We start from the raw sequence: 72,089 nt of genomic DNA, 5'->3' as shown, positions 1-72,089 counted from the left end.
CACAGATTGAGGAAGACTTACAACAGGATATAAGGCCGGACAGCCCAATAATGAAACTCATACAGGAGATGCGCAACGAGATACGCAACGAAATGCAGGGGATGCGTAGTGAAATGCGCAGCGAAATGCAGCAGACACAGCAGAAGGTAGCTATGCAAGAGCAGGGCTTCAGGAACTACGTTAAGAGTCAAACCACGCAGAGAACAACCAACGATGCGAGGGATAGGCTCTTTAACGAGCGCAGGTTCAGCACTGAAACCCTCAGCACGAGTAGCGCTAACCAAACATGGCTGAGCGAAATCAACAATTAGAGCTATGGCAATGAAACTGCAGAGGCTACGCACGCAAGCAAGGCCTCTTGCAGCAGTACATATATTCCAGGGGAACCACACCAGATATTATTTTACTACAGGAAACAAACAACACGACACCAAAACTCAGAGGGTACACATGTCAAGAGGGCAGCCGCATTGCCACCTTAATTAGTAACAAGGTTGTGGCCATAGAACACAAACAGATAGAGGACACAAACATAGATCACATAATCACAGAGATAATTCCCAAGAAGAAAGCGAAAGCCAAAAGCACCCTAATAGTTAACCTATATAGTCCGCCGAGGCAAACAAATGGCGACTTCCTCAGGCTCTTTGCGGAGGCGAAGAGACTAGCAGGGCAAAACACCCTTCTCATAGCAGGCGATTTCAACGCCAAAAGCCCAAGATGGGGCTACCCCAGAGATGACAAGAAGGGGCGTGGCATCTGCTTAGCGGCAGAGAGCACAGGGTGCGACCTCCTAACCGACGAGAGCCAGCCAACCAGACAAGGCAACAGCGTGAGCCCAGATACGAGCCCGGACCTCACCTTCGTAAGAGGCAACAATCAGGTAGAATAGGAAAACCTTCTCGAGAACCTGGGTAGCGACCACTACATAGTCAGAACCTGCATAGTGGCCGAGGGGGTCAAAAGGAAGATTGGCACCGCACGAATCACGGATTGGGACACTTTCAGGGTGCAATGCACGCAGCTGGAGGGCGAAATCGAATCCGTAGAGGAGTGGAGTCAAAAGCTTCGGCAAATCCAGGAGGGATACACGAAAGCTGTGGATAGAACAGAGCAAACACCGGAAGTAGATAAAAGTCTCATCGGGTTATGGGAGGCAAGACGAGGGCTTATCAAGCGCTGGAAAAGGCAGAATCTAAACCGAAAGCTTAAAAGGAAAATCGCTGAGATAACTGAAAAAGCAGAGCAATATGCAATACAACTGGCAAGGCAGGGCTGGCAGAAGTTCAGTAATTCGCTGAATGGCACGCTAGGCACGGCTAGGACGTGGAAGATTCTCCGAGCCCTCATGGACCCAACCCAAAGCAAAACCGAAGGCAGCAAGTCGCTACAGAGACTGGTACATCAATATGATGGAACCGAGGAACAGCTGCTAGAGGAAGTTAGCATAAAATGCTACGGGAAGGATCAGATAGAAAGCTACAAGGAAGAGTATAAAGGTGAAGAGAATATAAACATGGACAGGCCTATCACCAAGGAAGAGGTAATTGAGGCGGTAAGAACGGCCACAAAGAACACGTCAACGGGAGCAGACAAAATCAGCAACTCACTAATCAGGAATCTCAGCGACAACGCCATAGACCAGCTAGTGGTGTACCTCAATAAGCTTTGGCAATCCGGCACGGTTCCGGCAGAGTGGAAGCACGCAATGGTGGTTATGATACCAAAGCCAGGCAAAAAGCTATCGATCGAAAACCTCAGACCCATTTCCTTAACATCATGTCTAGGTAAGCTCTACGAGAGGATAGTCACCAAAAGGATTCAAACACATCTGGAAGGAGGAAGGTTATACCCGGATAGCATGTACGGTTTTAGAGCGAACCTGTCCACCCAAGACATCCTAATACAGCTTAAGGAGGAGGTTCTAGCCACGATGCCAAAAGCAGGGGAAAACGTGGTCATGGCCCTCGATATAAAGGGGGCCTTCGACAACGTCAGCCACAACGCCATCATGGAGGGAATCAATAACACCAACTGCGGAAGAAGAGTCCATAATTATGTCAGGGCCTTCTTAAGCGATAGAACTGCGACAGTCGGCCTTGGAGACCTTAGAAGCGACCCTTTCGGCACACCATGCAAGGGCACTCCCCAGGGATCGGTCATCTCACCGATATTATTCAACGTTGCGATGATCGGGCTTGCGCGGCAACTCGAGAGGATACCAGGGATAAAACACGCGATGTATGCCGACAATGTCACGGTATGGGTCACCCAGGGCTCTCTGGGGGAGAAGGAGGACAGACTACAGGAAGCAGCCGCGTGCGTGGAGTAGTACACCAGAGAGAGGCCTCAGATGCTCAACCGAGAAATCGGAGCTGCTGAGAGTCGGAAGACATCCCACTAAAGCGGAGCTGGAAGTCTACCTGAAGGGGAGAGGATTCCAGAGAAAGACATGATAAGGGTGCTAGGTATGTGGCTGCAAAGAAGCAGGAAATGCAGCCACACCATCAGCATAATAAATAAAGCAGCAGAGCAGGTAGGAAGAATGATCAGCAGAGTCTCGCATAGGCGGTACGGCATGAAAGAGGAAGACACGCTCAGACTCGTGAGCAGCCTGATAGTCAGCCGAGTCACCTATTCACTGCCCTACCAGATAGCAACCAAAGCCGACATGGAACAGATAGATGTAATATTAAGGAAGGCATATAAGACCGCCCTGCATCTACATAGGAGCACACCGAACGAGAAACTACTCCAGCTAGGGATTAGTAACACCTTCCAAGAGCTGAGGGAGGCCCAAATCAGGGCACAGTATACGAGACTCCGAGGCACGCCAACAGGCCGGGAACTGCTGAAAAGAATAGGGGTGGAAACACAAGAGCGCCTTGACAGGTACAGGGACGTCCCGGATGGAATTAGAAAAGCCATTCGGGTCGCACCCCTTCCCAGGAACATGGATCCGAACCTGCACGAAGGAAGACGGAAAGCAAGAGCCGAGTATATCGAGCGAGGCTTAGCCAATCTCGAAAACACGGTCTTCACGGGCGCGGCGCTGTACCTGGTGGATAGGAAGCGCACGGCCGCGGCTGTAGTAGTCGACCACCAGGGAGAACTGATCACCTGTGCAGAGGCAGAGGCTGCGGACGCAACAGAAGCCGAGGAGGTTGCCATAGCTCTAACGGTCGCTTGCGGCTCCCAGGGAAACAAATCTCTAAACATACTTACAGACTCTAAAGAGGCATGTAGGAACTACACTAGGGTAAGGATAGGTGCCGCAGTCATGAACATACTCAGAAAAGCGCGTGTGTCGGACACAAAACACATACGCAGCCTGGTTTGGATACCCGGACATGCAGGTATTAAGGGAAATGAAAGAGCGGACGGCCATGCTCGAGCGATGAGTTTACGAGCGGGATTACCGGACGACTTTTGCACCCGAGCCTGCGACGGGGGGTATGCAGAGCACCTGGCCCTATACAGGGGCTTAAGGTATAAATATCCTCCGCCACACAAGGCACTAACAAAGGAAGAGGCTACCGGGTGGCGCAGACAGCAGACGGGTATTTTTCCAAATTCACACATACTAAACAAGATGTTTACGACACAATACAGAGCCACATGCACCACATCACATGGGAGTGTGAGCGAAACATAAAATTCCACCAACACAAACACACAATTGCGGAGCAATGGGAGAGCCGGCTCGTCAGCAGCGAGCTCACGGTCCAAAGGACCCTGGTGCAGCACGCTTACGAGGCAGCGCGGCTCAGCGGAGCCCTGGAATGAGGGCCCGACCTTGCGAAGACGGGATCAGGGATCGCCTGATATGAAGACGACGCGGATCCTGCTGCCGCCGAACTCATTCACAGCTCTAACTTGCAACATTAGATAGATAGATAGATAGATAGATAGATAGATAGATAGATAGATAGATAGATAGATAGATAGATAGATAGATAGATAGATAGATAGATAGATAGATAGATAGATAGATAGATAGATAGATAGATAGATAGATAGATAGATAGATAGATAGATAGATAGATAGATAGATAGATAGATAGATAGATAGATAGATAGATAGATAGATAGATAGATAGATAGATAGATAGATAGATAGATAGATAGATAGATAGATAGATAGATAGATAGATAGATAGATAGATAGATAGATAGATAGATAGATAGATAGATAGATAGATAGATAGATAGATAGATAGATAGATAGATAGATAGATAGATAGATAGATAGATAGATAGATAGATAGATAGATAGATAGATAGATAGATAGATAGATAGATAGATAGATAGATAGATAGATAGATAGATAGATAGATAGATAGATAGATAGATAGATAGATAGATAGATAGATAGATAGATAGATAGATAGATAGATAGATAGATAGATAGATAGATAGATAGATAGATAGATAGATAGATAGATAGATAGATAGATAGATAGATAGATAGATAGATAGATAGATAGATAGATAGATAGATAGATAGATAGATAGATAGATAGATAGATAGATAGATAGATAGATAGATAGATAGATAGATAGATAGATAGATAGATAGATAGATAGATAGATAGATAGATAGATAGATAGATAGATAGATAGATAGATAGATAGATAGATAGATAGATAGATAGATAGATAGATAGATAGATAGATAGATAGATAGATAGATAGATAGATAGATAGATAGATAGATAGATAGATAGATAGATAGATAGATAGATAGATAGATAGATAGATAGATAGATAGATAGATAGATAGATAGATAGATAGATAGATAGATAGATAGATAGATAGATAGATAGATAGATAGATAGATAGATAGATAGATAGATAGATAGATAGATAGATAGATAGATAGATAGATAGATAGATAGATAGATAGATAGATAGATAGATAGATAGATAGATAGATAGATAGATAGATAGATAGATAGATAGATAGATAGATAGATAGATAGATAGATAGATAGATAGATAGATAGATAGATAGATAGATAGATAGATAGATAGATAGATAGATAGATAGATAGATAGATAGATAGATAGATAGATAGATAGATAGATAGATAGATAGATAGATAGATAGATAGATAGATAGATAGATAGATAGATAGATAGATAGATAGATAGATAGATAGATAGATAGATAGATAGATAGATAGATAGATAGATAGATAGATAGATAGATAGATAGATAGATAGATAGATAGATAGATAGATAGATAGATAGATAGATAGATAGATAGATAGATAGATAGATAGATAGATAGATAGATAGATAGATAGATAGATAGATAGATAGATAGATAGATAGATAGATAGATAGATAGATAGATAGATAGATAGATAGATAGATAGATAGATAGATAGATAGATAGATAGATAGATAGATAGATAGATAGATAGATAGATAGATAGATAGATAGATAGATAGATAGATAGATAGATAGATAGATAGATAGATAGATAGATAGATAGATAGATAGATAGATAGATAGATAGATAGATAGATAGATAGATAGATAGATAGATAGATAGATAGATAGATAGATAGATAGATAGATAGATAGATAGATAGATAGATAGATAGATAGATAGATAGATAGATAGATAGATAGATAGATAGATAGATAGATAGATAGATAGATAGATAGATAGATAGATAGATAGATAGATAGATAGATAGATAGATAGATAGATAGATAGATAGATAGATAGATAGATAGATAGATAGATAGATAGATAGATAGATAGATAGATAGATAGATAGATAGATAGATAGATAGATAGATAGATAGATAGATAGATAGATAGATAGATAGATAGATAGATAGATAGATAGATAGATAGATAGATAGATAGATAGATAGATAGATAGATAGATAGATAGATAGATAGATAGATAGATAGATAGATAGATAGATAGATAGATAGATAGATAGATAGATAGATAGATAGATAGATAGATAGATAGATAGATAGATAGATAGATAGATAGATAGATAGATAGATAGATAGATAGATAGATAGATAGATAGATAGATAGATAGATAGATAGATAGATAGATAGATAGATAGATAGATAGATAGATAGATAGATAGATAGATAGATAGATAGATAGATAGATAGATAGATAGATAGATAGATAGATAGATAGATAGATAGATAGATAGATAGATAGATAGATAGATAGATAGACAGACAGACAGACAGACAGACAGACAGACAGACAGACAGACAGAGACAGACAGACAGACAGACAGAGACAGACAGACAGACAGACAGAGACAGACAGACAGACAGACAGACAGACAGACAGACAGACAGACAGACAGACAGACAGACAGACAGACAGACAGACAGACAGACAGACAGACAGACAGACAGACAGACAGACAGACAGACAGATAGATAGATAGATAGATAGATAGATAGATAGATAGATAGATAGATAGATAGATAGATAGATAGATAGATAGATAGATATAGACAGACAGACATAGACAGACAGACAGACATAGACAGACAGACAGACATAGACAGACAGACAGACATAGACAGACAGACAGACATAGACAGACAGACAGACAGACAGACAGACAGACATAGACAGACAGACATAGACAGACATAGACAGACATAGACAGACATAGACAGACATAGACAGACATAGACAGACATAGACAGACATAGACAGACATAGACAGACACAGACAGACACAGACAGACAGATAGATAGATAGATAGATAGATAGATAGATAGATAGATAGATAGATAGATAGATAGATAGATAGATAGATAGATAGATAGATAGATAGATAGATAGATAGATAGATAGATAGATAGATAGATAGATAGATAGATAGATAGATAGATAGATAGATAGATAGATAGATAGATAGATAGATAGATAGATAGATAGATAAATAGATAAATAGATAAATAGATAAATAGATAGATAGATAGATAGATAGATAGATAGATAGATAGATAGATAGATAGATAGATAGATAGATAGATAGATAGATAGATAGATAGATAGATAGATAGATAGATAGATAGATAGATAGATAGATAGATAGATAGATAGATAGATAGATAGATAGATAGATAGATAGATAGATAGATAGATAGATAGATAGAACTTTTATTTATGTCAATTGCCAGACAACATAAATCAGGCCTACCAAAGCCTCAAAGGGCTTGAGTGGCAGCGCCTGGCAGACAGCGAACGTTGGCAAAACAAAGGAAGGTTTATACAGAAGGTTTATTCACGCAGAATGGAACTAAACACACGTTGACAAGATCCATAATCTGGTAATGTTCACAATACGCTTTGCAATATCGGAGACTCGCCGTCCAATAGTTCGATAGAAGGTGTACTAACGAACGTAGAGTCAGATTTGCCAACGATAAATGCTCCTATCTCCGTGACAGTTTGATTCTTGTGCGGTAAGACGCTTCACTGTGGCCTAAAGATGCTCAAGTTAGAACACGGACACGCTTCCGCCAACGTTTGCGCTCAATGAAGTGCCCATTTAAACAACGGCATGGTTGTCCGAAACAACTGCTGCCTCAGGATAGGAGAAGTCTTGTCGGATGCGTTTCCTCCTTATACGTGAACACCCAAATTTCGTAGACCACCGTATATGTTTAAATAGAGGGTCTGAATTTGGCGCAGTCAATCGTAGGACACCAATGATTCGTGACCCCAGAATTTTGAAGCGCAAAGCTTCACTACGCCAGCGTCTCGAACCATCAGCGGGCCTCAAATTATTACCTTCGATGTAGCTACAGGTACGTGGGTCCGCAAGTTTGACCTTTATTGTAGCTGGAGGTCAAACCATGTGCATAACTGGTGCTAGTCAGCTGCAGCAGCGACACAGGCAGCTCTTACACCAATGACCCTTGACCTCTAACGTCTGACCTTTGACCTTGACCTTCGGTTAAGCGGGAAAGCGTCTGCCGACATCGTATGCGCCGGTCATGAAAGTTGGCTCTGCATGGCTACTGATCCGGAGTTTCCGGGTTCGAACCCCATCGCGGCGGATGCGTTTTAATGGAGGCGAAACGCTAACGCGCTCGTGTGCTGTGCGATGTCAATGCACGTCAAAGATCCCCAGGTGGTCGAAATTATACCGGAGTCCTCCACTACGGCACCTCTTTCTTCCTTTCTTCTTTCACTCCATCATTTATACCTTCCCTTATGGCGCGGTTCAGGTGTTCAACGATCTGACACTTTCAAAATCATACTTATAGCATCGGAAACAGAGCGTTGCCATTGGTGAAGAGCTTTCATCTCTGCAAGGCTTATCACCGGGGGTCCCGCAAGGTACTATTTCAGGGCAGGTATTGTTTAACTTATGTGTAAACTATATAATTAACATCAGTGACAGCGCGAATTTCATAGTTTACGCAGATGACGCAAGTATATTTCTACAGTCAGATAATGTCGTGCAACTTGGGCATTTAGCCAATAATACGCTCGCTTTGTTGTCTGATTGGAGTGCGACTATCTTGCTAAACATTAACACATCAAAAACAAAGGCCGTTTTCTTTGCACCATCAAAAAAGCCTGAAAACTTTGGCATTAACTTATACCTTGAAAATGATAGGCTAGACCTTGTCAAAGAGATAAAAACCGTGGGAGTAATCTTTAATGAACACTTAACCTGGGGTGCTCATGTGTACCGGATAAGTACAAGCATCGCGAAGACTTGTGGTATTCTGTCTCGGCTTCGCTGCACTATTCCTCCAAGGATTAAGGTTTTATTGTATAACGCCCTATTCTCTCCTCACCTAAATTCTTGCAGCCTTGTATGGGGCACAACATCCCGAAAGAACTTACACAAACTATTTCTTATGCAAAAATGAGCTATCCGTCACATCGTAAACGTTTCGTACGACGCCCACTCAAGCGAATTATTTCCACTTCTTGATATTCTTCCTCTCAAGCGTATATACGAATTCAACATTTTACTAAAATACAAACACAGCTTGAAAACTCTCTCGACTTTCTCACACTGTGCGACCTAACAAATACATCGCAACTTTCCTACGACATCAGAAACAGAAAAAGTTGGACGCTGCCATTTTCTAGAACTAACCAAGGGTGCAAGAGGATAGCAAATCATCTTCCAAAACTGTTAAATAATTTAAAGGAGCTAGATATAAAGAATATCTCCAGAAGACTGGAAAAAATATCATTTCTAGAACAGATCCTGCAACTTAGCCTAGCAATGTGAATAACTTCCGGTCCTCAATGACAATTTGTTGCGATTGTATCGATATTTTCTGTGTCCTTCGTCTAGTGGTGGTTTTATTTGGTTTCCCTTACAATTCATTGTATCAAGTCTTATGTAATTTTGGGTATTTTTTTTCTGCTGTGAGGATACAGCAAAATAAAGAAGATCCATTTTTTATGTGTATTTTAGTAACATGACATGCCAAGTGCTTGAGTAGCATTGCAGTGTGGTGTGTAAAATATATGCACCAATGTATGTCCAATAGTGTTATTTGTTGTCTTATTGCTTGTAATATGTGAGCTTGATTGTGTCCAATGAGTATGTTTACAACATATGCATAATTGATCTCTGCTTTTAATCCAGACACCTTACAACATATGCATAATTGATCTCTGCTTTTAATCCAGACACCTTTAATTGTTTAATGAGAAGCTGTATGTTAGCGCCCTTCAACATGTCAAATATAAGGGCAGCAACCTTCGTCAAGCTGCTAATCGGCAGCTTTTTGTTGGATAGATGGATGGAAACAACTTTTATTAGAAAAAAAGAAAGAAAAAATCTTCCAGGGTGGTCTCCAACAGGTCCAGGAGTCCACAGAGTCAATTGGAGAGACATAAGGAAGATGCCTTTGCCCTGCAATGGATGTAGTCAGGCTGATGATGATACACTTCGTCCGTCAGTATGCACTCCCCACTTGCCGATCTCATTGTGGCGCCAGTTCTACCGACTACATTTGTACGAAATATGTGACACAAACGTTTGTCGTACAGCGTTCCGGGTGGTGTCATACGATTTTTCGTTGCATATAGATTACAAGTTGGAGGCTGTAGCCTCCAACATGCATAATCGCCAGTTAGCATCCCTGTCGCGAGCTATAGCTTCCGGCAGGAACTCGAAAAGACTACATTGCACCTTAATTTGTATGCCTTTCCAGGCTCTACCTCCGTTCATAAAGCTTGGTTGAGGTGTCCGCCGATATGTGAGACAACTACTGCGCCATTTCCTTTCTTCAAAAACCAATTTCACATCAAGATTGTGATGCAACGGCTCGTTAAACAGCGTTCCAGGAGGTGTCATACGTACGCGCGTTTGCGTAGATGGTATCATACTTCGTCTCTGGATTTCACTGCCACAGTTTGTGTGTGTGTGTGTTCTCGTGAAATGAACAGTGAAGTATCAACGTCTGCAGCTACGACATCAGCATTACCCGAAGTTAAACGTGGTCGTCTCGCAAATGACAGCGTTTGTAATGCCAGAGCCCTTAAATGCTTTCTTGTCATGAAACTTCTCCGTAACGCTCTGCGAGAGATTCATATGGTGCTCGCGGCTGCCGCGACACGGCGCCACCATCTGCATAAGTACATCGTCCTCAATAGACCTCTTTTTGTAAATAATTTTTTTCTGACTGGCTGTCCGAGAATCTGGGCGCTGTCGCGACCGAGAAGGAAGCCCCTCCGCTAATATTTTTATAGTGAAAGCCAATATTTACAGCGCCTTAGTGTTTCATATACCTGCAGGCAGGCATGATAGTAGTCATGGAGTGTGCGCCAGATTATTTCATGATTGTTGGTGAGCGGCGTGTGCGATGGCGGCATGCTTAGCAACACGTGGCGGTCGAATACTGTCACGTAAAATTCAGACTCTCGTTCGCCACACCAGAGTGCGAAATACCCACTGCTCAGCCGACGAAACCACAAGCATGATTGTGGGCAGCTTCGTTCCCGGCATTGTCCGAATGGGCCGGGTGCCAGTTCAGGTCCATCTCCCTATTATGGGTGCCCAATTCAATCCTTCTAGAATGCTGTATGAGGTGGATGGGACGCGGCCCCTGGCAGAGTTACGTATGGTCAATTCGGATGTATGGGTGGATGAAAAAAACTTTATTTGCTACAAATTTAAAGTGCTCGTGACCATTACGGGTCACAGGGCATCGTGGTTGATCCTTGGTTCACGATGCCGCGATTGAATGCTGCCATCGTGGCTCGGCGTACGAGAAATCGTTGCGCTTACTAGTCCTGGCTGGCCAGCAAGTGCTTCCACTGCGTCACACTCGGGTTTTCTATTCTAGGCTCTAAGTCTGCCTCAGCCCAGGTCCATGTGACATGCTTTAGTGCAGGTTTACCCTGGCACCACGGACATTCATCTACATATTGCGTAGGGAGAGTCTTGTGTAGTTTGTGCAGGTGCGGGTAGGTACCGGATTGTAGTCTGCGCCAGTCTACCGCCTCTTCTTTGGTAAGCCCTTTGTGTGGGGCTGGATAGCGTTTCCGCTGACTCCTGCAATGATCGAGTATTGGAGTCGCTGTCGATTACGTCAGCGTCTGTGTTGGCAATGGCCGCTTCCTCCGCGGTTTCGGAGATTTTGGTGGCTCAATCACCGCTTGAATTTCATACACGTGATTCCTCGTTGCACAGTCGGCTGCGTCTCCGTACATCAATCCTCGTTGGTGCTTGCATCTGGCGTGTAGGACAGAAAAAGGTGCCACATTGTATGGCTGCGGTGTAATTTCGACCACATGTATATTTAACTTGCACTGACATCCCACAGCACACGGCTGCTTGCAGCCGAATTAATGAACGTTAAACGTGTATACACCACGTGTATATAACAGCCACCACGTTCATCGCAGCGTAGATTATAGCTGCATTAAAGACAAGTATCCTTCCCTCTGGGCGGTCTTCTCCTGCGAAATTCACTCTTCCCACATTCCAGAAGCAAGCTCAGAGGTGTCAATCACCCAGCTTATTCTCCACATGTTTCCCGAGGCATTAAGGCAAACTGTCATCAACCCAGATAACTTTGTCTCCCCAAGCTACAAGATTAGAAACAAAAACTCTTCATTGGAAAAGAAAAATTATAAATGCTGTTCCAATCAATTCTGCCCCACTAATGGAAAACAATGGCATTCACTAGAATTGACGTTAATATGTTATGCCTAGTTAGGCCACGACAAAGACATATGTAATCATTCATTGTCATGCGAAGATAATCTCCCCTCCACCGATTGTCATAATTATTTCCTGTGTTCCTTACAGGCCTGTACGCCATGACACGAAGAGCTTTCGCACTCAAAAGCAGTAGCACAAATGCATCGCAATATATCTTGCCCATATTTGTTTCTCTTAGAGCAGCGAGGACAAGGTATGTACTTGGTATTCGTTTCATTTTTTCATTTCTTGAAAATGCGGCATGGAGATATAACAGGTGTGGCAGGTTCAATCTAAAAAGAAAGAGGACAGATGCCATCAGGCTTATCTAGCGAATTGGAGTGACCCTCTTTAAAGCAAATGAATCAAAAAATGTAAGCACGCACTGCCTCAGAGACGATGCTTATGATAAAGCAAAGCCGAATCGACCTATGAACGATAAAAGTCCAAGCAACGCTTGAACCTAAGACAGCAGCAGCGCTAATATTTCAATTCATTTGTCCCGCAGCACATCGCATCAGTGCACCGGCGTGCTCATGCGTGTATAAATTGAAAATGCAAGTAAAACAAGTCAACAAAATTATATTCTAAAGAAGAAAATATTGTGTATCTGTGAGATAAAATAAAACTATTGTTTGGCTAGCTGGTTCATGGTGAAAATATGAAAACGGCGCAAACAACGGGGACAGAAAAGGCAAACGACAGGATCAACTTCACTTGCAACTGAGTTTACATCGCATCTAGCCTGCCCTTTTATGAGAAAGCCAAACAGTATCAAAGATGCATCAAAAACTACAAACAACAACCTATCAATAGCTCTTTGAATCACTACCAACGCAGTACATCTGATTAGCAAACAAAATACCATAAGCGAGGTATGGGGAGCAATTCACTGAGCAGTTTTTTTAACCTGGCCATACAGAGGAACAAAAACAAAACGGGACAAAGGAGCTAACTACGCTACACCAGCTGAAAAAAAAATTGCTGAGGTTCAACACGGCCGAACCTAGTATACGAGAGAAAGCAACGCCGGCGGTATTTATAGCGAAGAATGGAGTGACGTCATTACTACGCCATTGCCTTAAGTCACATCAGGCGACGCAAATCTCAGCTCTAATAGTCAAGGTCGAAGGGCACGTGCCTACTGGTCAGTGGTTGCTGGTCATTAGCTGTAACCATACGATACAGGAAATCACGGCTATGGGCAGCGAAACAGTCATACACTGTAGTCTTGGGGGCATGTGCTTGGTTTGACCTTAGTGACGCTTCAAGGTCGAACGCACAGAGCCGGGCGAAACTGATTTGTACCTCGAGTAGCAGAGCTTTCGCTCCAAAAAAGAACAAGCACGACCAAGGCAAAAACACCCTTACTAATCAGTTGTGATAAGAGGCAACCGCGTGAAAAAGTGTCGGATGACTAACAAAAAAACGGAAAAAAGTTCAAAAATAGAGGATTCTGAAGGAAGGCCATGAAGGATGTTATTTTTTACTCCTTTGTCTAGGGCCTTTGACACTACGTAGCGGCCGTGTCTTCGTTAATTAAACTGCTATGCAGCCCGGCTTTCTTTTTTTCCTGGTAGCCAAAGTGGAAACGGAGCGAGCACAGACAAAAAAAATTGAGAATCGGCATATAGGCGGTGAGAAAACACCAGACTGAAACGCTGCTTCACCCAGTAAATGTTCGCGCCAAGAGCGACCCCCCGGTGTTATGAAAAACAAAACTATAAAACGATGAATCAGCAAAAGTTCAAACACACGTCTCGAGTGGACAGCTTCTGCGAAGACAAGAGCACAGCGCTAGGGTCGTGCATCGAGAACTGGCGGCGTGTTCGGAATTGCCAGCAGTTGTCCCCGCACAGTCATCGTTTCATTTCTTGTGCGTAGCTTGACGATCGCATTTCCGATATCCGTCCGAATCGCCCGTAGTAGGCATGGGACTAAATGAATTCTGATCGACGAGTCCGAGGAGATATGATAACCATCCGTTACCCGCGCATACTACACTTCAACCATGTTGAGAGGGCAATGATGATAAGCTTGATAACAGCAGGCGCGAATCCTGTAGATGAGCTCAAGGGATCTCCGCGTGCCACCACGACGGTGGTAACTTGTTTGTGTGGCTATAAAAACATGGGCTTGCATTATACCCTCCTCCTTCCTGCTCCCCTCTATCCGGCGAGTAACTTCCTGCTGAACTGCGACAAAAAGTCCGTTTTTCGTTCTCTGAAAATAAAGCTAAAAGCATTCATTGGGAATACGGGAGCACAATTCTACTGGTAACTTCCCTTTCCGAAAGCTACTCACGAATCCTCCCCCGCATACAAGTACACAAGTTCATCACGTGCAGCTCGACCCATTTTGGAAACAACTTTTTCTGCTGTTATTTTTCGCCCTTTTTGTTTAACCGAGTATGCTAAAAACGTTATCGCTCTACGGAATTCTGTGTAATATAATTCTCTGTAGCCACAAAGAGTGCACTTACATTTCTATACGCAACGACATCTATTAACCGCTGCTTTCGGCAAAGGTGAGAATCCGTGACATGGGTCTTATGCTGCTGGTATACCCCCTCTCACAACTAACCGTTAATATTTTTTACTTATAAATGTTTACCCTCGCTCACCATAAGACGCTTGCCAGTGCGTACCGGTGTCCATTGAGCGGAAGCCTTGAAGGCACTGGTCTGGGTCCCCGTTGCGGCCTGGGCATCTTGGGCGAACTGCCAGACATCACTCAGGGAGGGTGTGTCGTCTAAATACAAAAGATGGTCGGCAGCACGCATTTCACACAAGGGCACGCTTGACCAGGACACACACACTCCCGGAGGCAAACATGAACCACGCTCACGCCAGCCATCCGAAGCAGCAAGTAGCACGCCTGAACGCAACACTGGAGCACGAGAGCTCGCCATCGAAGAGAAGCTGACCGACTTTGCCTTGTCGTCCGACGACGATCGGCAAAGCCGTAACCCACGGAGTGAAAACGTAATGCGTAGCGCTGTTCCGTCGCCGGTAGCTACGCTGGCACACGACGAGCAGCTGCGAAGCGAGCGTGATCCATCAAGCGAAATTCCCGCACTGCGCTGCCGGGTAAGCGCCGTCATGTGCGTTTTGCCGCAATCACGAGCAGCGAACAGCAGAGATAGTCGCTTGAAACGAAAAGAAGGCGCGACCAAGCTCGTCATGCAGACGCGCCGCAATAACTGTAGAGGCGCCGCGATCGACAGCGATCATAGGGGGCCAGGGTAGCTGATTGAGTTTTATTTTTCTTGACAAAAGCGCGCCTTGGATTTTTCTTGTTCTAGACATATTACTGACAGCAGCCAATTTATGATCAGGAGCAAGTGTACCCTAACACAAAAGTGTATGGGTCTAAAATTACGTCGGCTAAGCTAGTGCTGAACACGAACAATGCAGCGAAACGCAGTCCCCACAGTGAAGTTCAGAACAAGCACACTTTGCAGTCAGCCGCTCTTGGGGCTACTCAGCCGGAGTACCCGGGTTCGAACCCGACCGCGGCTGCCGCTTTTTAATGGAGGAGAAACTGGCGTCACCAAAAGGCGCGCTTTTGGAACTAAGCCGACGGAGCGGAGATGTGGCCAGTGACGTCGTACCACGTGACTTGCTGTGGAGAGGCGCCGCAGCTCCGCTCGCTCGGAGCCTCGCCGGTGCTGTACCACGTGACTAGCGGGGGTGCAACAGGTTCTTCGCTGGCGCTCGGTCTCTCCATGCATGAGGGGCGCACCGGACAGACTCCGGCGTCAAACCATGGCTCTCACTCATATCGCTAAGTTTAACCAGCGCTAAACCTCTGCTATTGTTTGGACCGCAAAACTCTACTCCTCCCATGCTAACCCTGAAGGTCATCTGGCTCTTAGATTTGACCTCTAACGGGAGGCGCGCCGCATGTGCAAAGTCGCGTGAGGCAGGTGCATTGATCTTCATCTTCACCTTCGTCGCCACAGCTGCGCGGCTGCTGCTGGGCCGCTGCTCCTCGCCAGCTGTGGCACGTGATATGTCACGTGATTCTCTCTTGCGCTCGGCAGTCACGTCCGCAGCTGCGCCAACCGCCGCTCTGGACGCTCGCTCTTGCACTTGTGGCACGTCGTGCACCACGTTATTTGCTCTCGCTGAAGTCTTCAAACAATAAAGGTGAACCAAAGCTAAACAGTGCCTCACCATGATTACCAGAGCACTCGCTCTGTATATCCTGGCTCGGCTGAGTTGAGCCACAGCCACTTTTTGTTACTTTTCTCCAGATTTACGCAAGTATGCTGCCTCTTGGGCCAAGCTGGAAATAAATTCTCTCATCTGGCATTTGATGCGGATTTTTCAGTGTGCGGAGGTATGTAATAGACTGCGCGATATCCCGCAACACCTTAGGTACTTACGACGTTGCAGTCTTTATTTACATACTGTAGACAAGTGAAAACAAAAAGATTGCCTCCTCGTAAATGATTTTCTGGTTTTGTGAAACTGATAGCCTTTCAACAGTGCTTTATAATACATTTGAGAAAATTAGGCAAAACCCGGCAATAAACTCTGAGGTTGCACCTTTAGAGCTGTTATATATTATTGGCGGCGCAAAGTTTACACAGCATATGACACCATTCATTTTGCAACTCGGTGCAGGCAAGGTGAAAGCACTACCCCAAAACAAATTTATATATTACCCCTTTTCAGTCCCGCGAAACATATTGCCGAGAACGTTTTACTGCTTGCACGTACAAAATTCCAAATAAATCAGAAAACAAAACTCGAGAACCGAGAGCAACTAAACTTTTCTAAACAAATCTTTTGGCTGCAAATTTCCTGCAAGCAGTCAAGCTGCCACTATCGTTTGTAACTGATGCGTTTCTATTTTCATAGCGCTCTGCTGACACACGTCTTCCTTAAAACTGTTAAACAATCAAAAATCACAAAGGAAATGCATAGTGGTTGTGACTGAAAAGTAAAAGGGGAAGAATGCCGCGCTTTTGCGCTCGCCGTTCACGCTTCATATCGACGTCCAGCGCCAACTTAGAACAACTATGTGCCAAGCACAAATATTAAGGTCATTACGCACGAAGCATGTCGTTCGGAGGCATCTATATGTTCATTGTCGGTAAGTTTGTGGCCCACACTTCATTGATGCATAAATTACGTCAGATAATGAGTTAGCTCTGGGCTCCATAAGCAGTTGAACAGCTAAAACGAAACTATGGGAAGAAGCGGCACTGGTTCTTCTCGTCTTCGTCAGTGAGGCGCTTGCCGCAGCCGAAGGCCGTCCCGAAGTAGGGGAGACTGCGCACTGCAGCGCCGCAGTTGATGCCTGTGTTGCAGAACCGGAGGCAGTAGGTGAGGAAGAAAATCTGGTCAGGCGTGTAGAGCTGAAGCCTGCCCGACCAGTCCAATATGCCCAGCTGTTCGCCCGACATCAAGCCACTGCAGGAACGCGTGAGTTGAAGTAAATAAGCCAACATTGGTAGTGCCGGTCATTTTAAAGGAACGTGGTAACTGCATACATATACAGCTCCTATAAAAAATGTTATGAACTTTTTTGGAACGGTTGACTTTCCTTTGGCAACAAAATTCGAATTTCTTGCTTTGATAGGTGGAGTTGAAACTGGAACGTTTCTGTCCTGCATTTCTATACAAATTCGTGACGTACAGCCCCCGTCACAAGTATACAGCCCAAGGGGTTTGCTTGCGAGGACTTCAGGGCGCATGATTATGCATACTCAACAACTGTAATCCATAGAATGATAAATGGCTTCGAGTCCTCAATCTTCCCAAGCTTTCTATTGCTAGATTTTCTAGGGAGCCCCGCTAAACAGCTTAGAAGCAAACCTCTTGGGCTGTATACTTTTGACGGAGGCTGTACATAACGAAACATCTTGTGATCGTTGAGTGAATGGCGATGTAGACTAGCCTCAGAGATCAGCACAAAAAAATCAATGCCATGCAGTTTCCAAAACCTGTAGGTAGCCGTGATACCTGTATTTCATAGATTACATACATTGTGAACTAACAAAATTTCTATTTTCAGTGAAATCCACCTGTTCGCGATAGGACGTTCGTACTAACTAAACGTAGACGAACGTATTTTTCCTTTTATTTAGTGTTCCTTCAAAAACTGCACGTGCCAAGGGAAGGACGCAAAGCTCATGACCCCGCCTGCAATGGCTGAACTGTGCGTAGGAAATGGCGAACAGGTGAAGGCTACGTCTTAACGATGCCAAACAGATGTCAGAGAGATGAAGACACCTTAACGATGCCTAACAGATGAAGACTACACATTTACGATGCCTAACAGGTGAATACTACGCCTTAAAAATGCAGAAAAAGTGAGGACTGCGACTCAACGATGCCTAACAGGTGAAGACTAGGCTTTTACGATGCCTAACCGGTGTAAACAGTCCTTAAAGGGATTATGACAGCCTATTTTCACGCATACCCTGCTTATCGCATTTCATTCTCAACCTGTTAAATTGAAATTCCCCCAAGTTTAAGTTGATTTTGTGCGTTAAATATTTTGAATACGATTTTTTTCTGTTTCTTCTGCGAACTGTTTGCTGGTCTGGCAACATCTGATCGCTGACGTCTGAGGGGCATACCCACCCCGCGTCGTCAGTTTAGTACGCGACCTGAGTGGTCCATAAAAAAGCGGACTTGCTCGTGGCACCCCTTTTCTCATTGTTGAGGAAACAGAAATCGTTGGACCCCTGCTTAATTTTTTGCTCCCATAAACATGTTATTTTTATGTTATGAGTGTGGTTTCTTTTGAGGAGTCAAGTGCTCCCGTATGTGAAAAGCGGCACGTGCCGTGCATGCTTTCGCCGATGTGCGCCGTGAAAGCGGCGGCGTTTGATAGCTGGCTACCAATTTCTTGTCCGCTATTCGTCGGCTCAGTAATTAAACTCAAATTATCACAAGGTGGCGCTACAGTAACCTTGAGGCACGAAAGGAGCAGAGAAAAGTGCCGAATGAGACGACTTCCCCGCTGCATGTGTGCATTTGTAAGTCAAACATACATTCCCTTCGGCTCGTAGAACCCTTTTACAGGAACCAAGCTAGCCGCTTGCAAAACCCTACGCGACTCGAATGCTTTCACTGCCCGCCCCGATGAATAGTCGCCGCCACCTAAATGAGTGCTTGAAATTAATAGTACATCATTTAGCATTTACTCTGCGTGCACATTGTGGCCTAGGAATGCGTCGATCACGACAACTGCAGCCCCGCGCTGGGGTTGTTTACATAGCTGTGCCCAAACAGTACTGCTCGTTTGCTTGCCATAAACCGCAAGGTGGGCTCTCCTTATCTTAAATGTTACGTAGTATTGCTCACAAATTGTAGTTTTACTCATTTACACACCATGATAACACTGCAATAAGCGCCGCTGACGCTATATCGCCTGCTTGGGAAACGCTTCGCGTAGGACCGGCGCTCCTCGCTCATTGTGTCTGCTTTCTCTTATGCCATCAGTGATTTTAATACGCTCTAGCTAAAAATACGTTCGGACATTATTTGAATTAATGAAAACAACAAGATTTGTTGTCCACAGTCGAAGCCGACGGCTGCTGCCGGCTGCCTTCAGCACATGCAGTGCAGACCGGGTCACATATCGGCACTTCCCCCTTACTGTACTCGCGCCCTGCGATGTAGGCAGTCTTCGCTTTGAGGGAACTATGGCCAAAACTACGCTCGACAGCTATTTGCAGGCGCTAAAACTTGCGAATTCGCTCTCCGCAATCGCCGAAATCACAAACACGAATCCTGCGTACTCGCCAGGCCTCGTCACGAAAGAGGCCGGCAGTCCCCCGTCGGCCGAAATTCAAGCATCTGGCAAGAGTTCCCCGCTGATTAGTAAGAAAGTGTGAAGATATGAAATGCAGACGCTCGTTTCGCTCTTTTCTAAACGGATAAGGCACACAAGCGCAGTTTTTCGGGCCGTCTATCCACCGGCGTGAAGCTTTCGCTCGGCCGCACAAGCCCAGGCGACGAGTGACGAGCGGCACCGTCGTGCGGCGTTTTCTGCCAGTGTCGCTCAATTGCCTCGGCGATAGGCTCTATGCGCAGGCACCCAATAAAAGCACATCTTCGCTGGTGCACGCACATCGCGTACGTCGCCGTGGCTAGCATGATCAGGACCATTAAGTTTTAAAAGCCTTAAGTTTATAGAATGTCATACCAACTAGTCCCCCACCACACTCTGCCCGTTCCCACTAAGTTCACTCTTTACACTACTGCGATACGGGGTCGTTGGTCGTGCTGGCGTCGTCGTCGGTCTAGCTTGACAGACCAGTGCGTCTGCGATGGCATTTGCACACCGACCAGCCAACCGATCGCCGTCCTATCGGCCTAGTGTAACCGGACCCTATACCTATACGGAAGAATAACTCCGTTACTATTATTAACGCTTTAGCGGCACCAGTCACTCATATATTGGAGAAGACTGCTACTTCGATCGCCCGCGGAAGTAGAGGGAACAAGAGACCTCGCTGCGCACATTTCAGCAACGAGAGCAAGCAGACGACGTTGTTCCGTGTATGCCCTGGTGACGTCACGACAGCATTCAATATGGCGGTCACTGCCGGTGGGAGGAGTTTCCCGTTCTCAATTCCGATCGCATTTTTTGAATATAAAGCACGTCCAGGGCAGCCAAATTTCGTAAACTGAATCATAAGCTCTTGTATTAGTTACTGAAGCACAAAAATGCAATATGAAGAACGACCATGTCAAGACCCCTTTAACGATGCCTAACAGTCAAAGACAAGGCCTTAACGATGCCTAACAGGTGAAGGGTAGACCTTTGCGATTACTAACAGATGCCTAACATGTGAAGCCTACGCTTTCACGATGCCTAAAAGGTGAAGATTATTCATGAAATATGTCTAATAGACTAGCCCGACACGTGAAGGCTCTGCCTAGGCAATGCCTTACAGACTACGCATATTAGGTTATGAACGCCTCAGCCAAGTCTACGGCGCCCTACCCTGAGTCGTTCTTATAGGCGTCCCAGGCGACGCGCAGGCTCGCCACCTGGAGCAGGTTTTCGCCGTTGACACTGCTGCACCTGAGCCTCTTGTAAAGCTGCTGTTCGGCGAATGGACTCATCCAAGACCTGGGCTGGCCTCCTTCTATACGGATTCCCTGCGTTTACCAAGTGCGCTATAGTAAATGCGGGAAACGCACCGCATTTTAATGCAGAAGGGACATGGAAGTTTGACGGGTTAGTTCAGGTTGCTGAATTCGGGTCCACAATTTCCTGGCCGCGAGTTCTGTAACCTGGAAGTAACCATCCTAGAATCGAACTTTATCTATAAATTCGCGGCACCTCTTTCTTCCTTTCTTCTTTCACTCCCTCCTTTATCCCTTCCCTTACAGCGCAGTTCAGGTGCCCGCCGAGATGCGAGACAGATACTTCCTATCTCTTATGGCGTGGTTCAGGTGTCCGCCGAGATGTGAGACAGATACTACGCCATTTCCTTTCACCAAAAACCAGTTTTGATTATCTATAAGTTCAAGGCAGCTTCCTTTAGACCTAATGAGAAGTCTGGAAAACTCGTTTACCCAATTATTAAATTCATGAAGGAATTCATAATTTAGTTCGGAAAATATGCTTTTGGTGTGAAAGCGCTACTTCATGGAGTTATAGCCATCCAAGAATCCTGCGTCGTCCCTGACCTTGCGGGTGAAAAAATAAAATTAATACTGCCACGTAAGCCGCTCCTTGGTTGCGAACCCGCGAAGGAGCGAACAGATTAGCTTCACCGGGTCGCTTGATCAACAGCTGCTTGATCTCGTTTACAGCATATATTTTTATTCTTTAATTAATTATCCAAGAATAAATATCTAGCCTTGAACATACTACCTGCACAAACAAAGTGTCAGTCAAGGATTTGAAGATTGTCCTGCAAAACAACTTGATGGAATGTTTTCCCCAGAGTACCATTCCCACAGCTTTATTTAGCGGCCTTTAAAAAAGCCCGCGAAATGCGAAACCTACCACTGACAGCTGCTGGTGCAAATCTCAATCGCAAGTACAAAGCACACGCGAAGCCCCACCCAGGACAGCGTCCCAGTGAAAATCTAATTTTGATCTTGGAGATGCGGCTTGTGCAGTTGAAATAGCACCACTGTTACGCGGTAGTTTGTTTTTTTGCAGGCTTTATTTCAGACTGGTAAAATAAATCTACATAAAAGGTACCTTTGAGCAAACATTCCAGCTGGCTGCTCTTGAAGGCTATCTACGACTTCAGAATTCACACTTTAGTACTTAGACCAGTGTTTCATGTCTCATGGTGTATAGGGCCTTTAGCGTCCCAAAGCGACTCGGGCTATGAGAGACGCCGTAGTGAAGGCCTCAGGAAATTTCGACCACCCGCGGTTCTTTACCGTGCACTGACATCGCACAGTACATTGACCTCTAGAATTTCGCCTCCATTGAAATTCGACCGCCACAATCGAACCCGTGTCTTTCGGGTCAGCAGCCGAGCAGCATAACCACTGAGCCATTGCGGCGGCCTAAACCAGATTTCTGAAAGGTGCCTAATTATAATTTAGTAATCATTACCTTTAAAACGATAATATCCTGTTGACTAGGCCATGCGATTTTGAACATTACTCAGTCTGTTTTAAATCTTGCTTATATTTAGCTGGAGTGCCCGTTATTTTTAGATTATTAGGTGCGTCGGAACTAAAACCCCCAATCCACAATTTCACTTATGTTTCTTGTCCGAAGCCTACGGCAGATGGCAACCATGTTGTGGTCCACCAAGACGTTGAAAAACTGCCAGCAGGCTTTATAGCCACATATGCAAAACACCTTATAGCAAAACACTCTGTGAAGTATCGGCTGTCTTTAGAAATACATTTAGCACTTTCAGTGCATTAAGTACAGGAAACACTTACAGTACTCAAGTGGTTGCGCCCGTCTCAGTTACTCAGTGTTCTTCAACAGCTTGGTTAAATTCAGCAGGGGTGCCCGGTATATGCCAATGCCCGTTCGAATAGTTATGGCCATAGCCTCGCGGCTTAAAGGGGCTTGGTAACACCTTCCGAGGAGAGGACATAAACTGGCACAATCACTGCATTGTGTTGTCATGAACACCTGAGCCAAATAATACACTTATACACGCAGCAAACGACCCACAATCACGCGTCAAAGTTGGCGAGCCCTTCCCGGCGACTTTTTCATGCTCGCACCATCCTCCGTCGCTCGCATCTATACGTATACATGTTGAGAGGTGGCTATTCGTTAGATTCTGTCAGACGTCAGGCAGCTACCATGGCCGCGGTCAATAAGCCGCATAGCTTCGGCGGATCAGGAAGCTTTCCTTCGGAGGTGGGGCCGGCGAAGGAGCGCCGACATTCCAGCGTGCAAAATGTGACCAGAGGAAAGGGAAAGGCGCCAAGACGCTGAAATTCAAATTTTGACCAGAAAGCCCCAGGTGGTGGAAATTATTCTGGAGCCCTCCACTACGGCACCTCTTTTTTCCTTTCTTATTTCACTCCCTCCTTTATCCCTTCTCTTACGGCGCGTTTCAGGTGTCCGTCGATATGTGACAGATGCTGTGCCATTTCCTTTCCCCAAAAACCGATTATTATTAATATTATGACCACAGTTAACTCTGTGTTTACAAAACGCATTAAAAAATCCTTCCTGGACAATACTCGTGAAGAGGCGTGCTTTAATATCACAGGCATACCATAAGTTTATTAGAGCCCCTTTTAGAGCCGATTTAACTTGTAGAACCTCTTCGCTAAACGCGCGCTTACTCACGCGAAGGTCGAACATCCTGAGCGCTGCGTCGAGGAAGGCTGTGGCCAGGCCTCCGAAGCTGGCGGCACGAAGCACCCCCGCCTCCTTCTGGGCGTAGAACAGCGGCCCGGCGAGCGCAGCATGGGAGACCTCCACCAGGTTGGTCAGGTATGCGTACAGCACTCCCTGGTACGGCGAGGCAAGCCAGTACTTCTCTTCACGCAGGAGCCCAGCCGCGCCCTTCTCCCGCAGTCGGTGCTCGGCTGCCGCGATCCAGTTCTCCAGGAATTCCTGCTCCACGGTTTCGTCGCGCGCAAGCCCTGGAATGCCTCGCAAATTGGAATACCCTGTTCTCTTCATGCCACGGTCATCAGGCCATGTTATCGGGGAAATCGGAGGTTATCAGGATATTTTCATTAACTTTTAGCCGCTGCCATTCATAATCGCAAACAACAATCCTGGGAAAAATCACATTTGAGCGGGAAGCCGTTCATGAACGCAATTTTTGTCATATGGTGTAATAGTCCACTGTAGCAGTCAATATATCCGCAGATCACCCAACCTCAGTCTTGCATTTTTTTTCTATTAACGTTCGTGCTGTCGTCAAAAGCATTCCCCATTGGTTTTCTATGGACGTCTTTAATGTTCTATGCGATGGATGGAAACCGATCAATGAAATATTTTGCTGCACGATAGAAGAATGTACCATTACCTTCAATATTTCCACAAGAGTACCTTACTACATTCCAAAGTTCAGAATTTTTCAACGAGAATGTTCAACATACGAGTTCTCCTGTAGACGCGAGATTAGTAATACTCTCCAGATTGTAAAGTACAACTGTGTCTAACTGATACTCTGAGTACCCAAAGGGCAGAAACTTGGAGGCTAACGAAAGGGTTGAGCTCAAGTTAAGGACAACGCAGAGAGCTATGGACCGAAAAATGATAGGTGTAACGTTAAGGGATTGAAAGCGGGCAGAGTGGGTGAGGGAACAAATGCGAGTTAATGAAATCCTACCTATTCGATATCGAAAGGATTAAATGGGCTTGCGAAGGGCATGTAATGCGAAGGCAAGATAACGGGCTTGTCGTTAAGGTTAGCGGAGGGGATACCAAGAGAAGACAGGCATAGCGGGTAGCGGCAGAAAGTTAGGTGGGTGGATGAGATTATACGTTTGCGGGGATAAAGTAGCCGCAGCTGGCAATAGAAAGGGTTAACTGGAAAGACATGATAAAGGCATTTACCCTGCAGTGGGTGCAGTGAGGTAGATGATGATGGTGACGTTGAGTTTGTAGAGCCCATGTAGCACAGAACAGACAACGAATGCCAAGTGTAGTAACACAGCAACTCGCTGTCTGTGTTATTAGTGAATCAAAAGAAAACGGCGCTACAGAGATGAACGAAGACAGTAAGGAATCAAATACGGCGCCCCCTTGTGTTTCAGCGCCCCCGTAGATCCCCTGTTATGTTTATTCACAAATGGCATTCCTCTGGGCTACTTGGTATGGTTACATGTGTGGGCCAGCGTGAACATTTCGCGCCCTTTTCTTTAAGAACGCCAAACAATGAGCATCGTTTTCCTTGTGTTCCGCGTTCTCGTCAGTTGGGGCATTCCCAATATCTGCCACAGATATGGCCATACCTTTTTGGGATCGAACCAGTGGTTGGAGAACGATCCCCAACTCTGATCTTGAGGCGGGCCACCGCTGCTCTCCAGCTGCTCCATCCAGGCCACTACTCTGAGGTCGCGAAGCCTTTGCTCCATGACGCGCCTCGTATGCTCGTCTACCCACGTGGTCGCCGCCAGTGCCCTCTGCGTCTGCGCGGTCAGACCTCGGAGGAACCTGTCCACGCTTTCTCTTCGCTCCGCCGCGAAATCCTCCGCGTCGCTCATGTAGTACAGCGCCGGGCCGAACCAGGCTGCGGCCGTTTCGAGGCATCGAGACGTCTTCAGCATCCGCGAGCCGTCCTCGCTGCTCGTGACCAGCATCCTCGCCTTGCGCGATGCCATCACCACGCATATCTGGGCGAACCACCAGGCGATGTGCTCCAGGAGCTGTCGCCTGCTGAACTTGCCCAGCAGCCAGTCCGTGGCGGCCAGGAAGTGGCGGTCGGTGATGTAGACGCCGCTTTGCGCGACGATTCCCGAGGATTTGAAGACGGACAGTATGGTTCTGGAAAGCGGGTAGCCGTTCAGGTTGCTGAAGAGGGACTCGAGACGAGCTACCGTCGTGTAGACGGCTGCGCGGCCGGTCTCGTTGACGCTAGCCGCAAGAGTGGTCAAGACCGCCCGTTCCAGGACGAGGTGTGCGGTCATGGTCGCCTCGCTCGGCATCGGTAACCCGTAGAGCCTGCACGGTATTTGTATATTTATCATACCCTAAAATCCTGTGGCGCTTTCGCACGTCTACTCGTTTTAACTACGTTAAAACCATACCAATTTTTTTCATAGCACCTCCGCTATTAGTACCATTTCTCACAGGAAGCCTTCGGCTATTCCGGTGTATTTAAGGGAGTCCCACGAAGTGGAGTAGACTTGAGATACTAGATTAACTAGGGCGAGGGAACAAACGCGAGTTAATGACATCTTAGCCGAAATCAAGAGGAAGAAATGACCTTGGGCAGGACATGTAATGCGAAGGCGAGATAACTGCTGGTCCTTAAGCGTAAGGGAGTGGATTCCAAGAGAAGGCAAGCGTAGCAGGGGGAGACAGTCAGTCAGGTGGGCGGATGAGATTAAGAAGTTTGCAGGCATGGGGTGGGCGCAGTTGGCAAAGGACAGGGTTAATTGGAGAGACATGGGAGATGCCTTTGTCCTGCAGTGGGCTTAGTAAGGCTGATGATGATGCTGATGACCAGATTAACTACAAGGGATGCGTTCTAATGAGTGATTGCTGCCTTATTCATGTCCAACATTCTCAAATGATAATTTTGAATATTGAAAAACTGTAAGGTACTCACATAAAAATATAGAAGATAATGGTCCATAATGATATGCAGCAAAGTCTTTTAAAGTGTTTCCATCGATCGCATCGTGCAGTCAAGACTGCCATAGAAAACCAACGGCGAACGCTTTTGACGAAAGCAAAAGCGTTAATAACGAAAAAATTCAAGCCTATCGAAGCGAGACCTGCTGATATACTGATTGTTAAAGTAAAATTTTATAATATATGAAAAAACTGCACTCAAAAACGTTTTGTTCAAAAACGTCTTTGTCTAGAATTTTTGGGTATTCCAGGCAACAATGGTGCAACTTACCTTTGAATCTCCTTGTAGTATGCCCGCCGACCTCCGTTCTTGTCGAGGAGGTCCACAAAGTCCAGCCAGGCGGCAGCCATTCCCGTCTTGCGAATCACCAGCATCGGCGGGTTAGCCTTCCCGCCATTGTTCTTCAACACGACCGTCTGCAGCATAAAGACCGAGACAAACTCTCATCATCATCATCATCAGCCTGACTATACCCACCGCAGGGCAAAGGCCTCTCCCATGTCTCTCCAATTAACCCTGTCCTTTTCAAGCTGCGCCCACCCTACATGCCCGCAAGCTTCTTAATCTCATCCGCCCACCTAACCTTCTGCCGCCCGCTGCTAGGCTTGCCTTCCCTTGGAATCCACTCCGTTACCTTCAAGGACCAGCGGTTATCTTGTTCTTGCATTACGTGCCCTGCTCAAGCCCATTTATTGCTCTTTATTTCGACTATGATGTCATTGACCCACGTTTGTTCCCTCACCCGCTCTGTACCCTTCCGGTCTCTTAACGTCACACCTATCATTCTTCTTTCCACAGCGGGCTGCGTTGTTCTTATCTAGACCTGAACCCTTTTCGTTAGCCTCCACGTTTCTGCCCCGTAGGTGAGTACCGGCAAGATACAGTTGTTGTACACTTTTCTCTTGAGGGATACTGGTAAACTGCCATTCATGATCCATATCCCCTCGTAATTATCCTTGTAGTTATTTCCCTCTCGTGATCCGGATCAGCGGCCACTACATGCCCTAAGTACACTTATTTCCTTGCTACTTCCGGCGCCTCGCTGCCAATTGTGAGCTGTAGTTTCCTTGCTATAGACTGTGGAACATTACTTTGGTTTAGTGCATGCTAATTCTTAGACGTAAACTCAGCAGGGAAGCAGTTGCGCTGCATTTTTTTTCTTTTTTTGCTGCCTAAGCTTTTTGCGCTCGAATTCATTCGTTGTGAGGAAATTTTCTCGTAGCACTCGAATTTTTGTGCGCTCCTCAGAAAGGGCGTGATGTGTGCAAAAAAATTGGCAGTGGATTAACTTGGCTAACCCAGCAATTCAGCGAAAAGATTCTGCACACATGGTTACTCACCGCGTGGCTTCACATTACCCCATTGAATGTTCATAAGGTCAAAGGTCAACCCAAAGGTCACCCAATGTCAAAGGTCAACTGAATGTCATGGGTCAAGGCCAGGGTTAGACACCATAACTGTACCACATTCGTCATACACGGCTATCCTTGGTTGGGCTGAAGGACGTTCAAAGTAGCTATGCTGCCTACCCATAGTCTGCTTTACCTAGCGTAATGAAGCTTTTCGCTTGGAAACGCGTCTATTGGCAGAGCCGCCTAGGAAGTTCGCTTGCCTGAGACCAGAGCTCGAGTCCCCAGAGCCCGTCCAGCTTGACTAGCACAGCGCACGGGTGGGCACTGTGGCTCGTCGCCGACTCGTCGTAAGGCCACGGGATGCCGATGGACGCCGCGAAGCGGCGCACCATGCGCAGGCTGTATGCGTCGTCGTCCTTCTGCGCTATGCACTTTTGGACGAACGCAGCCGCGGCTCTGCGACCGGTGCTCACAGCCTCATCCTGGCGACGAAGCGGAGAAAGAAGACGCAAACTCGCGTTTCACTCAACACTACAGTGCGCTGGACATGTCCAACGTTCTCGGACAAAAACTTCGAAAATTGGAAAATTGTAAGATAGTGGTGTAGAAATCTTGAAGGTAATGGTCCGTTCTTTCGATATGTAGCGAACTCTATCTTTTATAATGTTTGGTTTGGTTTGAGCGGGTTTAACGTCCGAAAGCGAGTCAGGCCATGCGCTACGCCGGCGTGAAGGGCTCCGGAAATTTCGACACCCTGGGATTTTTTGACGTCCACTGACATCGCACAATACACGGGCCTCTAGAATTTCGCCTCCGTCGAAATTCGACCTACGCGGCCGGGATCGAATCCGCGTGTTTCGGGTCCATCGCTAGCATCTAGCAGTTAAGACTGCCATAGAAAACCAATGGGTAACGCTTTCGACGATAGGAAAAGCGTTAACAGCAAAAAAATGCCTGCCTGCCGACGGCAGATCTGCGAATGTGTTGTTATAGCGAAATCTTACAATAGATGGAAAAAAATGCGCTCATGAAGTCTTTCCCGTTCAAAAGTGCTTTTGTCCAAAATTAATCACGAAGTGAACAAGGAAGGGAAAAAACCTCGGGGTGCTTGCCAACATTTCAACAGGACTGGGCTTCGTCTGCAACTTTTCTTCGTCTTGTCTTCGCGTGTATACTTCCTGTAGACAAAATTCTACTAAAAGTGTATGGCCATAAATCTATAGACTGTCTATAGACTGTCCATGTAATTTGTATTGCATATAGAGTAGTCTATTGGGTTGTGTCTATAGGAAGTCTACTAACTTATAGACAAGCCTCTGTGGACAGTCTATAGACTGTCTATGGAATTTGTATTGTCTATAAGGTAGTCTACGTGGTTTGTTTATAGAAAGTCTATAAGCTTTAGAGACAAACGTCTGCAGACAGTCAAGGGACTGCCTAAAAAAGTTCATAACGGATAACTTACCTGGTCATGCGCAAACGAGCCATTGGCGTCATAACGGCCACTGTTGATCTCCTTCGTCAGGAACCACGCTGCCTTCAGCGTCCAGGACAGCGCCATCTCTTCTACGAGGTCCCGAGCCAATCCACTGGCGGGCGACCACAGCGAGCAGACATAGGCGTCCAAGTCTGCGCAAGGGTCGATCCGGGTGTCGAGTCTTCTCCGGAAGAACGAAGCGTGCAGCTTGCAATCGGCCGAGGCGCAGACCCCGTGGTCGTCGGCTCCGAAGCGCTGGCCACCCGACAGTGGAGAGTAGCGGTAGTACACTGCCACAGCCACAGCGACGGCCAGGACCAGGAGCACCGTGGCGAGAACTATGCATGCCGCCTGCCTTGAAGGTGGCGACTTCTTGGGTTTTCTTTTCTTCAACTTCCCGCTGATCCAGCTCGCCTGAGTCAGTTTTGCACATGAGAAGGGAGGTCATGATCAACGGAGCCAAGCTGTCTTGTGGGATGCAACGAGACTGGAAAGGATGGTTTGAGTAGATAGGTGGGCGGAGTGCGTGATGGAAAAAAAAACTCAGGAGAGAGCGTGATGTCATGACGTCACGGCCTTAGCAAACCAGGTACTCATGAAGCTATTCTCTCCCCCGGTTTTTCGCTCTCCGTGCCAGTCCCTAATGTTTTGGTTTCGTATGTTCTGCTGCGCGCGCATCATGGCGGCGGCGACGTCTACAGATGGGCGTGCGTAGTGGTGATAGATATCACCGCACCCTGTCATATGGTGTGATCCCATGAGGAACCAACTCTTTGCCTTTCATTTTTTTTTTTGTCTAGGCTTCAAGGTTTACGCAGGACGCACCCTCCTGAGTTTTTTTTTTTTTCTTCTCTATGGGGCAGCGGTGCGGATTGGTAGAGATAGATGAATGAACGCCGAGACTTTAAAACAGGCTGGTAGCGGGTGCCGCCAGGCCAGAGGATATTTTTAAATATTCTTTTGCCGATAGGCTGGTAGCGGGTGCCGCCAGGCCAGAGGATATTTTTAAATATTCTTTTGCCGATCGGTTCAAACCTTCTGATCTGTTCCGATCTAGTCAAAAGCTACAATCTTGAAAATTTTTGTTTAGAGATTCCTGTTGCAATTACGTTGTGCCTGCTTTGAGCCCCGAAATTATGTTCTTATATCACTACCCTACTTTTAAGGCACCAATCACCCATCCGTTTTAGTCGAACATCTAGAGCGTATGCACTCACATCACCCTCCTTACGCCAACTACTAAGGCCACTGCGCAATGGCTGTGCTTGCCTCGACAATCAGATGTATCGTACTATGTTTAAAAAAATGTATATTTTCTTTCTTGGGATTTACCGCATGTCTGAATACATGGACGGAGCTTCCACTTTGAAGCGCATGATGACACAGCATCAGCTAGCGTCATCAGTTCACCGCCAGTACAGAATAAGGCGTTACTTGGGAATATTTTCACCCGTAATTGCAAGAAAGCTACACAGTGCAGTATGCTGCGCGAACATGTTGACAGTGACGAACTACGCTTCCTACTTGCAGTAAAATGGCTTATAGAATGGTTGCCAACTCAAGCCGACCAGTGCCGACGGCCTTAGGAAATCAGGAAAATTGAACAAATATTCAAAAATTTCATTGGTGTCTCTGAATGATCAACATCATGATAGCCTTTGTTCAGGTTGTCCAGACTTCAGGAAAAGTCAGCTTAGGTATTACAGAAGTAAGATTACTAGTAGGATAATACTTAAACATGTTCATAGGGAAGAAAATACAATGGCCTTTAACTTGTTATGGTGTCTCCAATGAGTGCTAATGCTCTCGCAATTCTCCCGCCAAAACTCCTGTTGGAACCGGTCCTATTGTCCTTATATGGTTTGCATGATTCATCGCCTTCTAGTATGTTCGAGCAGCTTATAGCCGATTATCACATGAGATTGCACTAATCCCACCGACTAATCGTCACTAAACCACCTTGATCCGTTTTCTGGGGTTGGCCTACTTTCAAAAACTTCGGGGCTCCTTTAAAGTTTTCGGGGGTGGTCCAACATAAAATAATTACAGGGGTACACCTGCCACAGTGAGCAGGTTGTGATGACGTCACAATGTCACGTGCCTCTATCGACCAATCTGGACGATCCATCAGGGGGGCATGTTGTGATGAAGTCACAGTCATGTGACCTCTCTAGACCAATCAGAGGATTTTGTTACGGAGGAACCGGAAAGTGCATGACGACGACCTAAATGCTAATGCAGTATTAATCAATTTTTTATTTAATCATTTTGCCATATTTCTTTATCGAGAACTACTTTCCTACTTGAAAGAAGTGAGCACAGTATACCCGAGATATTCCGGCTGCTAGCAGGTGTTTCCTAAAAGCGCGGCGAAGTAATGCAACGAGAGAGACCGGTTTTCTTACCAGAGGGGTGAGCCCCAAGTTGCTAGTGGTCTTCTTTTCGGCGCTGGGAGACTTCCTGGACTCCGGAGAAGTGACCGATGCGGACACCGTCGAAGTGGGTGACGCTGCTGTTGCCGCTGGCTTGCCCGTGTCCGATGGTTGTGCGGGTGTACAAGAGGAACGCCGTTGGTCCTTTCCGTCCATCTCGAAGTTAGCCAGGTGGTTCTCTTCCGGCCTGTTCCCCTCAACACCAGTCGCGGCGTGCTCACCACTACTGCGCACATGCGCCCTTGAATACGCAGCGGTGGCCAATGAGCGGCGGCTTGGGTGACGCCTTGAGCGCCCGGGCAGCGCAGAGTGCGAGGAGGAGCTGCGGTGAGGAGGCGTCGTCGATTTTGCCAAGATGTGAGTCGACGTGTCTTTTCCGGGTTCCGTTGCCTGACCTGGATGAGATTAATGACTTTAACGTTTTAGAGCGAAAGCTCTGCTAGGCCAGTCCGATACAATGCTTCGCTGTGTGTCGCTGGTGGTTAGTAACAGCGCTCCTAGCAACCGAATCTGCGTCTATGGTCTGATACAACTTTGCAGTGAAGGTCCGCCCACATTCAGGCCCGCCGCACAGAGTTCTTCCAAGAAAAAAAAAGCAGTCCGTTGTTAAAACTTCTCTCGTTGCCGAAACAAGAAGCCAAACACAAGAAAAAAAATTATAAGCTCTAGAATTTTGATAAAAGGCTCGTTTAATAAAGTCGACGATTAGAAAGCTGATTTCGTTTACTGTTGTGATTGGCTATAGGGGAGTAATACAAGACGCTGCGGACCATGGGCCAGTGTTCGCAACTGCTGTTTTTTTTTAGGTTGTATCTGACTTTAGCAACACGTGATCGGTTTGCCGAGCTCCACGCGTTGCCGCGGCGTAGCTCCGCTGGATTGCTAGACAAATATAGTATATAGGCATCTTATAGTTATATGGTTAACCATGACGACGTCATAGTACACTAATGAGCATAATTAGTAGTAAGCATACGAACGTCCACATGTAATATGTCATTAGAAAGAGGAAACATCACAATTAAGTGACATTAATTAGACAGATTAGTTATGGTAATTAATCAGTAGATATGTGTGTTGCTATGTCAACGGATAACTAAAAATGCTAAACATGTGACGTGATCCTCAGCTTGACCATGAAAAAGAATTTAGCGAAATGCAAGAAAAGCAATGGCTGAACTGATGACGTCATACACAGTATAACGCAATGCAAGTCACGTGACGTAGCATGACAGCAATGGGCGCGTTCAAAAGGCTCCTACCGAGGCTGCTCTCGCCACACACGGCGGCACACCATGGACGGAAATCAAAAAGCGGTCGCTACGAAGAGCACCAGTGCTAATAGTTGTCCGGAACGCGCTCATAGTTACCGACGCCAAGCCGCGTCTAGTTTCCCGATACACCAGAGCTTTCGATCTTTAACGAAGTTCGACAATAGTTAAACCGCGGCTAATATTTTTCCGACCTGTCTGTTGGGATTAGCCAACAGGCTGTGACTCCATACGTATTGAAGAGAGTTGCAGGTTAGTGCTGCATATGCTATACCTTCTTTCGCGCTGTGTTCCTTGCTACCGCTGATGCGGGCCTTAGAAGACACACCGGAGCTCACGGAACGGTGGGACGAATGCCGCGGTGAGTGCACAGGCATTGCAGAATGCGAAGACGAGCTACGTTGTGATGGCGTCGCCGACTTCGCCAAGGTGGTAGGCGACGCAGCTTTTCCTGAATCCGTGGCGGGTCCTGGGTGGCAGTGACTTCGGTATCTATTAATGCGTTAGCATATGAAGGGCCAGTGCAAAGCTGCCGTGTGTCAGTATCCAGTAGCAGGCGGAAACCTCCACACCGGGCTACGAATAATCTTAGTATACTACCTATGCAAAGTTGACATACTACATCGAATATAAAAGAGCCTTAGTTAGCCACCTTGGATATAACAACCGTTCATGTGTTAACTTCGCATATAACGAACCTTAGTATGCCACCTCGAATTTGCTGAACCTAAGTACGCCTCATCACATACATAACGAACTGTCGCGTGTTAACCGCGGATATAACGGACTTTATCGTGTTAACCTTATATATAACGAAAAACTGGACGAGCTGATGAAAGTTTTGCATAATGCACACGCAATACGATTACGACAAGTGTGTTTCTTTCCTCGTCCTGGTCCTTCTGCGCTGTTCATAGTGCTTAACTTTGGATATGCCGAACTTTCGTGAGTTACCTCAGGTATAACGAACCTATTCGCGTCTTGACAACGGACGTAATGAGCTTAGTATGCTGACCTCCAATGAAACCAACCGAAGCGTAATATGACGAATTGCAGTGTTTCAACCTCGGATATAAAGTACGCTTGTTTGGCTGCTAACGCATTCAAGCCATCCACTAAGTATCGCCAGAGATTTTCTTTAAATTAAAATGTTGTTTCGTGTAGATCAAGAGACAATACGCGTAAAATAACGAATCACGGGGGGTGTCGCCGCAGTATATGTTTACCTCCTTTCGGGCTGCGTTCCTTGCTGCCGTCTTTGTGCGCCGTGGCTGAGGCACCGGAGGCGAGTGATTGGTGCGAAGGATGCCCCGATGAGTGGACGGGCAGCGCGGAATGGGAAGACGAGCTCTGGTGAGAAGGCACTGCCAATTTAGGCAAACTGGTCGCCGACGCATCATGTATGGGATCCATGGCGCCACCTGGATGACAATGACTTCGTTTCGTTTCCTTTTGTCAGCCGTTTGTTTGAATCATGATGCAACTGCGCTTCGAACTATGCTGAAGAAAGTGGTGATAATGGCTGCCAAGGGCACAACGAGGAGAACCTTGTAACTTGCAATGTGTTCATTGCTATTTAACCGTAACAACAAGGAAAGCACGAGCAGCAACGGATAATCCAGCTGATAGATTAAGTGGTTCACTAATTAATTAATTAACTGGTTGATTGATTGATTGCAAGCAGTCTGGAGACAACACTAAACTACGACCTTCCCCAACCCCTGCATTAACTCCATTGCTTTACCAGGAGAAATATCCCCAAAAGCAAGCTGTCTGGCCAGTAAAAAGACACCCTACCTCATATACTACACAAATGCCCACGGGACAAACACCGGAGAAATTGCAGCTCTTGAACGCCGAAACCTGGGAGGCCGCGTTACTCAGCTCCGTCTGCAGATGAGACAATTCCGGGTAGCGACACAAGCCATAGAGGCCGATGAGCGCCAAGGGCTCATGGCCAGCTGAAGGGGTCTGACCCCGCCCCTTCTCCCCCCTACAGCCTAAAGAAAATAAGCCTTTGGGCCGACGTAATCAAGTTTCGCCACCGCCAGGAACCAACTTGTGTTCCATGTCTAACGTTGCTTCACCATTTGCGCAAATTCAATAGATATAATGTATCGTAAACTGAGGCCTCATATGGTCATATGGTTTTTCGTATCTCATATTGTCTGCCGCAAATCGAATCTCCGAGTTGAATAACCGCCACGCGTCATGGCGCTCCCACGGCTGGCAGCAGCAGCACTATCCCCCCCCCCCCCCCCATGTGTACAAACAAGGGACGAGACGAGGCTTAGTAATCGCATCGTACTAGTCCCTGTCCCTAAAACAATAAATCAGAATCGACGCCTATCATACCTGTGACCCAGCGATGCGCAACGCCTCAATAACGGGGACAGTTTACATGGCAGATTCCGCCGTAACTGATCGTCTGTGTGCTGAACCTCACTTGACATGAAACGACCTCACATGCACGCAAGCAGCGCCATTCTATACCACATTCCTCCACCTCCCCTCGAACACACACACACAACCGCGAGTTGCATGTTGCATGCGGTGAGGACTGCAAACACCGACAATGCCTACAGGACCAAGAGCAAGGCTACTCCTGCTTCTTCTGCCTTTATATTTAGCTCCCTCACCGTTCTCGCACAGTTGCGGAGAAGAAGGGCTGTGCTGTGCGACCGTGTCTGCCTTGAAGCTTTCGTAACCATAAGTAGCCGCTTACCTCTCGAGAGACGAGCCGAATGCCAGCCGTCAGCGTCCTTAGTTCTTCGTCTTCTTGGAGATTCTGCACGAGAACAGAGACGGAGGTGGCCCTGGCGCTGGAGTTGTCATGCACACTACACTCCTTTAAACCATAGATGAAATAATAAGGGTGGAAATTATAAGACAGCCGGTTCGCGGAGGAAAGCTTGGCTGTTAAGTGCTGAATTGATCGAGTTAATAAAAAGGCCGCTAGCTAATGAAGAGTCTGTACCGCCCCTCGCGCCGCGCTCTGGTCGCAGGCCACGACACGCCGCCGGACAAAAGAGAAGTTGACACTAGGCCGCCGCAATACGAGCAGCGCAATAAAAAAAAGACAGATCCTCAACGATGTCGGAGCTGGTTCTTCCAGCGAGTCCGCAAGTCAGCTGCCGCCAGCGGAGATCTGGACTAGGGGCCCCGGCCAGCCGGCTCCTGCGAATTAATCACCTAAACAAAAGCTTACTCTATCTATCCTTGCTTTAGCTACGACAAGTCATTCGCATGAAGAGTTCAGCCGCATTACCGCAACAGCCACGCCACCACACACAAACACGCGTAGCGCGCAGTACGCGACCGGCGAGTGAGACCCAGCATGTCGCCGAGAGGAAAAAATAGCGCCGCGGGGTGGTGCAAACTCTGGTTTGGTTTGGTTTATGGGGATTAACGTCCCAAAGCGACTCAGGCTGTGAGAGGCGCAATAAAATAGGGCTCCGGAAATTTCGACCAGCTGGGGTTCTTTGACGTGCACCTACATCGCACAGTACACAGGGTCTCTAGAATTTCGCCTCCATCGAAATTCGACCGCCGTGGGTACAAACGTTCGTACAAAGTGTGTCCGTACTCTATACAGATGAGAAGGCGCGGGCATCGAGGCCTCTGCGCCGGCGAGTCGGAGATGTGTCCAGGCTGGAGGTGGACAACCGTGAACGGGTACCCACAAAATGTATTCGGAACACAAAAACCACAAAAAAGCTTAGAGGGGCTTGCTGTCTAAGCATGCAACCAAGAATTCAAAAACGCGAACTGCACTTCCTTATGCGATGATCACATGGCACACATGAATTGAGGTTTCCTATGCTTTTTAGTTCATAGGGAAGTTTTTCCCATGGCCATGTTGAAGAGAAGGGGCGACAGCACCTTCCCTCGTGGGGTATCCTGGCTTCCCATTTGTATTTCATCCGATAGGGTTTCCCTAAAATTTATACTTGCTTTCCGATTTGTAAGGAAGTATTTTATGTAGCCGTAGGTCTTCGGTCCTACCTCAGCCTGGCTGAGCCAATCTAGTACCGATCCGTGTTCCACATTATCGAACGCCCTTTTTAGCTCAAACCCTAGCATGACTTTGGCGCCGTTGCTTTTAGAGTGAGTGATGTTTTTAGTAGCATCATGACATCCTGCGTGCTGAGGCGAGGGCGCGAACCATGCATCTCACCTGGCCACAGCCTGTTTTCTTCCATTTAGATCGACATTCCAGTTTGGGCGACGTGTTCCACGAGTCTGTCTACGCAGGATGTTAGAGATATGGACCGGAGACATTTTATTTGCGGCTTCTTTTCTGGCTTCGGAATGATGAGCAATTTGCCGTTTTCAACTAAGGGGGAATTTCTCCTTTCTCCCAGCATTCCTGCATGTAACCCGTTATGGCTGTTCTGGAGTTATCGTCTTGGTTTCTTCGCATGCTATTCGTCATCCCATCTGGGCAGGGGCCGATCTTGGTTCGAGTAACTATTTCCTGCCCCCCTTACGCCTCTGTGATGGGTGCATCTAGTGTTTCATTTCAAGCCCCTTCGTTGTCGGGGACTTGGCTCTCACTTGTATCCACTACGTAGGTTTTCACCAATTTGCTCATTAAGCTTTCATCGCGGCACTTTTCGCACGACGATTAACCTGATTATGGTTAGGCACGCTGTGAGGGAAGGAATGTTTCCGACGCGCAGTGATGACAATTAAAACCGCGTGTTTCGTTAAACATTAGGCTTAAAGCTGCTTCGAAAGGGGTTGCCCTAAATCGAAGCCCTCGTGTGAAGTGCAAACCGCATAATGTGTGATAACAGCGCCTGCAAACAATGCGAAGCACGCTCTTTCTCCCCACGTGTTTCCCGGTAACGATTGCAGTTGCGCTTTCATGTCGTTGTCGTAAGCGAAAAAAAAAAGCTGCCGCCACCGTCTGGAAGGAGCTAAATTTACGAGTGTTAGCTGTTTGCCAGCCCCATCTATCGTGCATGCGATGTATTACCACGCGATTAGACTACTTTTCCATACAACACGGCGAGCGGGCCCCCACCGCCTTAAGGTCGGATATCTTTCACCAATTTGGGTAAATTGGTAATTGGTTTTCGGGGAAAGGAAATGGCGCAGTGCCTGTCTCATATATCGGCCGGCACCTTAAGCGCGCGACAAGGCAAGGGACAAAGGGGGGACTGAGAGAAGGAAGAAAGAGGTACCGAGTGGTGGGCTCCAGAATAATTTAGTCCTCCTCGAGATCTTTAACGTGCACTGACATCGCAGAGCACACCGGCGCCTTTGCGTTTTGCCTCCAGAAAAACGCAGCCGTCGCGGTCGGGTTCGAACTCGGGTACTCCGGATCACTAGCCTAGAGGCCTAACCACTGAGCCACCACGGCGGGTACGCTTGTCCTCTCCGCTTCTCTTCACTGTCCTGTCCCCTGTGTATTTTTATGTCCCTCATCGCTCACTCCTAAATTCATAACCTATATACGCTAGCCTATCATCTCTGACACATCAGCGCCTTTTTTTTTCTTCTGAAGGACACTTTACATCCTTCGTGCAATATTGTGATGACAGTGCACGTTAAAGATCCCCAAGTCGTCGAAATTATTCCGGAGCCCCCCACTACGGCACCTCTTTCTTCCTTTCTTCTTTCACTCCCTCCTTTATCCCTTCTCTTACTACGCGCTTCAGGTGTCCGCCGGAATGTGAGACAGATACTGCGCTATTTCCTTTCCTCAAAAACCACTTGTCATTTTCATTTCACACACACACACACGCGCGCGCGCGCGAGAGAGAGAGAGAGAGAGAGCAATCTTCATATATCACATGGAATTGTATGTAATTTTGAATTTGAAACACGTATTTACACTCCCTAAACTCTATTTACACTTATAAGACGTAAAAAACTTCGCGCAATATGTGTAGTTTGACCTCTTAGTACCTTGCAACGGATGATCACAGGCATGTTAAGGTAGTGTCACCACATCCCTCGGAAAGCAACCAATGACATATATAGCGTCCTGTTTCAGAACATGGAAGTCTATCAGTTACGAGCGCCTATCGCCATTAGCACTCTTTTCCCTCAGCCCCACTAGCAGGGTACCTGCTTTAAATGTTTCGCAACGTGTGCACCCGCTTCGTTGTCCCCAATACTCTTTTTATATACGTGAACACCTGTCTTCGGGTCCTCGGTACACCGTCAGATATGTTGAAAAAGTGAGGAAGGCCATGTGGTGAAGCGGCCCCAGCTCATCTCAATATAACAGAAATTTCGGCTAGTTCGTTTCGCACGAGCTCTACCTTCCAACAGAAGGTTTATTCACAGCTCTAACTTGCAACAGAAGGTTTATTCACGCAGAATGTAACTAAACACACGTAATGTTCACAATACGCTTTGAATATCGTAGTCTCGCGTTCCAATAGTGATAGGTGTGCTAACGCACGTAGCGTCAGATTTTCCAACGATAAATGCTTCTATCTCCGTGACAGTTTGATTCTTGTGCGGTAAGACGCTTCACTGTGGCTTAAAGATGCTCAAATTAGAACACGGACACGCTTCAGGCAACGTTCGTACTCAACGAAGCGCCCATTTAAACAACTGCCTGGCCAGGCAGTTGTTGTCCGAAACAACTGCTGCCTCATGATAGGGGAAGTCTTGTAGGATGCGTTTCCTCCAAATACGTGAACATCCAAATTTGGTAGCGCTAAGGCGCCCGTGTGCTTTGCGATGTCAGTGCACGTTAAAGATCCCCAGGTGGTCGAAATTATTCCGGAGCCCTCCACTACGGCACCTCTCTTCCTTTCTTCTTTCACTCCCTCATTTACCCTTCCCTTACGGCGCGGTTCAGGTGTCCAACGATATATGAGACAGATACTGCGCCATTTCCTTTCCCTCCAAAACCAATTATATATATATAGTTTGGTAGACCACCGCATATGTTGAAATAGAGGGTGGGAATTTGCCACAGTCAACCGTAGGACCCCAATGATTCGTGATCCCAGAATTTTGAAGCGCAAAGCTTCACTAGGCCAGCGTCTCGAGCCGTAAGCCGTGACCCTTGACCTCTCACTTCTGACCTTTGACCTTGACCTTCGATCAAGCGGGAAAGCGTCTGCCGGCATCGTATACGCCGGTAATGAAAGTTGGTTCTGCATGGCTGGTGGTGGTAGTGGTTTTATTAAAAATAATAGTAAAAAGGAAGGAAAAGATTTTTGCTAGCCCCGGCATCTGCCATCGATACTGAAGCACCTGAGCTGGGGCAGCGGAAATAAAGGATAGCAGGCAGAATGGAGAAATGAAATGAAAGAGGGGAGGGGACAGGAAGAGAGGATAGGGGGAGAAGTAATATGTACAAACTATTTACACAATAAGAAATGTGTCCAGGTTGTGCGCGTGATTAGTTCATTTTAGAGGAATTAAATCACACTCGCGCACAACACTGTGTTGGTTACAACTGGAGGGGGGCGTCCAGTTATTAATCTTTCAAGGTTGAACTCGCGGAGCGTTCGGTCACTGCGTGTAACAACCTGACGGAGAACAGACGGGACGTCAAGCCCGTGTGTTCGAGGAATGCACAGAGGCTCACCTCAACCAACACCTCATTCAACACCTCAACCTCAACCTCAGATGCTCACCAAAGTTCGCTCACGAGAGCGCGCACTGCCCTGCGGCCCCAATAGCGTCTTGATGGAGTCTGCTAGTATGCCCTGCGCCCTATAAGCCGCGAGCATATCGCGACGAGCATCGGCGAACGCGGCGCAGTGAAGGAGCAGGTGTTCTAGTGTTTCCACTGCACCGCATCCGTCACACACATCACTCGTCGCGATTCCGTGACGCACCCGTCGTTCCCTGGGCCACACGCAGCCAATGCGCGCGCGGATGATCATTGCACGTTGTGACCGTGTATGTGCGCGACAGCCGGTGACACTGCCAATGCGCTCACCTCCCGCGATGCGGGGGTCGGGGTGCTGCTTTCGGAGATGGTCGTGGATGGCCGCACGCACGTCCTCCAGCGCAAGGGGCAGATCGCTGGCAGGTAGTTGGTGTGCAGCGGTCGCGAGGTCGTCAGCTTCTTCGTTGCCGGCGATGCCGCAGTGACCGGGCATCCACTGTGCACATCCTCTCTGCGCGAGGCGCTCGATGCACGAGCGAATTTCCCGCACTATTGGGGTACCGCGGCCGTTAGATTGCAGACGGCTTAGGGCGGCGCGGGAGTCACACAGCAGAGCACTCCTGGGCGGCGGAGGGCCGAGGGTGAGCAGCAGGTCCAGCCCGAGCCGGATCACCATCAACTCTGCCGTGGTGGAGGAGCCCAGGAAGGCTGCGTGTTGCTGGCTGTGCAGTCGCAAGGCGAAGATGGTGGCCGCCGCAGCAAGGGAGCAGCTGTCGCGGGCCACTGAGCCGTCGGTGTACACGAGGAGATGGTCCTGGAGCTCCACGTGTATGACGGCTCTGGCCAGCTGCTCCACAGCACAAAGGGGTGTGCTCCGCTTTCCCGCAATGCCGACGATCTCTCGCTGTACCTCCGAGGCAGCAGGCCAGGGCGCGCAGGAGCCGTAGGTGGGTGGGCCTTGGGTCAATTGCTCATACTCGAGCAGCGCCGCGCCCATTCGAGAGCGCGGGTGCGAGCGCATACGCTGCAGCAGCGAGCCGCCGTCCGGTGCGCGGTGAAGCCGGTCGATTAGATTCAACGCCCTGCGCACTGCTTGGAGCTCAAGTGGCCACGCTCCTGCCTCGGCCAACGTTGCGGCGCACTGCGAGTTTTTGGGAAGGCCCAGGCACACGCGCAGGGACTTGCGGTGCTGAAGCTACTAATCTGCACGGCTACTGATCCGGAGTTCCCGGGTTCGAACCCCATCGCGGCGCCTGCGTTTTTATGGAGGCAAAACGCTAACGCGCCCGTGTGCTGTGCGATGTCAGTGCACGTCAAAGATCCCCAGGTGGTCGAAATCATACCGGAGTAATCCACTGCGGCACCTCTTTCTTCCTTCTTTCACTCCCTCCTTTATCCCTTCCCTTACGGCGCGGTTCAGGTGTTCAACGATCTGACACTTTTAAAATCATACACATATCGGAAACAGAGCGTTGCCATTGGTGAAGAGCTTTCATCTCTACAAGGCTTAACAGCGGGGGTCCGGCAAGGTAGTATTTTAGGGCCGGTATTCTTTAACTTATATGTAAACGATATAATTAACATCAGTGACCGCGCATATTTCATAGTTTACGCAGATGACACAAGTATGTTTCTACAGTCAGATAATGTCATGCAACCTGAACATTTAGCCAATAATACGCTCGCTTTGTTGTCTGATTGGAGTGCGACTATCTCGCTAAAAATTAACACATCAAAAACAAAGGCCGTTTTATTTGCACCATCACAAATGCCTGTATACTTTGACATTAACTTATACCTTGAAAATGATAGGCTAGACCTTGTCAAAGAGACAAAAACCTTGGGAGCAATCTTTAATGAACACTTAACCTGGGATGCTCATGTAGACCGGATAAGTGCAGGCCTCGCGAAGACTTGCGGTATACTTTCTCGACATCGCTACACTATTCCTCCAAGGATTAAGATTTTATTGTATAACGGCCTATTCTCTCCTCACCTAAATTATTGGAGCCTTGTATGGGGCACAACATTCCAAAAGAACTTTCACAAACCATTTCTTATACAAAAAAGAGCTATCCGTCACATCACAAACGTTTCGTACGACGCCCACACAAGCAAATTTTTTGCACTTCTTGATATTCTTCCTGTTAAGCGTATATACGAATTCAACCTTTTGCTAAAATTCAAACACAGCTTGAAAATTCTCTCGACTACTTTCTCACACTGTGCGACCTGACAAAAACATCGCAACTTTCCTACATCAGAAACAGAAAGAGTTGGACGCTGCCATTTTCTAGAACTAACCAAGGGTGCAAGAGAATAGCAAATCATCTTCCAAAACTGTTAAATAATTGAAAAAATCTAGATATAAAGAATATCTCAAGAAAATACTGGAAAAAATATCATTTTTAGAACAGATCCTGCAACTTAGCCTAGCAATGTAACTTCCGGTCCTCAATGACAATTTGTCGCGATTGTATCGATAATTTCTGTGTCCTGCGTCTAGTGATGGTTTAATCTGGCTTCTTTTACATTTCGTTGTATTAAGTCTTATGTAATTTTTTTTCTCCTGTGAGGTTACTGCAAAATAAACAAGATGCGTTTTTTATTATGTGTATTATAGTGACATGACATGCCAAGTGCTTGAGTAGCATTGCAGTGTGTAAAATATGCACCAATGTATGTCCAATAGTGTTATTTGCTGTCTTATTGCTTGTAATATGTAAGCTTGATTGTTTCCAATGAGAATGTCTAGAACATATGCATAAGTGAACTCTGCTTTTAATCCAGACACCTTTAATTGTTTAAAGAGAAGCTGTATATTAATGCCCTTCAACCTGTCAAATATAAGGGCAGCAACCTTCGTCAAGCTGCTAATCGGCCGCTTTTTGTTGTATGGATGGATGGAAACAACTTTTATTAGAAACAAAAAGAAAAAAATCTTCCAGTGTGGTCTGCAACAGGTCCAGGAGTCAACGGGCTTGTGCCTCACATAAGGCCCGATCCGTCAGCCATTTCTGGCCGACCGGCTGAGCGGTCCGTAAAGCAGCCTTCCAGGAAGAATGAGTGGGATTGAGGCCGGGGGGGTAGTCTAGCAAGGGAACAGCAGTTCACAATTGGCAACGAGGTGCTGGAAGTGGTAATAATAATAATTGGTTTTGGGGGAAAGGAAATGGCGCAGTATCTGTCTCATATATTGTTGGACACCTGAACCGCGCCGTAAGTAAAGGGATAAAGGAGGGAGTGAAAGAAGAAAGGAAGAAGAGGTGCCGTAGTGGAGTACTTGGTAAAGGAATACTTTTACTTAGGAGAAGTAGTGACAGCTGATCCGGATCATGAGTGGGCAATAACTAGAAGCATAAGAATGGTGTGGAGCGCATATGGAAGGTTCTCTCAGATCATCAATGGCAGTTTACCAATATTTCTTAAGAGAAAAGTGTACAACAGCTGTATCTTCCCGGTACAAACCTAAGGGGTAGAAACGTGGAGGCTAACGAAAATGGTTCAGCTTAAGTTAAGGACAACGCAGCGAGCTATTTAAAGAAAAATGATAGGTGTAACGTTAAGAAACCGGAAGCGGGCAGAGTGGGTGAGGGAACAAACGCGGGTTAATGACATCCTAGTCGAAATAAAGAGGAAGAAATGGGCTTGGGCTGGGCATGTGATGCGAAGGCAAGATAGTCGCTGGTTCTTAAGAGTAACGGAGTGGATTCCCAGAGAAGGCACACGTAGCAGGGGCCGGCAGAAGGTTAAGTGGGCGGATGAGATTAAAATTTCGCAGGCATAGGGTGGGCGCAGCTGGCAAAAGACAGGGTCAATAGGAGAGAGAGAGAGAATGAAGGAAACGCAGGGAGGTTAACCAGATGTGAGTCTCCGGTTTGCTACCCTACACTGGGGATGGGGGATAGGGGTTAGAAAGATGACAGAGAGGTAAACGCAAAAAAAAAGGAAAAAAAGGAACATGCACACATGGAGACACACACACACAAGGCGTTCCAGTTAAAAGTCTTTCACACAGCCCGGTAGATTGTAAGAAGCGCAAAAGCGCTTGCACGGCCTTCTTCTGCGACGGTAGGTCCTTGCGATGTTGCAGAATTCTTTTTTCGGATAGCGGTTGGTCGTCCAGTTGGTCAAGTTCGTGGCCAAGGCATGCCCTCTGTGGACTGTACTGCGGGCAGGAGCACAATATATGGCCTATTGATTCTTCATGGCCGCAGTGGTCACAGGTTGGGGTGCCGGCCATCCCTATGCGGAAGGCATAGGCTTTAGTAAAGGCAACACCCAACCAAAGTCGATATAAAAGCGTGGCGTCTCTACGGCGAAGCTGTGATGGCGCTCGAAGACTTAATGTTGGATCAAGTGAGTACAGTCGCGTATTTCTTAAATGTGGCTCATTCCATTGCGACTCGGTGCACTGCCGAGCAAGTAGGCGGAGCTTCCGTGCCGCGTCAGTTCTAGAAAGAGGAATTGGGACGTGGCGCTCCTCAGTATGGGCCGAGCGGGAAGCGTGATCCGCCCGTTCATTGCCGATAATCCCGCAGTGACTTGGAAGCCACTGGAACGTTATTTCATGGCCGGCATCACTTATATGGTGTAACGTCTCTGCAATATGGAAGATTAGTTGTTCGTGCGGTCCGCGTCGTAGAGGTGACAGTAGAGACTGCAGTGCCGGCTTCGAGTCGCAGAATATTGTCCATTTGTGTGGCGGTTCATCACCAATGTGATGAAGGGCAGTTAAGAGCGCTGCGAGCTCTGCTGCTGTCGATGTTGTCGCGTGGGTCGTCTTAAATTTGATTGTTGTAGCTTTCGCTGGAATGACGATTGCCGCCGCGGAGCTGCTTGGAAGAACAGATCCATCAGTGTAAATATGCGTGGAGTCACGGTAGTTCTCGTACAAATGTAGTAGCGTGAGCTGTCTAAGGGCTGGTGATGACAGATCAGCTTTTTTCGAGATTGTGGAAATATGGGGGGACAAAGCCTTTCGCCCCGCCCGCACTCCCACTCCGCGGATGCTGCGTTCCCGCTCGCTAACCGCGGAGGGGTTCGTGCTCGAGGGACAAAGGGAAGGGACGACACAGCGTTAACACTCATATGCTATTTATTACACTTGCAATTAATACACAGAGCGGGCCAGCTAGCTACAAAACATCAACGAGGCATTCCTCGGAAATAGAAGGCTACGTAAGAAGGACTTCCGACTTACCGGCTGGGGCAGGGGCGCGACTTCGGAGGTATCGGCGGCGAACGTTTGTATGCGCCGATAATGGCGGCCGGGTTTTCCCGTGCGCGCTGCATTCTTGGGGCAAAGCCATTCCCTAGCATTTGCCGGGGAAGGTGACCAGAGCGCGCGTTTGCTGCGCTCGTTTCGTTGCCTGGAACCAGAAGTCCAGCGGCAAGGCACAACGGATCCCCGTGCGCCTGCCGCGGAAGGTGACGAGAGCGTGCGGCTCCAACCGCTCACCACGCTGGCCGGATCCCGAAAGGTTCTCTCCGGTTCCGCAGAATTCCGCGTAACCTACGAGGTGGCGCTCCCGTCGCCGTTCCCTTTCCCCCATGAGGGAGACTTCCCTTCTCGCCCAGCCGGGGGCTGTCCATCCCGACGGCCGACGATGAAGATGGGTGGCCGCATCGAAACGGAGGGGGGAAACAGGTTCTCCACATCCCTCCCTCCTTAAATGTCGGCCTACGGTTGAACCCGTCCATGGATGCCATCGACGAAGGGGCCACGAGCGTTGCGATGATGACTGCAGGACAGCTCGTACAGGCGGGGTGCCGGGGTCATCCGATGAGCAGCAAGGTCACCGGGCACCCGTCCTTGTCCCGCGGCAGGCATCCCAAAATTAGCGTGTCGGGAGGGTGTTGTTCGCGCCGACGCGCCTTTGTTGGAAGGTAGAGGGGCTCGCCCCCCTCTCGTAGCCGCTGCAAACTGCTCGCCGGAGACTCTGCAGCTCGATGACTCATGGCCGCAAGGCAGCAGGCAGAGACCCATACAATGGACAGCAGGCCGGGGCAGCTTCTCTTCAACTCTGCATATCGCTCCTAGGATCTCCAAAAGTTTTCAGCAAAAACAATGGAGACCGCGTAAACTCACCATTTGGTAAAATGCGGAGTAATGCAAGTGCCAAACAATCCTATCCGGCACCGCCCAAACGCTCGGTTCATTTGAACGTAGCTGGCTCTCTTCGGACGAAGCACATTCGCGGTTCGCTTTCCGGCATGGTGATGTTAAGCTCACTTGAGCTGTGTTAGCGTCTCTGGTTCCGCGAAATTATAAATTCGCTTCGCAGCCCAAAAAAGTAAGTTCGTTCGAACAAAGTCAGCTTTCTGTAGTTGAGCGAGACCTCTCGACTCTAGCGAGGTTAAATATACAACAAGCAAGCCCGTTTGCGCGTGCTTGTGCCACGGTACGACTGTGTCCTCCCAAAAGCGACAGGCAGCTCCCGAAGAGCCTTAGGCCTACTCGCTCTTACACTTCCGGGTGCCAACAAAGGGCCAAGGACAATAGCTAGAACACAACGCCACGAGGAGATACGTCTCTGCCAAGGTGACCCTAACGCGAACGGCGCCTACCGCTTCTCGCGGTGTCGCAGCGCCCCGGTGCTTTTCCTGTAATCACGACTGCAATCCAAAACAGCTGACTACGGCACCCGGCTCCCAGAGCCAAAGAGACAGAACAGAGAATATTTACAACTATGTACAAGAAAAATCGGGCCACCCTTCAGGCTTCCGCATTCACTCGCTTCTGGCTTGCTGTTCTCCGTGGACGTCTCGGTCTCGCTCTCTATGAGCGGACCTCGTAGGTTCACCTTCCACAGGTGTACCGATGAAGTGCTCATCAAAAGCTTAGCATGCACGGCAATCCTCCCATGCTGCTATTACGCTCATCTCGCTGTCAAGAAAGCATCTTCGCCTTGCTAGCAACTCCGAATTCGGGTCCGGCCTAACGCTGTTCCAAATCCGGGCGGGCATTCCACGAACCGAACTGACTGCCGTCCCTCGTCCCAAGAGCTTGCCACACGTTGGGACGCCATTGTGGAAATACGGGGGAAACAAAGCCTTTCGCCCCGCCCGCACTCCCACTCCGCGGATGCAGCGTTCCCGCTCGCTAACCGCGGAAGGGTTCGTGCTCGAGGGACAAAGGGAAGGGACGACACAGCGTTAACACTCATATGCTATTTATTACACTTGCAATTAATACACAGAGTGGGCCAGCTAGCTACAAAACATCAACGAGGCATTCCTCGGAAATAGAAGGCTACGTAAGAAGGACTTCCGACTTACCAGCTGGGGCAGGGGCGCGACTTCGGAGGTATCGGCGGCGAACGTTTGTATGCGCCGATAATGGCGGCCGGGTTTTCCCGTGCGCGCTGCATTCTTGGGGCAAAGCCATTCCCTAGCATTTGCCGGGGAAGGCGACCAGAGCGCGCGTTTGCTGCGCTCGCTTCGCTGCCTGGAACCAGAAGTCTAGCGGCAAGGCACAACGGATCCCCGTGCGCCTGCCGTGGAAGGTGACGAGAGCGTGCGGCTCCAACCGCTCACGACTCTGGCCGGATCCCGAAGGGCCTCTCTCCGGTTCCGCAGAATTCCGCGTAACCTACGAGGTGGCGCTCACGTCGCCGTTCCCTTTCCCCCATGAGGGAGACTTCCCTCCTCGCCCAGCCGGGGGCTGTCCGTCGCGACGGCCGACGATGAAGATGGGCCGCATCGAAACGGAGGGGGGAAACAGGTTCTCCACAAGATGCCATGTTACAACTGTACAGGGTGCTTTTTCTAGGATTTCTACGATACAGCTTGCCAGCAATAATCAACACAGGCAAAACGAATCTACGCACAATACAAAGTCTCCAGGGTCAAGTGCTCCGGATCTGTCTAGGCCTGCCTCAGAGTGCTTCAACAGTGGCTACGATAGCAATCGCTAGAGACCACCTTGTCAAGACCCACATTGAAATTGAAGTACTCAGGACCCATATAAGGCATCTAGCCAGGAATCCTCGTCACCATTTAGCCTCTCTACCAGCGGACAGGCCACACACATCTTTCAGCCAAACGATAACTGCATATGAAGAATCATTGCCAGCTTGTTTCACTCCGGCTGCGAGACCTTCGATCCCTCCATGGTGCCTCGCTCAGCCAAAAATCAACCTCAATAGGAGAGACATACGGGAGATGCCTTTGCCCTGCAATGGGTGTAGTCAGGCTGATGATGATACACTTCGTCCGTCAGTATGCACTCCCCACTGGACGATCTCATTGTGGCGCCAGTTCTCCCGACTACATTTGTACAAAATATGTGACACAAACGTTTGTCGTACAGCGTTCCGGGTGGTGTCATACGATTTCTCGTTGCATATTGATTACATATTAGAGGCTGTAGCCTCCAACATGCATAATCGCCGGTTAGAATCCCGGTCGCGAGCTACAGCTTCCGGCAGTGACTCGAAATGACTACATTGCACCTTAATTTGTATGCCTTTCCAGACTCTACCTCCGTTCATAAAGCATGGTTCAGGTGTCCACCGATATGGGAGACAGCTACTGCGCCATTTCCTTTCCTCAAAAACCAATTTCGCATCAAGATTGTGATGCAACGGCTCGTTGTACAGCGTTCCAGGAGGTTTCACACGTGCGCTTGTTTGCGTAGGTAGGGCCATACTTCGTCGCTGGAGCGTTCCAGGTGGTGTCACACGTGCGCCTGTTTGCGTAGATAGTATCATACTTCGTCTCTGGATTTCACTGCGACAATTTGTGCGTGGGCACGTGAAATGAACAGTGAAGCATCAACGTCTGCAACTTCGACATCAGCACCACCCGAAGTGAAACATGGTCGTCTCGCAAATGACAGCGTTTGTAATGCAAGAGCCCTTTAATGCTTTCTCGTGACGAAACTTCTCCGTAACACTCTGCGAGAGATTAATATGGTGCTCGCGGCAGTCGCGACACGGCGCCACCATCTGCAGAAGTGCATCGTCCTCAATTCACCTCCTTTTTTGTAAATATTTTTTTTTCTGGCTGGCTGTCCGAGAATCTGGGCGCTGTCGCGACCGAGAAGGAAGCCCTCCGCTGTTATGTTTATAGTGATAGCTAATATTTACAGCGCCTTTGTGTCTCATATACCTGCGGGCAGGCATGATAGTACTCCTGGAGTGTGTGCCAGATTATTTCATGATTGTTGGTGAGCGGCGTGTACGATGGCGGCATGCTTAGCAACACGTGGCGTTCGTACTGTCACGTAAAAGTCAGACTGTCGTTCGCCACACCAGAGTGCGAAGTACCCACTGCTCAGCCGACGAAACCCCGAGCATGATTGTGGGCAGCTTCGTTCCCGGGATTGTCCGAATGGGCCGGGTGCCAGTTCAGGTTCATCTCCTTAGTATGGGTGTCCAATTGAACCCTGCTAGAATGCTGCATGAGGTGGATGAGACGCGGCCCCTATCATAGTTACGTATGGTCAATTTAGATAGATGGGTGGATGGAAAAAACTTTATTTGCGACAAATTTAAAGTGCTGTTGACCATTACGGGTCACAGGGCACCGTGGTCGATCCTAGGTTCAGGATGCCGCGATGGAATGCTGCCATCGTGGCTCGGCGTACGAGAAATCGATGCGCTTCCTCGTCCTGGCTGGCCAGCAAGTGCTCCCACTGCGTCACACTAGGGTAGTCTATTCTAGGCTCTAAGTCTGCCTTAGGGCAGGTCCATGTGACATGCTCTAGTGCAGGTTTACCCTGGCACCACGGACATTCATCTACATATTGTGTAGGGAGAGTCTTGCGTAGTTTGTGCAGGTGCGGGTAGGTACCGGATTGTAGTCTGCGCCAGTCTACCGCCTCTTCTTTGGTAAGCCCTTTGTGTGGGGCTGGGTAACGTTTCCGCTGACCCCTGTAATGATCGAGTATTGGAGTCGCTGTTCATTACGTCAGCGTCTGTGTAGGCAATGGCTATGTCCGCTCCCTCCGCGGTTTCGGAGTTTTTCGTGGCTCAATCACCGCGCGAATTTCAAACGCGTGATTCCTCGTTGCACAGTCGGCTGCGTCTCCGTACATCACTCCTCGTTGGTGTTTGCATCTGGCGTGTAGGACAGCAAGAGGTGCCGCAGTGTAGGGTTGCGGTGTAATTTCGACCACATGTATATTTAACTTGCACTGACATCCCACAGCACACGGCTGCCTGCAGTCGTATTATTGAACGTGTTGACAGCACGTGTATAGAACACCCACCCCGTTCATCGCAGCGTACACTATAGCTGCATTAAAGACAAGTATCCTTCCCTCTGGGCTGTCTTTTTCTGCGAAATTCACTCTTCCCACATTCCAGGAGAAGCAAGCTCAGAGTTGTCAATCACCCAGCTTAATCTCCACATGCTTCCTGAGGCATTCGGGCAAACTATCATCCGCCCACCTAACTTTATGCCACCCCCAGCTACACTTGCCTTCGAGAAAGAACAGTGCCTCAAGCTATTCTTTACAGCTGCGCAGGCCCCTACGGCTTCCAGTACATTCTATGTACGAGATGTTTCTTCTTTTTGTACAAAAAGGTCTGTTCTCCCTCTAGTCTCCGCTTTCTTACCATGTTGCCTGAAAGCTATCGTTCCACAGTTTCACGTGTCGTGCACGCTACCCCGCTTCGGGACACCTGGGATCTGTACGGACACTCTTCCGAACCCAAGAACGTTTTTGTTGGCTGCGGATGTGTAATGTGACAAAGTATGAGGCTTGCTGTACCCAGTGTGCGAGTCACAAACGCCTCACGGCACTGTTCCTGGTCTACTTCTTACTGTGACGCTTCCAATACCTCGTTTTGAGAAGGTAGACGTCCTGGGTCCTTCTCGCAAGTATCATACATGCAACCTCCGGATCATCTTCTGCACTGATTAGAACCCTCGTTACTGTGAGACGTGCTCTCCCCTCGGCTGCTCCATGTCAGGTCTCCGTCTTTCTGCTGTCATCCGTTTTCCTATGTTATGGCCCCGCGAGTTTTGATCAGCGACCGAGGCCGCCACTTCGCCATCGACGCTGCCACACTACTAACTCCTCTAGTGGCGCCATACCGCGGCTAAACTGCATTTCCTGGCAGTTGGCAAGCCTTGAGCCATCTCGGGGCTAGATGCTTTGTCATCTTCATTTGTCGTGCTGCCTGCTGCCTTGCGCGTCCCAACACCTTCTTGCGCGTTTAAGTAACGCAAGTAAACCAGCCCTGCTTACGTCAACCGTTTCTCGGCGACAATATCGTCGAAAAACTCTTTCGTTTGTGCACATCGCAATTCAGACGTTCTACCCCCAATCATCCACAAACTAATGGTTTAGCAAAGCCATAAAAACTCTTCCTTGAACAAGAAAAATCTGTAAATGCTGTTCAAATCAACTCTGCCCCACTACTGTAAAACAATGACAGTCACAAGAATTGACGTTAACATGTTATGCTTAATTACGCTACGACAAAGACATATTTAGTCATTAATTGCCATGCGAAGATAATCTGAACTCCACCGAAAGTCATAATTATTTCCTTTGTTGCTTACAGGTCTGTACGCAATGACAACAAGAGCTTTCGCTCTCAAAAGCAGTAGCACAAATGCGTCACAATATACCTTGCCCATATTTGTTTCTCTTAGAGCAGCTAGGACAAGGTATGTACTTGCTATTCTCTTCTTAATAATGCGGCATAGAGATATAGCAGGTGTGGCAGGTTCAATGTAAAAATAAAGAGGACAGATGCCATCAAGCTTATCTAGCGAATTGGAGTGACCCTCTTTAAAGCGAATGAATCAAAATTTAAGCACGCACTGCCTCAGAGACGATCCTCATGATAAAGAAAAGCCGAACAGACCTATGAGTATAAAAGTCCGAGCAACGCGTGAACCTAAGACAGCAGCAGCGCTAATATTTCAATTCATTTGTCCCGCAGCACATCGCATCCATGCACCGGCATGCTCGTGCGTGTATAAATTTAAAACACAAGTAAAACAAGTCAACAAAAATATGTTCTAAAGAAGAAGGAATCTGGATTAGTGAGATAAAGTAAGACTATTGTTTGGGCTAGCTGGTTCATGATGACAATAAGGAAACGGTGCAACCAATGGGGACAGAAAAGACGAAAAAACTACAGGATCAACTTCACTTGAAACTTAGTTTATATCCCATCTAGCCTGCCTTTTTGTGCGAAAGACAAGCCGTATCAAGGATGCAACGACCTATCAATACCTCTTAGAATCACTACCGACGCAGTACATCTGATTAGCAAACAAAATACCATAAGCGAGGTATGGGGAGCAATTCACTGAGCAGTTATTTTAACCTGGCCATGCAGAGGAACAAAACAAAACGGGACAAAGGAGCTAACTACGCTACACAAGCTGCTGAGGTTCAACACAGCCGAACCAAGTATACGAGCGAAAGCAAAGCCGGCAATATTTATAGCGAAGAATGGAGTGACGTCATTGCCACGCCATCGCTCGAAGTCACATCAGGCGACGCGAATCTCAGCTCTAAACGTCAAGGTCAAAGGGCATGTGCCTACTGGTGAGTGGTTGCTGGTCATTAGCTGTAACCATGCGATACAGGAAACCACGCCTATGGGCAGCGAAACACAGTCATACACTGTAGTCTTGGGGGTACGTGCTTGGTTTGACCTTGGTGAGGCTTCAAGGTCGAACGCGCGAAGCCAGGCGAAACTGTGTTGTACCTCGAGTAGTAGAGCTTTCGCTCCAAAAACGAACAAGCACGACCAAGGCAAAAACACCCTTACTAATCAGTAATGATAAAAGGCAACCGCCTGAAAAGACGTGTCGGATGAGTAAAAAAACACGGAAGAAAAAGTTTAAAAATAGAAGGTTCTGAAGCAAGGCCATGTATGATGTTATTTTTAACTCCTTTCTTGAGGACCTTTGACACTACGTTACAGCCTTGTCTTCGTTAATTAAACTGCTATGCAGTCCGGCTTTCTTCCTGGTAGCCAAAGTGGAAACGAAGCGAGCACTGAGAAAAAATTGAGAATAGGTAGATAGGCGGTGAGAAAACAACCGACTGAAACGCTGCTTTTCCCCCAGTGCTATGAAAAAAAAAACACTAGAAAACGATGCATCAGCAAAAGTTACAACACGCACATCTCGAGGGGACAGCTTCTGCGAAGACAAGAGCACAGCGCAAGGGTCGTGCATCGAGAACCGGCGGCGTGCTCGGAATTGCCAGCAGTAAAGACGGTTGTCCCCGCACAGTCATCGTTTCATTTCTCGTGCGTAGCTTGGCGATCGCATTTGCGCTAAACCTCCGGATCGCCCGTAGTAGGCACGGGACTGAATCACTTCTGATCTGCGAGTACGACAGATATGATAACCATCCGTTACCAGCGCATGTTACACTTCAACCGTGCATGTTCAGAGCTATAGCTGTTGAGAGGGCAATGATGATAAGCTTGATAACAGCAGGCGGGAATCCTGTAGATGAGCTCAAGGGGCCTCCGCGTGCTACCACGACGGATGGTAACTTGTTTGTGTGGCTATAAAACCAAGGGCTTGCATTATTATACTCCCCCTCCAGCGAGTAATTTTCTATTGAACTGCCACAAAAAGTACGCATTTTTCTGAAAATTAAGCTGAAAACATTACTGGGCCTTACAGGAACACCCTTTCATTGTTAGCTGCCCTTTACGAAAGGTTCTTATGAATTCGCCCCTGCATACAAGTCCACAAGCTCATCACACATAATGCATAGCTCGGCCAATTTTGGAACCTACATTTTTGTTCTTTTTTCGTCATTTTTGTTAAACTAAGTATGCTACAAACGTTACCACTGTAGAGAATTATGTGCAATATACTTCTCTAAAGCCACACACAGTGCGCTTACATTTCTATAAGCAACGACATCTATTAATCGCTGCTTTCGGCAAAGGTGAGAATATGTTGACGGTACTCCCTCCCACCACTAAGCCTTAATATTTCTTTTTACTTATGCATCTTTACGCTTACTCACCATAAGACGTTCGCCAGGGTGTGCCGGTATCCCTTGAGCGGAAGCCTCGTAGGCACTGCTCTGGGTCTCCGTTGCGGCCTGGGCATCTTGGGCGAACTGCCAGACATCACTCAGGGAGGGTGTGTCGTCTAAATACAAAAGATGGTCGGCAGCACGCATTTCACACAAGGGCACGCTTGACCAGGACACACACCCGCACAGAAGCACACGCTAAACCACGCTCGTGCCAGCCATCCGAAGCAGCAGGTAGCACGCCTGAACGCAATACTGGAGCACGAGAGCTCGCCATCGTAGCGAAGCTGACCGACTTCGCCTTGTCGTCCGACGACGATCGGCGAAGCCATAACCGACGGAGTCAAAACGTAATGCGTAGCGCTGCTCCGTCGCCTGTAGCTACGCTGGCACACGACGAGCAGCTACGAAGCGTGCGGCCAGAGCCGCAGCGAGCATGATTCGGCAAGCGAAATTCCCGCACTGCGCTGCCAGGTAAGCGCCGTCATGTGCGTTTTGCCGCGATAACGAGCAGCGAACAGCAGCGATAGTCGCTTGAAACGAAAAGAAGGCGCGACCAAGCTCGTCGTGCAGACGCGCCGCAATCACTGTAGAGGCGCCGCGATCGACAGCGATCCTAGCGGGCCAGGGAAGCTGATTGCAATTTATTTTTTCTTTACAAAAGCGCGCCTTGGATTTTTCTTGTTCTAGACATGTTACTGCCAGCAGCCAAATTATGATGAGCAGGAGCAGTAATTAAAGGCACACACACGTATGCTACGACGGTCAAAAATTACATCGGCTAAGCTACTCCTGTACACGAACAACTGAGTGAAAACTAGTTCCGAACAAGCGCAGTCAGCCGCTGTTGGTCCTGCTGAGCCGGAGTACCCGGGCTCGAACCCTACCGCGGCTGCAAGCCAAAAGCCACGCGTTTGACTTTTAGCCGACGGAGCGGAGGTGTGGCGAGTAAATCATACCACGTGAATCTCTGTTGAGAGGCGCCGCAGCTGCGCTCGCTCGGAGCCTCGCCGCTGCTGTACCACGTGACTAGCAGGGGTGAAACAGCTGCTTCGCTGGCGCTCTGTCTTTCTATGGATGAGGCGCGCGCCGGACAGACTGCGGCGTCAAACCATGGCTTTCACTCATATCGCTGAGTTTAACCAGCGCTAAACCTCTGCTATTGTTTAGACCGAAAAGCTCTACTCCTCCAAAGCTGACCCTGAAGGTCATCTGGCTCTTAGATTTGACCTCTAACGGGAGGCGCGCCGCATGTGCATGGTCGCGCGTGGCAGCTGCCTCTATCTTCATCTTTCCCTTCGTTGCCACAGCTTCGCGGCTGCTGCTCGGCCGCTGCTCCTCGCCAGCTGTGGCACGTGATGTGTCACGTGATTCTCTCTTGCGCTTGGCAGTCACGTCCGCCGCTGCGCCGAACGCCGCTCTGGACGCTCGTTCTTGCACTTGTGGCACGTCATTCACCACGTTATTTGCTCGCGCTGAAGTCTTCAAACAATAAAGGTGAACCAAAGCTAGACAGTGTCTCACCATGCATAGCAGAGCTCTCGCTCTGTATATCCTGGCTCGGCTGAGTTGAGCCACAGCCAATTTTTGTTACTTTTCTCCAGATTTACGCAAGTATGGTGCCTCTTGGGCCAAGCTGGAAATAAATTCTCTCATCTGGCGTTTGATGCGGATTTTTCAGTGTGCGGAGGTATCTAGTAGACTTCGCGATAACTCACAACACGTTAGGTATATACAATGTGGCAGTCTTTATTTACACACTGTAGACAAGTGAAAACAAAAAGCTTGCCTCCTCGTAAAGTATTTTCTGGTTTTGTGAAACAGATAGCCTTTCAACTGTGGTTTATTTAACATTTGAGAAAATTAGGCAAAACCCAGCAATGAACTCTCAGGTTGCACCTTTAGAGCTGTTATATATTATTGGCGGCGCAAAGTTTACACAGCATACGGCACCATTCATTTTGCAACTCGGTGCAGGCAAGGTGATAGAACTACCCCAAACCAAATTTATATATTACCCCTTTTCAGACCCGCGAAACATATATTGCCAAGAACGTTTTACTGCTTGCACGTACGAAATTCCAGGCAAATAAATCAGAGAACAAAACTCGAGAACAGAGAGCAACTAAAATTTTCCTAAACAAAAATTTTCGCTGCAAATTTCCTGCAAGCAGTCAAACTGCCACTATCGTTCGTAACTGATGCGTTCCTATTTTCATAGCGCTCTCCCGACACAACTCTTCCTTAAATCTGTTAAACGTTCAAAAATGACACAGGAAATGCATGGTGGTTGTGACTAAAAAGTAAAAGGGGAAGAATCCCGGGCTTTTGCGCTAGCCGTTCCCGCTTCATATCGACGTCCAGCGCCATCTTAGAACAACTATGTGCCATGCACAAATATAAAGGTCATTACCCACGAAGCATGTCGTTCGGAGGCATCTATATGTTAGCATAGTTCAGTGTCGGTAAGTTCGTGGCCCACACTTCATTGATGCATGAATTATGTCAGATAATGAATTAGCTCTGAGCTCCATAAGCAGTTGAGCAGCTAAAACGAAACTATGAGAAGAAGCGGCACTGGTCCTTCTCGTCTTCGTCAGTGAGGCGCTTGCCGCAGCCGAAGGCCGTCCCGAAGTAGGGGAGACTGCGCACTGCAGCGCCGCAGTTGATGCCTGTGTTGCAGAACCGGAGGCAGTAGGTGAGGAAGAAAATCTGGTCAGGCGTGTAGAGCTGAAGCCTGCCCGACCAGTCCAATATGCCCAGCTGTTCGCCCGACGTCAGGGCACTGCAGGAAAGCGTGAGTTGAAGTAAATAAGCCAACATTGGTGGTACCGGTCATTTTAAAGGAACGTGGTAACTGCATACATATACAGTTCCTATAAAAAATGTTATAAACTTTTTTTGGAACAGTCAATTGAATTTCCTTTTGCAACAAAATTCGAATTTATTGCTTTGATAGGTGGAGTTGAAACTGGAACGCTTCTGTCCTACATTTCTATACAAATTCGTGACGTACAGCCCCCATCACAAGTATACAGCCCAAGGGGTTTGCTTGCGAGGACTTCAGGGCGCATGATTATGCATACTCAACGACTGTAATCCCTAGAATGATAAATGGCTTCGAGTCCTCAATCCTCCCAAGCTTTGTAATGCTAGATGTTCTAAGGAGCCCCGCTAAACAGCTTAGAAGCAAACATCTTGGGCTGTATACTTATGACGGAGGGTGTACATACCGAAAAAGAACCTGTGATCGTTGAGTGAATGGCGATGTAGACTAGCCTCAAACATCAGCACCAAAAAATTAATGCCATGCAGTTTTCAAAACCTGTAGGTAGCCGATATGCCTGTATTTCATAGATTACATACTTTGTGAGCTAACAAAATTTCTATTTTCAGTGAAATCCACCTGTTCGCGAAAGGAGGTTCGTACTAACTAAACATAGTCGAACGTATTTTTCCTTTTTTTTTTCAGTGTTCCTTCAAAAACTGCACGTGCCAAGGGAAGGACGCAAAGCTCATGACCCCGCCTGAAATGGCTTAACTGTGCGTAGCAAATGGCGAACAGGTGAAGGCTACGCCTTAACGATGCCTAACAGAAGTCACACAGATGAAGACACCTTAACGATGCCTTGTGCATAGCAAATGGCGAACAGGTGAAGGCTACGCCTCAACGATGCCTAACAGATGCCAGACAGATGACACCTTAACGATGCCTAACAGGTGAATACAACGCCTTAAAAATGCATAAAAGGTGAAGACTATGCCTTAACGATGCCTAACAGGTGAAGACTAGGCTTTTACGATGCCTAACAGGTGAAAGCTACTCCTTAAAGGGGCCATGAAAGCCTCTTTTCACGCATACCATGCTTATCACATTTAATTCTCAACTTGTTAAATTAAAATTCCCCCAAGTTTCAGTTGATTCTGTGCGTTAAACATTTTGAGTACGAATTTTTTCCGTTTCTTCTGCGAACTGCTTGCTGGTCTGGCAACATCTGATCGCTGACGTCCGAGGGGCATACCCACCCCACGTCGTCAGCTTCGTACGCGACCTGAGTGATCCTTAAAAAAGCGGACTTGCTCGTGACACCACTTTTCTTATTGTTGAGGAAACAGAAATCGATGGACCCCTGCTTAATTTTTTGCGCTCATAAACATGTTATTTTTAAGTTATTAGTGTGGTTTTTTTTTAGCAGTCAAGTGCTCCCGTATGTGAAAAGCGGCACGTGCCGTGCATGCCTTCGCCGAAGTGCGCCGTGAAAGCGGCTGCGTTTTATAGCTGGCTACCAATTTCTTGTCAGCTATTCATCGGCTCGATAATTAAACTCAAATTATCACAAGGTGGCACTAGATTAACCTTAAGGCAAGAAAGGAGCAGAGAAAAGTGCCGAATGAGACGACTTCCCCGCTACATGTGTGCATTTGTAAGTCATACATGCATTCCCTTTGGCTCGTAGAACCCTTTTGCAGGAACCAAGCTATAGCCGCTTGCAAAACCCTACGCAATTCGAATGCTTTCACTGCCCGCACCGAAGAATAGTCACCGCCGTCTAAATGAGTGCTTGAAATTAATAGTACATCATTTAGCGTTTACTCTGCGTGCGCATTGTGGCCTAGGAATGCGACGATCACGACAACTGCAGCCCCCGGCGGCACTGGGGTTGTTTACATAGCTGTGCACAAACAGTACTGCTCGTTTGCTTGGCATAAAACGCAAGGTGGACTCTCCTTATCTTGAATATTACGTAGTATTGCTCACAAATTGTAGTTTTACTCATTTACACACTATGATAACACTGCAATAAGCGCCGCTGATGATATATCGCCTGCTTGAGAAACGCTTCGCGTAGGACCTGCGCTTCCCGCTCATTGTATCTGCTTTCTCTTATGCCATCAGTGATTTTAATACGCTCTAGCTAAAAATACGTTCGGACATTATTTGAATAAATGAAAACAACAAGATTTCTTGTCCACAGTCGAAGCTGACGGCTGCAGCCGGCTGCCTTCAGCACATGCTGTGCAGACCGGGTCACATATCGGCACTTCCCCCTCACTGTACTCGCGCCCTGCGATGTAGGCAGTCTTCGCTTTGAGGGAACTATGGCCAAAACTACGCTCGACAGCTATTTGCAGGCGCTAAAACTTGCGAATTCGCTCTCCGCAATCGCCGAAATCGCACACACGAATCCTGCGTACTCGCCAGGCCTCGTCACGAAAGGGGCCGGCGGTACCCCGTCGGCCGAAATTCAAGCATCTGGCAAGAGTTCCCCGCTGATTAGTAAGAAAGTGTGAAGATATGAAATGCAGATGCTCGTTTCGCTTTTTTCTAAACGGATAAGGCACACAAACGCAGTTTTTCGGGCCGTCTATCCACCCGGCGTGAAGCTTTCGCTCGGCCGCACAAGCCCAGGCGACGAGGGACGAGCGGCACCGTCGTGCGGCGTTTTCTGCCCGTGTCGCTCAATTGCCTCGGCGATAGGTTCTATGCGCAGGCACCAAATGAAAGAACATCTTCGCTGGTGCACGCACATCGCGTACGTCGCCGTGGCTAGAATGATCAGGACCAATAAGTTTTAAAGGCCTTAAGTTTATAGAATGTCATACCAGCTAGTCCCCCACCACACACTGCCAGTTCCCACTAAGTTCACTCTTTACTCTACTGCGATACGGGTTCGTTGGTCGTGCTGGCGTCGTCGTCGGTCTAGCTTGACAGGCCAGTGCGTCTGCGATGGCATTTGCACACCGACCAGCCAACCGATCGCCGTCCTATCGGCCTAGTGTAACCGGACCCTATACCTATACCGAAGAATAACTGCGTTACTATTATCAACGCTTTAGCGGCACCAGTCACTCATATATGGGAGAAGACTGCTACTTCGATCGCCCGCGGAAGTATAGGGAACAAGAGACCTCGCTGCGCACATTGCAGCAACGAGAGCAAGAAGACGACGTTGCTTCCTGTATGCCCTGGTGACGTCACGACAGCATTCAATATCGCGGTCACTGCCCGTGGGAGGAGTTTCCCGTTCTCAATTTCGATCGCATTTTTTGGAATATAGAGCACGTTCAGGGCAGCCAAATTTCAGAAACTGAATCATAAGCTCTTGTATTAGTTACTGAAGCACAAAAATGCAATATGAACAACGACCATGTCATGACCCGTTTAACGATGCCTAACAGGCAAACACAAGGCCTCAACGATGCCTAACAGGTGAAGGGTAGATCATTGCGATTACTAACAGATGCCTAACATGTGAAGCCTACGCTTTCACGATGCCTAACAGGTGAAGATTATTCATGAAAAATGTCTAATAGGCTAGCCCGACACGTGAAAGCTATGCCTAGGCAATGCCTTACAGACTATGCCTATTAGGTTATGAACGCCTCAGCCAAGTCTACGGCGGCCTACCCAGAGTCGTTCTTATAGGCGTCCCAGGCGACGCGCAGGCTCGCCACCTGGAGCAGGTTTTCGCCGTTGACACTGCTGCACCTGAGCCTCTTGTAAAGCTGCTGCTCGGCGAATGGACTCATCCAAGACCTGGGCTGGCCTCCTTCGATTCGGATTCCCTGCGTGTACCAAGTGCGCTATAGTTATTGCGGGAAACGCACAGTGTTTTAGTGCAGCAGGGACATGAAAGTTTGACGGGTAAGTTCAGGTTGCTGTATTCGGGATCACAATTTCCTGGCCGCGAATTCTGTAACCTGGAAGTAACCATCCTAGAATCAAACTTTATATATAAATTCACGGCATCTCTTCCTTCCTTTCTTCTTTCACTTCCTCATTTATCCCTTCCCTTACGGCGCGGTTCAGGTGTCCGTCGAGATGTGAGACAGATGCTTCCTTTCTCTTACGGCGTGGTTCAGGTGTCCACCGAGATGCGAGACAGATACTGCGCATTTCCTTTCACCGAAAACCAGTTATGATTATCTATAACTTCAAGGTAGCTTCCTTTAGACTTAATGAGAAGCCTGGAAAACTCATTTACCCAAAAATTAAATTCATGAAGGAATTCTTAATTTAGTTCGGCAAACATGCTTTTGGTGTGAAAGCGCTACTTCACGCGGTCATAGCCATCCAAGAATCCGGCGTCGTCCCTGACCTTGAGGGTGAAAAAATAAAATGAATACTGCCACGTAAGCCGCGTCTTGGTTGCGAGCCCGCGGAGGCGCGAACAAATCAGCTTCGCCTGGTCGCTTGGCCAACAGCTGCTTGACCTCGTTTACAGCATATATTTTTATTCTTTAGTTAATTATCAAAGGATAAATATCTATCATTGAACATACTACCTGCACAAACAAAGTGTCAGTCAAGGATTTGAAGATTGTCCTGCAAAACAAGTTGATGGAATGTTTTCCCCAGAGTACCATTCCCATAGCTTTTTTTAGCGGCCTTTAAATAAGCCTGCGAAATGCGAAACCTACCACTGAGAGCTGCTGGTGCAAATCTCAATCGTAAGTACAAAACACAGGCGAGGCCCCACGCAGGACAGCTTCCCAGTGAAAATCTAATTTTGTTCTCGGAGATGCGGCTTGTGAAGTTGAAATAGCACCACTGTTACGCGGTAGTTTTTTTGCAGGTTTCATTTCAGACTGGTCAAATAAATCTACATAAATGGTACCCTGGCGCAAACATTCCAGCTGGCTGTTCTTGAAGGCGATCTACGACTTCCGAATTCACGCTTTAATACTTAGACCAGTGTTTCATGGTTCATGGTTTATGGGGGCTTTAGCGTACCAAAGTCACTCGGGCGATCAGGGACGCCGTAGTGAAGGTCTCCGGAAATTTCGACCAGCTGGGGTTCTTTAACGTGCACTGACATCGCACAGTATATTTACCTCTAGAATTTCGCCTCCATCGAAATTCGACCGCCACATTCGAACCCGTGTCTTTCGGGTCAGCAGCCAAGCAGCATAACCACTGAGCCATTGCGGCGGCCTAAACCAGGGTTTAGATAGGTGCCTAATTATAATTTAGTAATCATTAACCTTTAAAACGATAACAACCTGTTGACTAGGCTGTGCGACTTTGAACATTACTCAGTCTGTTTTAAATCTTTCTTATATTTAGCTGGAGTGCCCTTAGCTTTATATTATTTAGTGCTCTGGAACTAAAGCCTCCAATCCCAAATTTCGCTTATGTTTCTTTGTCCGAAGCCTACGGCAGATGGCAACCGTGTTGTGGCCCACCGTGTTGTGGAAAACCTGCCAGCAGTCTTTATGGCCATTTAATAATAATAATAATAATAATTGGTTTTTGGGGGAAAGGAAATGGCGCAGTATCTGTCTCATATATCGTTGGACACCTGAACCGCGCCGTAAGGGAAGGGATAAAGGAGGGACTGAAAGAAGAAAGGAAGAATAGATGCCGTAGTGGAGGGCTCCGGAAAAATTTCGACCACGGGGGGTCTTTAACGTGCACTGACATCGCACAGCACACGGGCGCCTTAGCGTTTTTCCTCCATAAAAACGCAGCCGCCGCGGTCGGGTTCAAACCCGGGAACTCCGGATCAGTAGTCATATATGCAAAACACCTTATAGCTTAACAGTCTATGAGGTAACGGCTGGCTTTAGAAATACATTCAGCACTTTCAGTGCATTAAGTACAGGAAATACATACAGTACTCAAGTGGTTGCGCCCGTCTCTGTTACTTAGTGTTCTTCAACATCTTGGTTAACTTCAGCAGGGGTGCCTGGTATATGCTAATGCCCGTTCCAAAAGTTATGGCCATAGCCTCGCGGCTTAAAGGGGCTCGGAAACACTTTCCGAGGAGAGGGCATCAATTCGCTCAATCACTACATTGTGTCATGAACACTTCAGCCAAATAATAAACTTCTACACGCAGCAGAGGACCCACAATCACGAGCGAAAGTTGGCGAGCCTTTCCCGGCGACTTTTTCATGCTGGCACCCTCCTCCGTCGCTCGCATCTACGCATACATGTTGAGAACTGGCTATTCGTTAGATTCTGTCAGACGTCAGGCAGCTACCCCGGTCGCGGGCTATAAGCCGCTTATCTCCGGCGGGTCAGGAAGCTCTCCTTCGGAGGTGGCGCCGGCGGAGGAGCGCAGACCTTGCAGCGTGCAAAATGTGACCAGAGGAAAGGGAAAGGCGCGGAGACGCTGAAATTCAAATTTTGGCCAGAAAGCCCCTAACCCGCCGCGGTGGCTCAGTGGTTAGGGCGCTCGACTACTGATCCGGAGTTCCCGGGTTCGAACCCGACCGCGGCGGCTGCGTTTTTATGGAGGAAAAACGCTAAGGCGCCCGTGTGCTGTGCGATGTCAGTGCACGTTAAAGATCCCCAGGGGGTCGAAATTATTCAGCAGCCCTCCACTACGGCACCTCTTCTTCCTTTCTTCTTTCACTCCCTCCTTTATCCCTACCCTTACGGCGCGGTTCAGGTGTCCAACGATATATGAGCCAGATACTGCGCCATTTCCTTTCCCCCAAAAAAACCAATTATTAATATTATCAGAAAGCCCCAGGTGGTGTAAATTATTCCGGAGCCCTCCACTACGGCACCTCTTTTTTCCTTTCTTATTTCACTCCCTCTTTATCCCTTCTCTTACGGCGCGGTTCAGGTGTCCGCCGATATGTTTGACAGATACTGTGCCATTTCCTTTCCCGAAAAACCAATTATTATTAATATTATGACCCCATATAACTCTGTGTTTACAAAACGCATTAAAAAATCCTTCCTGGACAATACTCTTGAAGAGGCGTGCTTTAATATCCCAGGCATACCGCAACTTTATCAGCTCCCCTTTCAGAGCCCATTTAACTTGTAGAACCTCTTCGCTAAACGCGCGCTTCGAGCTTCACTCACGCGGAGGTCGAACATCCTCAGCGCTGCGTCGAGGAAGGCTGTGGCCAGGCCTCCGAAGCTGGCGGCACGAAGCACCCCCGCCTCCTTCTGGGCGTAGAACAGCGGCCCGGCGAGTGCAGCATGGGATACCTCCACCAGGTTGGTCAGGTATGCGTACAGCACTCCCTGGTACGGCGAGGCAAGCCAGTACTTCTCTTCACGCAGGAGCCCAGCCGCGCCCTTCTCCCGCAGTCGGTGCCCGGCTGCCGTGATCCAGTTCTCCAGGAATTCCTGCTCCACGGTTTCGTCGCGCGCAAGCCGTGTAATGCCACGCACATTAAAATACCCTGTTCTCGTCACGCCACTGTCTGTAGATCTTGTTACAACGGAAATCGGAGATTATCAGGATATTCTTCATTAACGATTAGCCGCTGCCATTCATAATCATAAACAACAATTCTATGAAAAACTAAATTTGAGCGGGAAACCGTTGATGAACGCAATTTTTGTCATATAGTGTAATCTTTCACTGTAGCAGTCAGTATATTCTCAGGTCACCCAATGTCAATCTTCAGCTTTTTTTTTCTATTAACGTTCTTGCTATAATCAAAAGCGTTCCCCATTTGTTTTTTATGGACGTCTTAACTGTTCGATGCAATGGATGGAAACAGATCAAATAAAAGATTTCATACACGTCAGAAGAATGTACCATTACCTTCTGTATTTCCACAAGAGTATCTTACTATATTCCAAAGTTCAGAATTGTTTTGCGAGAATGTTGAACATGCAAGTTCTCCTGTAGACGCGAGCTTAGTAGTAATGGAGAGGAAGGATGGAAGGAAGGCCTCAGACGTTGCTGGCACATACACACAAAGGGGGAGTGGCCAAGACACAGGCGGTTAATTGCTGGATCCAGGAAAGTTTTGACAGGAAAAGGAGTGGTAATAGGATGTAGACTGATAGATTGGAAGAGAGAAGGAAAGGGGTCATGTTAACTTGGAGATTGAGGACGGGACAATGGCTTAATGTGCATAATAGTATACAATGCCTGTAATGTTTCAATGTCGTACTGACTGAGAGCGGGAAGAAGAAATATTGTAAAGTACAACTGTATCTTACTGATAATCTGAGTACCCAAAGGGCAGAAACTTGGAGGCTAACGAAAAGGGTTGAGCTCAAGTTAAGGACAACGCACAGAGCTATGGAAATAAACATGATAGGTGTAACGTTAAGAGACCGGAAGCGGGCAGAGTGGGTGAGGGAACAAACGGGGGTAAATGACGTCCTAATTGAAATCATGAGGAAGAAATGGGCTTGGGCAGGGCATGTACCGCGAAGGCAAGATAACCGCTTGTCCTTAAGAGTAAAGGAGGGGTACCAAGAGAAGACATGCATAGCGGGTAGCGGCAGAAAGTTAGGTGGGCGGATGAGATTAGGAAGTTTGCGGGGATAGGGTGGCCGCCGCTGGCAATGGACAGGGTTATTTGGAAAGACATGTTAAAGGCCTTTACCCTGCAGTGGACGTAGTGAGGCAGATGATGATGGCGATGATGATTTTGTAGAGCATATGTAGCACAGAACAGACAACGAATGCCAAGTGTAGTAACACAGCAGCTCGCTGTCTTTGTTTTTAATGAATCTTCAAAGAAAACGGCGCTACAGACATGAACGAAGACAGCAAGGAATCAAATACGCCGCCCCACTCATGATTCTGCGCCCCCGTATAGATCCCCTGTTATCTTTATTCACAAATGGCATTCTTCTGGGCTACTTGGTATGCTTCCATTTTTGGGCCAGCGTGAACATTTCGCGCCCTTTTCTTTAAGAACACCAAACAATGAGCATCGTTTTCCTTGTGTTCCGCGTTCTCGTCACTTGGGGCATTCTCAACATTTGCTACAGATATGGCCATACCTTTTTGGGATCGTACCAGTAGTTGGAGAACGATCCCCAACTCTGATCTTGAGGCGGGCCACCGCTGCTCTCCAGCTGCTCCATCCAGGCCACTACTCTGAGGTCGCGAAGCCTTTGCACCATGACGCGCCTCGTATGCTCGTCTACCCACGTGGTCGCCGCCAGTGCCCTCTGCGTCTGCGCGGTCAGACCTCGGAGGAACCTGTCCACGCCTTCTCTGCGCTCCGCCGCGAAATCCTCCGCGTCGCTCATGTAGTACAGCGCCGGGCCGAACCAGGCTGCGGCCGTTTCGAGGCATCGAGACGTCTTCAGCATCCGCGAGCCGTCCTCGCTGCTCGTGACCAGCACCCTCGCCTTGCGCGATGCCATCACCACGCATATCTGGGCGAACCACCAGGCGATGTGCTCCAGGAGCTGTCGCCTGCTGAACTTGCCCAGCAGACAGTCCGTGGCGGCCAGGAAGTGGCGGTCGGTGATGTAGACGCCGCTTTGCGCGACGATTCCCGAGGATTTGAAGACGGACAGTATGGTTCTGGAAAGCGGGTAGCCGTTCAGGTTGCTGAAGAGGGACTCTAGACGCGCGACCGTCGTGTAGACTGCTTCGCGGCCGGTCTCGTTGACACTGGCCGCAAGAGTGGTCAAGACCGCCCGTTCCAGGACGAGATGTGCGGTCATAGTCGCCTCGCTCGGCATCGGTAACCCGTAGAGCCTGCACGGTATTTGTATATTTATCATACCCTACAATCCTGTGGCGCCTTCGCACGTCTACTCGTTTTAACTACGTTAAAGCCCTATCAATTTTTTTTCACAGCACCTCCGCTATTAGTACCATTTCTCACAGGAAGCCTTCGGCTATTCTGGCGTATTTAAGGGAGTCCCACGAAGTGGAGTAGACTTGAGATACTACATTAACTAGGGCGAGGGAACAAACCCGAGTTAATGATATCCTAGCCGAAATCAAGAGGACGAAATGAACTTGGGCAGGACATGTAATGCGAAGGCAACAATACTGCTGGTACTTAAGCATAACGGAGTGTATTCCAAGAGAAGGCAAGCGCAGCAGAGGGCGACAGTCTGTTAGGTGGGCAGATGAGATTAAGAAGTTTGCAGGCATGGGGTGGGCGCAGTTGGCAAAGGACGGGGTTAATTCGAGAGACATGGGAGATGCCTTTGTCCTGCAGTGGGCTTAGTAAGGCTGATGATGATGCTGATGACCAGCCAGATTAACTACAAGGGATGCGTTCTAATGAGTGATTACTGCCTTATTCATGTCCAACATTCTCAAATAAAAATTTTGTATATTGGAAAACTGTAAGGTACTCGCATAAAAATATTGCAGATAATGGTCCATCATTCTGATATGTAGCAAAATATTTCTTTTATAGTGCTTCCATCGATCGCATCGTGCAGTCAAGACTGCCATAGAAAACCAACGGCAAACGCTTTTGAGGATAGCAAAAGCGTTAATAACGAAAAAATTCAAGCCTATCGAAGCGAGATCTGCAGATATATTGATTGTTAAAGTGAAATTTTATAATGTATGAAAAAACTGCACTCAAAAACATTGTTCAAAAACGTCTTTGTCTAGAATGTTTGGGTATGCCAGGCAACAATGGTGCAACGTACTTTTGAATCTCCTTGTAGTATGCTCGCCGACCTCCGTTCTTGTCGAGGAGGTCCACGAAGTCCAGCCAGGCGGCAGCCATTCCCGTCTTGCGAATCACCAGCATCGGTGGGTTAGCCTTCCCGCCATTGTTCTTCAACACGACCGTCTGCAGCATAGAGACCGAGACATAAACTCTCATCATCATCATCAGCCTGACTATACCCAGTACAGGGCAAAGACCTCTCCCATATCTCTCCAATTAACCGTGTCCTTTGCCAGCTGCGCCCACCCTATATGCCCGCAAACTTCCTAACCTCGACCGCCCACCTAACCTTCTGCCGCCCCCTGATGCACTGCCTTCTCTTGGAATCCACTCCGTTACCCTTAAGGACCAGCGGTTATCTTGCCTTCGCATTAGGTACCCTTCCCAAGCCCATTTATTCCTCCTGATTTCGACTATGATGTCATTAACCCGCGTATGTTCTCGCACCCGCTGTGTACGCTTCCGGTCTCTTAACGTTACACCTATCATTTTTCTTTAAATAGCTCGCTGCGTTGTCCTCAACATGAGCTGAACCCTTTTCGTTAGCCTCCACGTTTCTGCCCCGTAGCTGAGTACCGGCAAGATACAGTTGTTGTACACTTTTCTCTTGAGAGATACTGGTAAACTGCCATTCATGATCCATATCACCTCGTAATTATCCTTGCAGTTATTTCCCTCTCGTGATCCGGATCAGCGGTCACTACCTGCCCTAAGTACACGTATTTCCTTACTACTTCCGGCGCCTCGCTGCCGATTGTGAAGTGCAGTTTCTTTGCTATAGACTGTGGAACATTACTTTGGTTTTCTGCATGTTAATTCTTAGACGTAAAACTCTGCAGGGATCAATTGCGCTGCATTTTTATTTTTGCGGCCTAAGCTTTTTGCGCTCGAATTGATTCGTTCTGAGGAAATTTTGTCGCAGAACCCGAATTTTCTTGCGCTCCTCAGAGAGGCTGCAAGGTGTTAAAAAAATTGGCAGTGGGTTAACTTGGCTAACCCTGCAATTAAGCGAAAAGCTGCTGCACACATGGTTACTCTCCGCGTGGCTTCACATCACCCCATCAAATGTTCTTAACGTCAAAGGTCAACCCAAAGGTCACCCAATGCCAAAGGTCAACTCAAGATCATGGGTCAAGGTCAGGGTCAGGGTTAGACACCATAAATGCACCTCATTGGTCATACACGGCTATCCTTGGTTAGGCTGAAGGACGTTCCAAGTCGCTGTGCTGCCTACCCGAAGTCTGCTTTACTTAGCGCAATGAAGCTTTTCGCTTGAAAACGCGTCTATTGGCAGAGCCGCTTAGGAAGTTCGCTTGCCTGAGACCAGAGCTCGAGTCCCCAGAGCACGTCCAGCTTGACTAGCACAGCGAACGGGTGGGCACTGTGCCTCGTCGCCGACTCGTCGTAAGGCCACGGGATGCCGATGGACGCCGCGAAGCGGCGCACCATGCGCAGGCTGTCTGCGTCGTCGTCCTTCTGCGCTATGCACTTTTGGACGAACGCAGCCGCGGCTCTGCGACCGGTGCTCACAGCCTCCTCCTGGCGACGAAGCGGAGAAAGAAGACGCAAACTCGCGTTTCACTCAACACTACAGTGCGCTGGACATGTCCAACATTCTCGGACAAAAACTTCGAAAATTGGAACATTGTAAGATAGTGGTGTAGAAATCTTGAAGGTAATGGTCCGTTCTTTCGATATGTAGCGAACTCTTTCTTTTATAATGTTTGGTTTGGTTTGTGCGGGTTTAACGTCCGAAAGCGAGTCAGGCCATGCGCTACGCCGGAGTGAAGGGCTCCGGAAATTTCGACACCCTGGGATTTTTTGACGTCCACTGACATCGCACAATACACGGGCCTCTAGAATTTCGCCTCCGTCGAAATTCGACCTACGCGGCCGGGATCGAATCCGCGTCTTTCGGGTCCATCGCTAGCATCTAGCAATTAATCACAAAGTGAACAAGGAAGGGAAAACCTCGGGGTGCTTGCCAACATTTCAACAGGACTAGTCTTCGTCTGCGACTTTTCTTCGTCTTGTCTTCGCGTGTATACTTCCTGTAGACAAAATTCTACTAAAAGTGTATGGCCATAAATCTATAGACTGTCTATAGACTGCCTATGTAATTTGTATTGCATATAGAGTAGTCTATAGGGTTGTGTCTATAGGAAGTCTACTAACTTATAGACAAGCCTCTGTGGACAGTCTATAGACTGTCTATGGAATTTGTATTGTCTATAAGGTAGTCTACGTGGTTTGTTTATAGAAAGTCTATAAGCTTTAGAGACAAACATCTGCAGACAGTCAAGGGACTGCCTAAAAAAGTTCATAACGTATAACTTACCTGGTCATGCGCAAACGAGCCATTGGCATCATAACGGCCACCGCTGATCTCCTTCGTCAGGAACCACGCTGCCTTCAGCGTCCAGGACAGCGCCATCTCTTCGACGAGGTCCCGAGCCAATCCACTTGCGGGCGACCACAGCGAGCAGACATAGGCGTCGAAGTCTGCGCACGGGTCGATCCGGGTGTCGAGTCTTCTCCGGAAGAACGAAGCGTGCAGCTTGCAATCGGCCGAGGCGCAGACCCCGTGGTCGTCGGCTCCGAAGCGCTGGCCACCCGACAGTGGAGAGTAGCGGTAGTACACCGCCACAGCCACAGCGACGGCCAGGACCAGGAGCACCGTGGCGAGAACTATGCATTCCGCCTGCCTCGAATGTGGCGACTTCTTCCGTTTTCTTTTCTTCAACTTCTCGCTGATCCAGCTCGCCTGAGTCAGTTTTACACAAGAGAAGGGAGGTCATGATCAACGAAGCCCAGCTGTCTTGTAGGATGCAACGAGACTGGAAAGGATGGTTTGAGTAGATAGGTGGGCGGTGTGCATGGAGGGAAAAAAACTCAGGAGAGAGCGTGATGTCATGACGTCACCGCCTTAGCAAACCAAATGCTCATGAAGCCATTCTCTCCCCCGGTTTTTCGCTCTCCGTGTCAGTCCCTAATGTTTTGGTTTCGTATGTTCTGGTGCGCGCGCCTCATGGCGGTGGCGACGTCTACTAATGCGCGTGCGCAGTGGTGATAGAGATCTCCGCACCGTGTCATATGGTGTGATCCCATGAGGAACCAACTCTTTGCCTTCCACTTTTTTTTTGCCCAGGCTTCAAGGTTAACGCAGGACGCACCCTCCTGAGTTTTTTTTTTCTTCTCTATGGGGCAGCGGTGCGGATTGGTTGAGATGGATGAATGAACGCCGAGACTTTAAAACAGGCTGGTAGCGGGTGCCGCCAGGCCAGAGGATATTTTTAAATATTCTTTTGCCGATATGCTGGTAGCGGGTGCCGCCAAGACAGAGGATATTTTTAAATATTCTTTTGCCGATCGGTTCAAAGCTTTTGATCTGTTCCGATCTGTTCAAAAGCTACAATCTTGAAAATTATAATTTTTGTTTAGAGATTCCTGTTGCAATTACGTTGTGCCTGCTTTGAGCCCCGAAATTATGTTTTTATATCACTACCCTACTTTTAAGGCACCAATCACCCATCCGTTTTAGTCGAACATCTAGAGCGTATGCATTCACATCACCCTCCTTACGCCAACGTACTAAGGCCACTGCGCAATGGCTGTGCTTGCCTCGACACCTAGATGTACCGTACTATGTTTAAAAAAATGTATATTTTCTTTCTTGGGATTTACCGCAAGTCTG

General features: G+C 47.8%; 2 protein-coding genes across 2 annotated transcripts in view; both read right to left on the bottom strand.

The window, feature by feature from the left end:
- Window positions 1-17,398: 17,398 nt before the first annotated feature.
- On the bottom strand, window positions 17,399-32,582 carry LOC144109552 (neprilysin-2-like). Its single transcript, XM_077642377.1, has 8 exons — window positions 32,167-32,582; window positions 29,750-30,175; window positions 28,545-28,766; window positions 27,203-27,348; window positions 25,587-26,295; window positions 23,965-24,234; window positions 21,175-21,332; window positions 17,399-17,624 (listed from the first exon to the last, which is right to left on the bottom strand). The coding sequence occupies exons 1-8, from the start codon at window positions 32,347-32,349 to the stop codon at window positions 17,399-17,401; spliced, it is 2,340 nt and encodes a 779-aa protein (XP_077498503.1). The 5' UTR covers window positions 32,350-32,582.
- Window positions 32,583-57,589: 25,007 nt separating this feature from the next.
- Window positions 57,590-72,089, bottom strand: part of LOC144109551 (neprilysin-2-like) — a 15,963-nt gene continuing 1,463 nt past the window's right edge. The window contains exons 2-8 of the mRNA XM_077642376.1: window positions 70,734-71,159; window positions 69,713-69,934; window positions 68,373-68,518; window positions 66,747-67,455; window positions 64,854-65,123; window positions 61,440-61,597; window positions 57,590-57,815 (exon numbers count right to left, since the gene is read on the bottom strand). Coding sequence (XP_077498502.1) covers window positions 57,590-57,815; window positions 61,440-61,597; window positions 64,854-65,123; window positions 66,747-67,455; window positions 68,373-68,518; window positions 69,713-69,934; window positions 70,734-71,159 — 2,157 coding nt within the window. The remainder of the gene's footprint in view (window positions 57,816-61,439; window positions 61,598-64,853; window positions 65,124-66,746; window positions 67,456-68,372; window positions 68,519-69,712; window positions 69,935-70,733; window positions 71,160-72,089) is intronic.

This window comes from Amblyomma americanum, chromosome 11 (assembly GCF_052857255.1).
Source record: "Amblyomma americanum isolate KBUSLIRL-KWMA chromosome 11, ASM5285725v1, whole genome shotgun sequence".
Taxonomy (NCBI): domain Eukaryota; kingdom Metazoa; phylum Arthropoda; class Arachnida; order Ixodida; family Ixodidae; genus Amblyomma; species Amblyomma americanum.
Note: the sequence above shows the minus strand (reverse complement) of the source record. Positions and strands in the feature narration are given on the sequence as shown.

Coding starts and splice junctions, on each gene's coding strand:
- LOC144109552 (XM_077642377.1), bottom strand. CDS start 32,349: ATGGACGGAAAGGACCAACGGCGTTCCTCTTGTACACCCGCACAACCA. Junction 28,767..29,749: donor GCTCGTTTGCGCATGACCAG/GTAAGTTATCCG, acceptor CTTCGTCGCCAG/GATGAGGCTGTGAGCACCGG. Junction 21,333..23,964: donor TCAGGATGTTCGACCTTCGC/GTGAGTAAGCGC, acceptor TGGTAAACGCAG/GGAATCCGTATAGAAGGAGG.